Below are 72,089 nucleotides of genomic sequence, written 5' to 3'. Positions count from 1 at the left end.
TCAAAGTGCACTGTTGTTGCTGTACAAGAGATAGATAGCTATGGTTCTTTTCTACACCCTTCCTGCACATACCTACCTGCCTTTCACTATGTTTTTCCCCTGTGTGCACCCCATTTCATCACTTTCCTATCTCCCCATTTTTCTTTTCTTTAAAGATTTTTTTGCATAATACGGCATGTCGCTCAGAGTCGCTAAGCTCTGCTAAATGGAGCTATATTAATATATGTGTTTTAAATGATAATAAACACCTGTCCCCTAGTTCGAACCCAAGACCATCACACCTGCAGACCTCTGCATTAACATGTCACGCCACACAACTAAGTAAAACACATGGTTTAAGCAAAATATAGTAACTGCAAGTTACATGCCTTAAGTGAGTCTAAGCAGAGCTGCGCACCATGCTGCATCAAGCAAACTTGCTTAAAGAGTAATGGAAAACATGGGAGTGTAACTTTGAGTCTGGTGTAAGAGTACACCAGTAGAAAGCCAGACACAGAATATTGGATGTAAGTGAGGTCTCTAATAGCAGGTAAATGTGTACATTTACCAGCAACATTTAGAAATACACCTGCTAAAACATTAATGGCAACATACATGTTCAATAGGAACTCTGGTGGAGAAATACATCCATATAAAACCATTCACATAATGATGGATGTAAAAGAAGTATGTCACAGCCTGTATGTGTGCGCTTATATCTTGACAAATACACCTGCTATAACAGTGATTCAGTAGCTCAGTTTGTTAAATGCTGTACAAGCAGTAAGTTTTGCCACACGCAGACCTGGGTTCAAATCCAGTTGTGTGTAGTAATTACATTATTGTGAAGCCAGCAAGTAATGACTGAGTCATGGGCTCTTTATCCACACAATGCATTCCAAATTAAATGTCTGCTTTTCACTGATGGAAGTCACAGGCCTGCAGATAGGAACACACTTCACATATCCCTATAGCAACACTATAAGTGCATAAAGTGTCAGGTCATGCATTAATATGCATTCACAGAGGATATTAACTTAGGTAATGCAAATGAGCCCCACTAATATCAGAGTGCAACACACGATCCTTTCATAATCACATTACAGATTAGTACAGCTGCACAACTAACATACACATATGAAGCCCTTGCTAGTAACAAGGACTGCCAGCATACACATTCCAAATGAGTAGCAAACTGTAACACATGGCCTGACAGTTGCCAAAATGGTTGACGTAATATTATATTTACCCCCTATGTTGCTCAAGGACACAACAAACATGTTGCCTAGTACTCTGTTAGTGATACCATTGCCTAACATATTTACCTTAAACACATGCCTTAATTTGAGTGGAAGGGGTACCCTCACTCTGGCTCAGCCTCTACAATAAGGCTGACACAGCTCCCACAGGTTTTCTTACAGCTTGTTGTCCTCCAGAGTGTTCACACTCTCTGCCTATGCCTATTGCCTGAAGCAGCAGCTGCAGCCTGTAACACATACAGACCTTCCCTCTTTGATGATGTAGTCTCTTGATGCCAGTAATGTCCAGCACAACATATCAGAAAGAGTTTCTAATCTACATGAAGATTTTGTATCTTGTTCAGTGGTTGCATGTCACTGGCTGATGATACTGCAAATCGGCTGTGTATCCTGCAATTAGCATTTCAGAACCATATATTGGTTAAGAGGCAATCACCTGGTAATGAGAAGCATGTTAAAAAGGCAAACAGCTGGCTATGGAGAACCAGTCTGTATGAGACTTCCTTGACACAGTAAACACATTCCCAAAAAATGTATATGTCTGCACATATCAACAGAGGAGTATTGTACTCCATGAGGTATATAAAATTTTTGTTTACAACATGATGCATATGTGTGAATATACTTGGGGGGTGGGCATTACAGCATTAAGCCTTTCTTAGAATTGTGATAATGACATGTCATTGATTTCCAGATTTTTTACACCTACAGAGGATGTACAATACATCAAGGGTGGAATGTTTTTGTCAATGTGGCACACAGGTCTCATGGGACTGTCCCTTTATAGTGGTTGTAATAGCACACTGCTATTTATTTGGCACTGTTGTTTTGACATATTATCAGGGGATTTTCCCCCTAGGGAACACAATACAATGGACTCTAGTGTTGGGTGTATGATCATACAGCAGTATCTGTCATGGCACACATAGAAATAGCTGACTATCATTAGTATCTTAGTTGTATCCACATGCTTAGTATGTTAGCACACTGTGGAATATGACATGTATAATCAAGCAATGGATACTGCCGGCCATTATGTTCTTGTTGTATCTCTACATTGTGTACTTCCACATATGTGCTCCTGACATGTGTTCCCATTTTGTTGTATTTCAGGAAACATGTATCCCATTTGCTGTGCCCCTTTCATGGATGCAGAGAATGATATAATACTGGAAGGCCTCCGTCAACACCATGAACACCTACTGTCCAGGGGGAGGCAAAACAGGGAACAGTGGTCAGCATTGTGAGTTGACCTTGTCCATGATTTGAATGCCATAGGTCATCTGAGCAGGATATATGAGCAGGTTCGATACCATGCAACAGACATGATTAATGCTGCACACAGAAGAGCAGCAGATGTAGCCAGGGATTGTGGTATCACCAGTGCAGGCCCTACAGCAGAACAACCACACTCAGCCACTAAGGAATTCCTGGTGAAACTGGGAACACATGACAGCTGAAATGCATCTATCCCACTGTAGATCGTGGATGTGAGTGCCACAGTTTTCATGGCAGAGGAGCGTGCAGGTAAGCTTAGTTTGATCACCGTTGCAATACTGTAGCATTCATTGCATCAGAGTGTACATACTTTTACGTGGGTTTCAGGTCTTTGTTCTTTTAGGGGGGAGGGTTTAACTGCAGTTTGAATCTCATGCTCATATTTTGACTACCATAACAATTAACACAGTAGGTACTGTAAATGGAGATATATGGACGTATTACCCTGTTATACTGCAACATGCAGTGGTATTTACATTACCTCCCCCTCAACTTTTCACAGGTCTGTCAGGTATCAGACAAGGCAGTGGTCCTGCTCCTGGTAAGCACTACACTGTTTTGTTAGAGACGGAGATTTACAGCAACGTATTCCCTAAAGTATCATCCCAGGCCTGTTGCCTGGATTGGTGTACTGTCAGCATGATTGGAATTGCACAGATATTTTCTGACTGTACGCATGATAGAGTCATAAGTATGCCTTGTAGGTGTCACCACACTGATAGATGTGACAGTATTGTCAATACATTGCAGATTGCCATATGTGTCAACTGTGCAGAGTCTTCACAAATGTCAACAGTGTACCTCATTGTTGCTGAGAGCTTTCATTTACAAGTAATTACAGCTGTTTGTTCGGAAAGTAATGCCCTCATGTCCTCCTATATGAGGTTGGGTTTTATACAGGTCTATATTACTGACAACAATGTATAGAGCTTTACATATATTGCAACATCGTACTCCAGAGCATAATAGTGCAGGTATTAATGTACTGCTTTTCCCTTTCTTATCACAAGTGACCAGGGGGATTGGTCTGTGTCCCCTACACAACCTGATGTCAGTGTCTCTTCTGACTCTGATGATGATGGTGGCCAGATTAAGGCACAGGTAGGGGTTTCGGGGGGCTGAATCTGTCCCAGAGGTTGACATCCCTCTTCTGCCCTCATTGTCATCACACACAGTCAGTATACTTACACATACCCATTTTCTGGAGCCACAGACACTGGCCATAGCCAGACAGCTGGTGAGGTTCCACAGGTGGACTGACAAGGATTGATAGAGATGCTCGTAGGAGGCCTGCTGTCTTTCCACCACTTGTTGCAGGTGTCACATCACAGGTCACTCGGTGTATGTTTCAGGCCATTATGGAGGCACAGGTACATTCTGAAAGGAACTCCAGACATATGCTCAGGGTTATGGATGCAGCACAATCTGACATCAGTGACACCTTGGATTGGTTCACTGATGCAGTGGAAACAAGGTGGACTGAGACAGATCTCAAAATATTTTTCTTGGAAAGCACATTGTTTGTGCTGGAACATCTGGTTGGAGTTGAGTGTTGGACTCGTGGACGTTGGTCAACAACTCCATCTGCTGAGAGTCCTCCTGGCCATGCACAATCAGCACATCCAGCACGCCAGAGCGGAGTGTGCTGTCCACACCAAGATGTGGCAAGCTATGGGCTCATGGTGCTGGGGATTCCCGTGGAGGACATGGTCCCAGCAGACAGCAATCACCATCAGGTACTACCACTGCTTCTGACCTTGGGCATGGAGGTGCCAGTGCAACAACTGGCAGAGCCAGTTCCCATGTTCGGGAGTGGAGACAGTGAACTGTTAGCTCTCCCATGCATTATTCAAAGCAGTCCAACATACACACATGTAGGGCTAGCACTGAGCTTGACTGTGTTCACGCACACACTCATGCACCACTGTCAAATTCAGGTCACCTACAGACACACATGGCACATTTCAGTGGTTCATCTTGACAGCTTTCCTTCCTGACTCACATACATGCCTTAAACCTATTGGGTCAGCCTAGGCCTCCTGCACTCCCACACAACAACCTGTGCAAGTGATGATACCTGTGCCACATCCCTGTCATCCTCGTCATTGATGCAGGGAAATGAAGTTATGTGTCTGATGCACAGGGTGACTATATAAATGAATATGTACTTGTGTAATGCAGTGTTGCTTTGCCATGCCACTTGTACTGGTTACTGACAGATATCGTATGCTGACATTTATAATGAGTAAGCCACATAAGTTTGTGTACTTCATGTTGTATGATGTTGTAATAGCTGTATACTTACACAATGAAAGGTGTGTCATGGACCTGTTTATGTTTCAGTCACAGGAGCCTGTAGGGGACACCTATGGATACACAGCGGCAATAAACCCATAGACATCACAGCACAGGATGGAATGTCAGCACAGAAGAAATATGTCTTTAGCAAGGTACAGAACTATAGGTGCATGGCTCCATAGGTTCATATGTGTATAACAGGCTAACAAGGACAATGGCATCATTCAGCATACTCATGTATCCCTAATCTATGAAAAGGTCTAATACCCTTGATAAGTGTCACCAGGGTTTTGAGAGCGTACATATCTACAAGCTGTGGTGAGGGAGAATCTACAAATTTCCTGTGTCCATTACAGACATTAGTCCTACACCAGTTCTAATTGTCTTGTTCTGCATCCCATTGTGTAACTTGCACATGATGTGTGTTACAGCAGATGTGTGCTTCACATGCATAGGGGGCTTGTTACATATAGGTGTAGTGTCTTTGTTACATACCTGTCTCTCCAGCATGTACTATTTAAACCACAGTGACGGTGTAGGTGTGTAGAACAGGTAAGACATGTGTTAGTCCTGTCTTGGATAAACTGGGAGGTACACAGTGGGATCTGATCCCTCCCTGTATGGTAGCCATACACATCCCCTCCAAAGCATGTAGGACACAGACTACACATGTAGAGTGTTGACACGGACTGCATAGAACATGTTATCTACAATGTGTATTGGTTTACCATGGAACCTGTGTGGCTGCTACAGTTGTAAGATATGCCTGTGTAGTGACATAACAAAGGTGGTATTGCACTCAATGATAGGTGTGATGAGAGCCAAATACAGTATAACAATGACAGTCTGGGATTTACATGCCATACCTTTCTGTATAGGTTGTACAAAATTGAATGGATCCCCACATCTTACTGACCAGTCAAAGTGAAAGGCTACATTACTCTCTGTGTCCATAACTACGTGAGTAATGGCTCAACTGTGTGCAATGTACAGACAATACCATATTTTCCAGGAGTGGATGACTTCCCAAAGGATAGTATTGTGCAGTCATTGGTATTTACTATTTGTCAGTGGCTCTGACAACAACTGAATGTGTGTCTCAGGCCATCCTGGATAACTGTTGGTTCTGTGTGAGATTCAGTGACAGCTCCTAATATGCAATCACCTGCTAATGTAGTCAGTCAGAGGTCATTGACAGTGGCCGTGACTGCAGAGTAGGGAATGACTTGAAGGGGTACTCCATTAATGATGTCTTGGGAAAACCTCTGGTGACTGGCATCATTATAGCATAGGTCTCCCAATGCTACCTTCCCAGATTATGACTCTCAGACACTTGCCTATCCACCAACTGACATACCACTCTGTAAATAACCTGAATAGTTTTCAGCAAGGCCTGTTAGCCTAATATTGTCGAACATCTTGTCAGGCTATGGTAGGTGGAGTTAGTCATATTCCTCTCATCCATTGAATTGTTTAATACTCAGTGAGGTCCACTGGTTAGGGTAGGTAGGCATGTTCTGGCCTTGAACAAAACATAACTGTGTTTGGTCCAGTGTCAGTAGCTGTAAGACATTGTTATTGCTTGTATCCATGCTAACTCCTTTCATGACATTTCATATCACACGACTCAGAGATCTGAGGACACTGTTTGACACTGCATGCTAGTTGTCCTTTGTGCAACTAAGTATTGTTACTTCCATCATATTCCAAAAAGAGAGTCATCCAAGGTGTCTGTATAGCACAGACAAACATGTTGGGAAATGTAATATGTATACTCTGTGAAGGTAAGGTAGAGGTTTTACATAGGTATTCTGCAGTTGGACACTACCCCAGCAGTGTGTTCTGGAAGGACACAATTACCTTGAGAAGACTGTGGGAAGCAGGGGAGTCCACAGAATTGCTCATGCCTGGCAACTACTAATGCTGGTCTCACCAAAACCACTCTCACATAGGATACCATGCTCCAATACATTGCCTGTCATCACATGTAAAATGTTACTATAAAGCTCATGATGAGAAGCAGGACACATCCTGTTTGTTCATCCACATAGTTTTCCCACATCATGAAAGGCTCTGTAGGCTTCACATACTCTTCTCAAGGTAGATGCCTTGATTATCAACCTGGGCACTCAGTTGGCTTTTGCATGTATTATGCCTTCTGTTGTAGGGTTGGTGGTATGTCACTAGGGAACTGGCAAGATGGTGATTAGGAGCACTGCTGCAGTGTCACAATATAATGTGCAATGTCCAGTGACAGAGACGTCAAGGCTTGCTGAAACAAGCAGCACAGCAGCGGTGATCCATTGTAGGTAACAATTTCACAGCAAGTCATGCATCCTGCCCTTCAACAGATTAATGGTGGATATCTTTGTGACATGGCTGTGAGGCCTACTGCAGCAGACTGGCCACATTTGGCCAATGTGTGTCCACCTGCCACATGTCCTAGGCATGTCATACTGTACAGTTATGTACCCAAAACAAATTTCTGTTTTCTTACATGTCACACAATAACTGGTGTGCTGTCTGGTTGCTTGACAGGCATTGTACGCTTGCGAGGCCAATGTAATGTCAGCAAAGTTGAACAAGTCTTCTATGCATGCACTGGCATCCACATCTTCACTGCAAGGAGTGCCTACATTGTATGACAAGCTGTCAACCCCAAGGGGGTGGCAGCATGACCCTAAATTTGCAGGACCTGCTCCGATGACACACAAACACAATGTGTGAAAGATGTCACTGTATTTCAAACCTTCCTTCCACGGTATCCCCAACAGCAGTCATTACGTATGGCAATGAGCATTTTTTAAATAGAGCAACCCCTGCATGTATGGCAACTGCACAGCCCCAAAGTACTAAAATGCAATTACTACACAGACGGAGCCAGCAAACTATGGCAATTTAATATTTAATCAAGTAAAATCATGTAAGAACATGAAGTTCATGTTCTTACATGATTTTATTTGATTAAATATTAAATTGCCATAGTTTGCTGGCTCCATCTGTGTAGCAATGAGCATTTTGCCAACATGCACAGCTCACATCCTGCACCACCTACACCCACATTGCACACACCTGCATGTGTGCAGCACATTACCACATCCCAAAGAACAGGCACTTCAGAAAATCCTGCCTCTGGAGAGCACAGTATACATAATACTGCATGCACCACTATCTCACCAGTCAAACACCTGAGGCAAAACACAAATTCACACCTTTCATTCATAGGTGATTATATCATGAGACACATTGTCTTTGTCAACAGGCTACATATGGGAAAGATCATAGCTGTCTGTGGGTTGACACAATGCGCCATACCACACATTGCCGCAAATCAAGGAATATCAGTTAACACAATGTTGATATTATAGTTCCTACAGGTGTGTATGACTAGGGACATACATCACCAGACTGTATGCAGACACATGACTGAGCTTAGACAGTCTGTGTCTCTCGCGGGTGTGCACATAGCTTTCAGCTGCAGCTGACCCTCACCTAGGATGATGGCTCCATACACATGGAAACTGCTGGAAGTCAATAATTGCCTTAGCATGTGGTGTCATTGCAAGGGGACCTACTACATGTTTGCCTGGGATCCCTTGCTCAATGAGCATCAAAGGTTCACCAGTGATGGTCTTCATCTCTCATCCCCGAGATTTGGAGTACTGGCCTAGGCTGCTGACACCCCCACAATGCATCTTATATGCACTGTCTGGAGGAAAAACTATGCAATGAGAATACCATCTTTATACAACATCATGGTTATGCTGCTACATGCTGGGAATGACAACACTGAACCCCACGTTGTGGAAGGTGTCCCCAACTTGGAATATGCAGAGATGTGTGCGTGCAGTCAAGGACATCTGGTTCAAGACTGTGGACAGCACCACAGCCATACCAGATTACATGAACTTTCACATGTTCAGACCTCAAAATGACAATGTGCAAGGTAATGCAGATGGTGTATACATACTCATTAAGGATAGTTACACATCAGATTTTGTGAAACGCTTTGATTTCCTGGAGACACTGCAGGTATCATTCACTCTTGGAAGGACACATAATCAAGCAATTGTTGGCTACAGGAGCAGCTCCATGAATCCAGACACCTGTTGTGCTTATTTGGATGTACGTGTGTCTATCAAGATATATCATTACACCATGGTTTGGGGTGGCATTAAGTGACCACCAACTCTGTTGCTTAGTCATGCTGAAGCTCACTTGCCCAAAGGTTAGTTTACATCCTTAACTACAGTGCCTGGAGCAGTGCCGTGACATCCCCACAAGGGAGCCAACATATTGCATCATGTGTTTACCAATATGGGTGACCACTGCAGCCCCCCACTGTGAGGTCCTCCTTGGTGGGATCTAACCACAGATCAATCTCATTAAAACTACCAGAACTAACCCCCCCTGCAGACAATACAGGTATATATTTCAACAAAGCAGTTTATTACCGCATGTGGGATGGTTTACATAGCTTGACTGCACCTCCCCCTCAGATGGGACAGGCAAGTATGCCAAGCTCTACATTCATGCATTATGCAAGCAGCAGTACAACTGCATGGATTTGGCTGCACCTGACAGGAGGAACACGGGCTCCTCATGGCACAGCAAACCTTCCTGGTGAAAAACTGCCATTAGCAGGCTTTATAATAAGAGGTTGACATCACTGTGTAACAGTCGGGGTGAGGGTGCTCCCTTAAAATGGAGGTACAACCTCCTTAGCTACAACAAGCACATAGTGTTGTTGTGACATCATGTAGACACAGTAAGCAACAAAATTAGCCATCCACACAAAGCAGAACCACAACGCACAGTGTAGTTACATTTATAACCTCAGGGGATAGGCCCAGATTGTCAGTGAACTCGTACATAATGATAACACATATAATGAGTCTGTACTCATAGCTAACCTGTGGTCCCACATGTTCTGCATCAACTTCACTCCCCCTGTCCCCACTACATGTGCCACATGACATTCCTACAACCTGTCCCATTCCTTCCATATCTACAGAGCAGGTAGTAACTGGCCTATTTATGGGGGATACACAGCATCTATTGAACATGCTAACATCCCAGGCTGCATCCTACATGGTTTCTGACAAAGATTACTAACACCATTGGGAACACCTTGCAATCGTACTGAAACCACTGGCTGCTCCCCAGTTGACTGGACAATGGCAACTGTTATACTCTTGCACAGAGGTGGTGCATCCACTGACCACCAGAACTATAAACCTCTTTGCTTAAGTATCCATGTCTGTATGCCTGTAGGGCAAATCATCATGGAGCTGATCAGCACACATATATGAGATCTACACACAGCTGACTGTACACAGTTTGGATGTCTGACAGGGAGAACATGACTGTTTAATGTGGTGGACATGACTGAGGTAGTCACCAAGGACCTGGGTGAGGGGATATCAGGACATACAACCCCCTGAACTTAGCCAAGCCATCTGACTATACCCCCCACTCAGGCATCATTTACGAAAGTACCCACTTAGGCATCTACTGTAATATCATTGTATGGGGTCGCTAAGAGGCCCATTGATGGCACACCTGCTCAACATAGGGACATCTGCCTCTAATAGCTGATCTGTAAGCAGCAATGTTCAACAGGGCTCAGTCCTGGATCCTCTACTGCTTGGAATCCATTTAACCATGTTACAAGTGAATACCAAATGTCTGTGGCTAACTGTGAGCACTCATAGAGTCTGTGAGTTATGTCAATATCCTACAAGAGGGTATTGATGAACAAATGCCTGTTGACATATCAATGGCCATAAACTCCATGCAAATATATATGTAGTATCATTTCTATCACTAACACCTATGTACCTGGTAAGTAGCACATCAGTTGCAACATGTGATGTACATACTCAGGTGTGAAAGAACTGGGCATAGAGACCTGGCCACACAGGTTTCCACCTAATGTGCCTGAGATCACCATGTTTCCCCAGTGGTATGACAGGAATCATATATCATAACTAAAGGCACAGTCACCCGTAATTGGCATCCTGATAACCTCCATGTACTCTTTCCTCAGCATGACAATATCTGAGTGCTATGGGCATTTGGTAATATACCTTTCCAAGACCTCCTGGCAAGTGCACACAACAGTATGGTCCCACATGAGAGCACCCCAGCACTACCAGGTTATAACTCATACCATGCGTTTCGGCCCCAAAACTCGGACCGAAGCAGAAAAGGAGGGGGGGTATCTATATTCATCAAAGATACCTACACCTCCAGGTTAGTGGCACTGCACGAAGCATCGGAAACCATCCGTGTGCAACTAACAGCGGGCAAAACTGCCTTTCAGTTTGTAGCCTGCTACAAAACACCCTCCCTATTACAGGAACCCCACTTGGCATTCCTGAGAACACTGGAGAATATGAAGGTCTCTCCAAACACTATGTTATTGGGTGACTTCAACTACCCAAGCATTGACTGGGAAAACTACTCAAGCCCAAACACCCTCGCCCAACGGTTCCTTGAATTTATAAACTCTAACGCAATGGAACAACTGGTCACCACTCCCACAAGAGGGAACAACATATTGGACCTGGTCATCACCAACATGGGGACTCTATGCTCCACACCAGAGGTAAACCTCTCATTGGTAAGATCAGACCATAAACAAATTTCCCTGGACATCCATATCCCGTCCCCACCCCCAGCCAAGGAAATCACTGTAAAGAATTTCTCAAAAGCCAACTTTGCACTTCTCAAGACTGAGGTGGAATCTTTCCAAGCCTCTGGGCCAAAGGATAATACAGCCCAATCCACAGAATCCTTTACAAATGCATTCTATGAGCACCTGCAGGAATGCATGGATCGTGCTATCCCAAATAAAACCAAGACTCACTCCTCCAAAAACAGGAGACCGGTCTGGTGGATCCCGGCCATAAATAAGCTATACAACAGAAGGAGGAAGCTACTACATGACAGAGAAAAATCCCAAAAAGGGAAGGCATCTCTGATCAGTATTAGCAAGAAACTTCGATCCCTCATAAAATCATCAAAGGCCAGCTTCGAAAGAAAAATTGCCCTAGACACTAAAGATAATCACAAGGCCTTCTTTAGTTATGTCAGGAACATGGGCAGAAACTCCCAGATATGCTCTGAATTGTTGCATAATGGTACAAAATATACCGAACCTACAGACATAGCCAACATCCTGGCAAACAGATTCAGCGCAAACTTCTCCCCCCCTTCCCCCCTAAAGGAGCAAATGCCTATCCCAACTGAATGTAACCTCCCTGACATCATAGATGCACAGGTGAAAGCTGCCCTCTCCAAAGCAAAAAACACAGCATCTATGGGACCGGACGGTGTCCCAGGCTGTGTCTTACATGAGCTCCAAGAAGAACTGAACCCTCACATTAAGTCACTGTTCAAACTTAGCCTTACTACAGGATATGTACCCAAAGAATGGCGTACAGCTACAGTGTCTCACTCCACAAAGATGGTGCCACAACGGACCCCGGAAACTATCGCCCCATAAGCCTGACTAGTCTGGTCTGTAAAGCTATGGAGCGTATTATCACGGAACTCATAAACAAAGACATTGGGAGCCTCCAGACATTGGACCCTACCCAATTCGGCTTTGTTAAGGGCAGATCTTGCCTCTTAAACCTAGTTGATTTCTTCGAAACAGTTACCAAAGCCATAGATGAGGGCAAGGTAGTCTACACAGCCATTCCTGGACCTCGCAAAAGCCTTCGACACAATACCCCACTCGGGCATCATAAATAAGCTTACCAGCTTAAATATCAACCCCTATATCACAAGATGGGTTGCAAACTGGCTCAGAGATAGAACCCACATGGTCAGAATCATAGGTGCCATGTCCAAATCCAAACCAGTTACAAGTGGCATCCCACAGGGCTCAGTTCTGGGACCTCTCTTGTTCGGTATATACTTCTCTGAGGTTCAGGCTAACACAGGGGGATTATGGCTTATAAAGTTCGCAGATGACTGCAAACTGGGGGCCATAATCGAATCTCCAGCTGACACAAGCATCCTCCAAAAGGGTCTCACAGAGACGGATGCTTGGTGCCAGAGCCACGGCCTCAAGATAAATGCTAAAAAGTGCATAGTCATCCCCTTTGGGAAAAACAAGGTGCCCACAAATTACCACATAAGTGGTAATCCATTAAGTACGGAAGAAGTAATTAGAGATTTGGGGACCAACGTAGATAGTAATCTCTCCTTTGATAATCACGTTGCCAAAGTGGTTAGAAAGACCTTCTATATAGCCCACCTTATCACGAAAGGGTTCGCATCTAGATCAAGAGAGGTCATTGTGCCCCTTTACTCGTCACTCATCAGGCCCATAATTGAATACAATGCCCCTTTTGGGATGTACCTTACCCGACACCTGCAGCAACTGGAGAGACCCCAAAAGTACCTCACCAAGTGGATCATGGGCTACAAACAGATGTCCTATGCAGCTTGACTAAAGAAACTCCAGCTCTACTCAGTTGCTTACCACCTATTCAGAGGCAATCTATGCCTGATGTACAAAGCCATGTCAAACCCAGAATTAATGGACATGCTCCACCTCAAAAAATCCAAGTCCCTTAGAGCTACACGCTCCAGGGACCTAAACCTCAGCACAAAAATAAATAGGACATGCTGGAGGGACAGATTCATTTCCCAGAGGCTCCCCTCACTCTGGAATAGAATCCCAATTCATGTTAGACATAGCCTCTCGCTGACCCTCTTCAAGCGAAATCTGGACGCGTGGATGGGAAATCGCAAATTCACCCCTGGGATCTCTTCTGTGTCCCTGCTAGACACAGGCACAGTAAACTAATCTTAAAAGGGTACCTTCTGTGACCTACTTTACAGAGGCACAGTAGGCTAATCTAATAGGGAGGCGGAAGCCAAATACACTCTGGCTAGGCTTATAAATGCCCTAGGGCAGATAGCCTAGTATCTACCTATGAACCTATGAACATAAGGGAACTTAACGTTTTCTGTATCTGTTCAATGGGCATCATCTGTAATCAGTGTCATTGTAGCCTTTGGCATATAGTTGACTCAGAGGTGATCTCTGCCTTGCATATGGAGCAATGTGTGACCCTGCTTGATTATAAATGCTGCATATCTGTAGGTGGTATGGTACATGGATTAATTACTCTAAGGACATTAACCTAGTATGTGATGTTAGTAATACATGCTAGTGGAAGAGATATGTCTAGCAGACTTTAACACACCTTTGAAACAGAACCCCGCCTAACGGCAAACAGAGCACCTCAGTGCACACCATCACATGCCATCTGTATGATTGGCTGGGTGACCATCATTTCACCACAGGGATTCTGCCTGTGTCCTTCTTGGACTGAGGCAGTGTGTGCTGATCACGTAAATAAAGGTATAAAGTTGTCTAGGATTGTGAGGGCTGTATGGCCATTGTACTAGGGAAGTTCAAACATCCTATGGTTCTGTAAGCTGATGTAAAATGCACTAACAGCCACACACAAACTTGGCTACATTGAGGATAGTACCACTTCCTATTACTGCTAACAGGACACAGCATGGCACACACAAAGTGCAAGTTGGTTATATGTAGATTAGAACACTTACCTATCTAATGGTGCATACTACAGATCACAGTACATGATGCACCAACAGACCTCATGTCTGCCATTACTATCTCTTTAGAACATATTATGCTTGATGACATCAACAGGTCTAGTTGTGGTCAGGCATTTGGAGGCCCACATCATCTGCTACAAATAAAATGCTGCAAAACCTTACCTCTTTCTAAGTTACTGATGTGATCATATTTATGCCGTGCAGACATATGCACACCAAGTGGCCTGGAATGAGATTAGAACCCCTACCTATCTATTGTCACACACTATAGATCAGAGTACTTATCAGAGATGCCACAGATTAAGTCTGATATAATGGTAGCTGGTAGTCTTAAGGTAGATGGCATCATCAAGCCTTGTAGAAGACAGCAGTTTGGAAGCCAGCAGCAACTTACAGGGCCAAAAAGTGCATAACCATTGCAGTTTGATAGCCAATGAGGGATTCTCAGTTGCTTTACAGGGGGATACACAACCTCTCCCTATCTAGTCTTACACAGTATAGATCACAGTACTTATACATTCCATTGCTTAAGTCTGATCTTAAAATGGCAGCTGATAGTCTTCAGGTAGGTGACATCATCAGACCTTGTAAAAGAGTGCAGTTTGAAAGCCAGTAGCAACTTACAGAGTCAAAAATTAGTGCATGACCATTGCAGTTTGATAGCCAATGAGGGATTCTCAGTTCTTTTGCAAGGGGATACACAGACAAACACACACACACACACACACACACACACACACACTGGCCTGGATTGAGATTATGACCCTTACCTATCTAGTCTTACACACTATATATCACAGTACTTATCACAAGTGCCATGGCTGATGCCTGTTTTATATATGATTTCCAGAAAACTACTTGTGGATTACACAAACTTGACTTGTGTTGAACAGCATCTGTGGCCGCAGAATACCTCACTAAAAGAATCACAGGCCTAAAGCAGATGCCCTGTGCTGACCGCCTTAAAAAACCCCAGCTATACTCTGTCGCATATCGTCTACTCTAAGGCAATCTCTGCTTAACATACAAGGCCATGTCAAACCCAGAGCTGTTGGACATTCTACTCTTAAAGAAATCCCAATCCCTCAGAGCCATACGCTCCAGGGATCTAAACCTTGTCATCACAATAAACAAAACATATTGGAGGGATAGGTTCCTGACCCAGAGACTCCCCAGACTCTGGAATAGAATGCCCATACATGTCAAGCAGAGCACCTCTTTGGCCCTCTTCAAAAGGAACCTTGATGATTGGATGGGAGAAAGGAAATTCACCCCGGGGATCACGTCAGTTGCCCTGCTAGACAGGGGTCCAGGAAAGTAAATAGTGTGGGAAGAAATAGCCAGAGAATTGTTATGGCTAGGTTTCTATAGGCCCTAGGGCCAATAGCCTAGTACCAACCTGAACCTATGAAACTATGGCCTGCAAAGTGATATTACATTGTACTGTTATCTGAATCTATTATCCTAGCAGTCAGATAACTATTATTTATCATAGTTATGTATCTACAGTTACCAGTATGGCCATATGTGGCTGTTTGCACTTGGATGGGCACACCTGTGGACAGAAACAATGTGCCCTGTCCATGCGTGCATAGACAACATTATACATTACACTACCTGCTCACCTGTTGCTGTATGTGTGGTGACATCCAGCAGGCACGGGGGTCTGTAGGTAAGTGCATTATGTACTGTTGAGTCCTTACTTTGGATCCTGTGAGCAACATTATAGATTTGTGATAGTGCAGCTTTAATCACCATTATTAGGGTATGTAGGACAATATGGTCATTCACACACACATGTTTATATATAAAACAGGGATGTATATATAAATGCAGCTGTGTATGTATGATAAGTATATGTGTTATGTAGATATATGGGGAGAGACTGAGATGTATGTATATATATATATATATATATATATATATATATATATATATTTTTTTATAAATACATATAGATAGATATACTATCTATGTGAGAGACAGATAGTGACAGACATGTGTGTGTGTGTATATATATATATATATATATATATATATATATATATATATATATGTGTGTGTGTGTGTGTGTGTGTGTGTGTGTGTGTGTGTGTGTGTATATATGTATGTATGTATACACATATCTATACATATTTTGATCAAGGGGCAACAGAATTGCGCTCAGTTTAACTAAGTATATGAGTATGCCCAGAGTAATTGTCAGTACTTATAAAGTGGTGCAGATGGCACAGTGGTGCAGCAGTAGTGTTGTCTCCTCACAGCAAGAGGTTCTCCGGTTTGATTCTCGGCTGGGGTGCCTTCTGTGTGGAGTCTGTATGTCCTCCCTGTGTTCATGTGGGTTTCCTTCAGGTGCTCCGGTTTCCTCCGCTGTTACAAAAACATGTGTCTGGAGCATTTCTTCCCGGGCCTCTGATGAAAATTGGCTTTGTTCCAAGTTGGACTTTCCCTGAAAAAGGTATGATGCACAGGAGACATTCCAAGTGCAGTTAACTGTTGACAAAAATACCTTTTCAAATCATAGCTAGCTACAGACCCCCAGCCATGACTCAGGACACAAACTCCACCTATCTGGACTTGCTTGAATCCATCAAGATTCAGCCCTCTACCCTGATCATGGGTGACTTTAACTACCCAACCATAGAGTGGAAGACCTATTCTAGCCCAAACATGAATGCCCAGAGATTCCGCGACTTTGTCAATGCCAATGCATTGGATAAGCTGGTTGATACCCCTACAAGAGGTGAAAATATCCTGGACCTGGTCCTAACCAACATAAGTAGCCACTGTAGCACTCTTACAGTGTCATCCTCCTTGGAAAGATCCGACCATAAAGCAATCACTTTTGAAGTCACCATCTCCCCTGACCCCCCCCCCCCTCTTGTTAGGGTCAGATGAAAAAACTTTTCCACAGCTGACTACAATCTCCTCAGAGCAGGTATAAGCAGCTTCACAGCCACTGTCCCTTCAGTTGGAACTAGCAGTAATGTCCAAGCTTACACCAAAAAACTATATGAGCACCTACATAGCTGTATGAACTCAGCAATACCTGACAGGAAACAACTCATCTTCCTCAAGGAAGAGTAAACCTCTCTGGTGGACAGAAGCAATAAACAAACTATATAATAGAAGGAAACAATTGCTGTCCAGGGCCAAGAAGGAGCAGGTGCCAAGCTGGAAGCAATCTCTCCTTTGACTGAACAAGCAAATAAGGTTACTGTTGAAATCCTCTAAGGCTAACTTCGAGTGCAAATTGGCCACATCAACCAAGGCCAATCACAAGGCCTTCTTCACATATGTCCACAATCTCAAAGACAACACTCAAATCTGCTCTGAACTGGTGGTCAATAACACAACATACACAAATGCCATAGATATAGCCAACCTGCTGGCAGACAGGTTCAGTGAAAACTTCACCCACCTGTCCCACCATCAGTACACCAGGACATCCCCAGCACCTGACCCCCTCCCCTCATCACCAGGGAGCAGGTCCTTAATGCCCTCTCAAGAGCAAAAAATACAGTCTCCATAGGACCAGATAAAATCCCTGGCTGTATCCTACATGAACTCAGGCATGAGCACTCAGCTCCATTAGACATCCTATTCAACCAAAGCTTGAGCACCGGCTTCATCCTAGCTGAATGAAGGACAGCCACTGTCACCCCTCTACACAAAGGCGGAGCGTCCACTGATCCAGGCAGTTAAAGGCCCATCAGCCTAACTAGCCTGATCTGCAAGGCCATGGAATGCATTGTCATGGACCTTATAAACAAGGACATTGGCAACCTCCAAACGTTTTACCCCACACAGTTTGGTTTTGTCAAAGGGAGATCATGCCTGTTAAACTTGGCCAACTTCTTTGAAACAGTCACCAAAGCCATAGATGTGGGGAAGATGGTGCACACAACCTACCTTGACCTAGCCAAAGCCTTTGACACTATTCCCCACTCAGGCATAATAGATAAACTCTCCCAGCTAGGCATCAACCTTTATGTTACCAGATGGGTAGCTAACTGGCTCACTGATAGAACCCACTCAGTCAAAGTAGGGGAAGCCACCTCTAGTAATAGACCTGTAGTGATCGTGTAGTACCCCAAGGAGTGGTCTTGGGGCCTCTACTGTTTTGGATATACTTTTCTGAGGTGCAAGCCAAAATCAGTGGTCTGTGGCTGACCAGGTTTGCAGATGACTGCAAGCTGGGCATTGTCTTAAATTCCCCTAATGATGGGAACATCCTCCAAGAGGGCCTTACCCAAACTAATGACTTGTGCCAGAAGCATGGCCTCAAACTGAATGTCAAGAAATGCATCATTATGTCCTTTGGGGAAAACGTCATCCCCACTAATTATCACATTAATAATAATGTACTAAGCAGTCATGACAGACTTGGGCACCCAGGTTGATAGCAACCTGACTTTTGACCACCATGTTGCCTCCATTGTACGGAAGGCTTTCTATATGGCCCACCTCATAAATAAGGGTATTTCATCCAGGAACAAGGAGGTCATAACATCCCTGTACTCCTCCCTTATCAGATGCATTACCGAGTACAATGCCCCCTTCGACATTTACCTTGCCAAGCACATGCAGTAGTTGGAGAGACCACAGAGGTTCCTGACCAAGAAAATCCAGAGTCTCTAACACCTATCCTATACAGATAGGCTAAAAGCCCTGTCCCTCTACTCAGTCTCATACAGACTGCTCAGAGGTGACCTGTGTCTGGCATGCAAGGCCATTTCAGACCAAGCCTTGATGGAGTTGCTGCATATCCATAAGACAAACTCCACTCATGCAACCGACGCGCAAGGCCTTAACCTGGTCTGAGACATTAATTGAGCACTATTGCACCACTCTATTTTGGTCTGTGACATCAATAGAACTTGTTGGCAGGATAGATTTGTGTCCCAAAGACTCCCCCATCTGTGGAATAGACTCCTTCTCCATGTTAAGCAGAGTACCTCCCTAGCCCTCTTTAAGTGGAACCTGGACGACTGGATGGGAAACAGAAAATATACCCCTGGGATCCCATCTGTGTCCCTGCTGGACAGGGAAAACATGTGCTGACTTTGAGGGAACATGAGAGAATTTCTCAGCTAAGCTTATAAGAGCCTCAAGGCCTAGTATCTTCCTATGAACCTGTGAACAAAAACGTGTGTCTGGAGCATTTCTCCCCGGGCCTCCACTGAAAACTGGCTTTGTTCCAAGTTGGACTTTCCCAGTAAACAAATGTTAAATAAATAAATAAAAATAAAGTGACTCCAGCCCACATCTAACTGTACTCCAGTCTGGGATTTTGTGTGTTACAGACAATGACATCTGTTCCTGTTTCTGCAGAACTGTACTTCACTCAAAATGTCTATGGCATTCTCTAGCTGTCTGATGTAATTAATATGTGACAGAGGGTAATAATGTTACACCACACACAGACTGACATCTTTAAAAAAAACATAACAATGCCTCACATCCAAAAGATGTGGATACTTCCAGATTAGAACCATCAACACCATCACCCATACTAACTTCCCTAGTCCACTGAGCCACACAAGCTGCCAGGGAGGATTCATTCATGACACAATCAACATATGTATGTTGTTATTCCTGCATTAAGTGAGACATACAAATGTATGATCAATTTCTGTATTACTACCCTGAGATTGCCTGGCCTGCTGATATACCATTGATGAGTTACTGTTAAAGCAGTTATATGGAAACACTGGTGTTGGCGGTGGGGGAACAACACCACATGTTCTTCTGGGATACACAGAAAGCCAGCTATCATGTGACCCCACTGTTTAACATCTTCTTAGACTAATGTAGTGAATATTCCAACCATGAGGCCTAGTGAATATTAAGGAACACATACTAGTGGATATCTGTGTGGATGTCACTTCTGTCCAAATAGCCCCCTATATTTACTTGCATTAATGCAGCAACTCCATACATACAATACCATTTCATAGCAATCCTTACAAATACTGTGTAGGTTAGAGACTTACCTTGCGAATGCAGCAGTTGGCAGAACTGTATGTCAGGGCTGACTTTGTCTGATGCAAGCAGTACACAGCCAATACATGTATAGGTACAGGTTGTGTGGGTTGCCTGGCATCAATTTTAATGTATGTATGTGAGTAGGAGTAAAGTGCCAACCCCTAGGTCCCTAGGTTGTCAGTGAATGTGCTACACATTGTCGCTTAGCCAAAGCTTTGGCATACTGAGCATGCCTATGTCTGCCCACAGGGACATCAGTAGAGGATTCCTCCTCCAAGTCCTCCTGTGACTGTGGTGACATAGGCACTAGTGGGAGGCTTTGTATCCCTTCCCTTTGCTGATCCTGCTGCAGCTGTTTCCACAGGATCATATTGTGTAGCATAGCACATACTGTGAGCATATGTGCACATGTAGCTGTAGAGTATTGCAGGGCTCCACCAGATATATCTAGGCACTGAAACCATGATTTCAGAAGCCCAAACACACACTCTTCCTAGTTTGTGCATGTGCCACATTATGGCGTCCTTCAGTGGGTGTGTGTGCATTTCTGATGAGTGTCATCATTCACATTTCCAGGGCATAGACAGCATCCCCCAGTAAATGGCCATGTGGGATATCCCCCCTAGCAAACATCTGGTACAGCTGTGATGCATGTCAGATGTGGGAGTCATGATAACTGCCAGGGCTGTCAGCCCACACATTCAGGATAATCCCCTGGGCATTGCACATGACCTGGCAGTTGATGGAGTGGTACCCCTTGTGGTTGGTGTAGATTCTATCCTCCTCGCCCGGTGGTGCCTTGATGTGTATATGAGTGCAATCTATGGCACCCAGTACTTCAGGGAAGTGTGCTACATGGTAGAAGTGTTACATATTGCTGGCCCTCACATCAGTGGTGAGGGGAAAAGAAATGTGCTCACTGGCATGTGGTAGCCTGGCATCCAGGAACTGGTGTAGTACCTTGGATGCAGATACCTGTAAGACCCCCATCATGTCCCCAGTTGGTCTTTGGAAAGTACCTGTAGCTAGTATCCTAAGGGCTACACCTACCTTTGTTTCTACTGGGATGAGTTCGCCTCTGTTGGCTCTGGGTCTGAGTTGAGGGTGGCAGAGCTCAGTGAGTTCTTGTAGTATGTCCCTGTGTCCTGTAGCACTCTATAATCTCCAGTTCATGAAGCTTCTGGAAGGTTACCCTGAGCCTGAACACTCTTCTCCTTCTCTGTCTAGGCCTATTGTCAGCAGCACCAGCAGTGTTGACTTCAGCTTCTTGCACATACAGATGTAGCACACCTGCAGCAGCCCCTAGCATTATCTCAGTTAAAATTCCCAAGTCTGTACTCCAATGGTGCAGAGTAGTGGGTGGAAAATTAGAATCTAGGGTGTATGCATACTTCATACAGCTCTGCTGTAGGTGCAAAATGTGTGATTGGCTAACTATGATGAATTCCACCTGCCTACAATATAATTAACATTATTTAATGGCCCTATTTCATTGTGCAATGCACACAGCCCCACGGCACACAGCATAGCTTAAGCAAGTCAAAACTTCTAATTGAATATATCTGGCTTTTACACACTCAGCAAGGTGGCGTGCCATGCAAACATACACACTGAAGCTTAAAAGAGCTTAGAAGTCAGTGGACACACACCCCTGATGTCAGCTACATCCTATATAAACATCAACATGGGTCTAAGAGCCTACATAAAGGGATATGTGGACATGATTACTCCTTTCTGCTATTCAGTAATTCTACCTCAATTGCACACATATCCGTGCTCACAGCCTGGAAACTACATGCTTCATAGCCCTATCACTTTAGCAACAGCAGCAATGCACCATTGTAGTAACCCCATGCAAGGTCCTGTAAAACATTTCTGTCACATCATATTAAATTCTTTTCCAATTTTTTTTATTTTTCTATAAAGCATGTTTGCGCACTGAGGTGCACAGGGCAAACATGCCAAGATTATTAAAGAAAAACATTTTATTTAACTTATGTCATTTACTCTTTCTGACATACAGGGTAATACTTTTGCTCATATATGTAAGTAGTATTACATTTTCAGGAGATTTATGCCCATATATCTATAGTTTTATACCCCTTTTGTCTGTCTATACTTCTGTACAAAGAATCTTTCTGTGTACACTACAGATACTGACATTGTGTCTGAACAGATGCCTTTCTGCTTGTTGGATTGCTCTCTCTGCCTGATTTGCATGAGATTCACCTGCTTATAAGGTAATTTGCATGCCATGGAAGTTTCCATGTTTGCACATATGTGAGCACCACTCAGCAGCATTTATTGAATCTCAAAATGTTTGCATCCATGTAAGCATGGCAGCATGATGCCTACGCAGAAAAGAAAGTGTAAGCTTTATTAAATCCCCCCACAATCTTGTCCATAGTCTCAGCATCAGTCTTTTTCTGTCCTTTATATTTCTCCCACACAGTACCATACTCATGCTAATACGATTGAAATTTTCATATTTAAAGTATTTTCAAAGGCTTAGGTTCATAGATTAGTACCAAACTAACTGCCTCAAACGTCCTCTTACATATGTATAAATATTATCCTTCCCTGTGTTAAATCTTCTATAGTTCATGGTTTCTTTGTATGATTTTATATCTTGCAGTATCTTTATTCATCCTTACATTGCAATTAAAGCCCCTGCAACTACTATAATCATATTCAACATAATGCAATTTTCATCTCTTCATATAACTTCACTGTTTCCCCTACAATGTGGTGTATGCACATTCTGTTATAACTGCCATGTGCTTTGTCTTAACTCTCACATTAAACATTGGTATTCTACCTGTTATCACAATGGTCACATACACCACTTTTAAATGTTTGTTTTTTAATAAGTATAGCAATAATGGGTCAAATACTTATCCTAAAGCTTCAGATAATCTCTTTGTTCCTTAAATTATGTGAATGCTGTCTCTTATTGCTGTCTAGAAACTTAGTATCCTAACAGCATATTATATCTTCATTTATCCTTTATCTTTTCTCCTCACTCAGCCACATCTAATATTAACTGTTTACATTTACTACTACAGTGTTTAAATTCACTGTTTTCCTTATTTTTAATATTTATCTACAAAACTGATCAACTTTCTTTTTCTCTGACATTCCATGTTACCTATAAACATGTTTCCTTCTTTTTCAGATCCTGTTTTTAATCCTCCATGTTGTCTTCCTAAAGATTCTAATCCTCTAGCTATTTTCCTGTCCTTATTCCAGTTTTATTTTCCTCATTTAATCCCACATCACACACATTTATTTCATTATTTTTCACCCATCCCTCTTCCACTTTCCTTATTCCTGTATGTACTTCTAAGATCATGTTTTTCTTTTTCTATATTTTCTCTAACAATGTCACATTCACTCTTTACTTCCGGGTGTTCAAAATATTCACTAACATTTTCATTCCTATTTACAGTCTCGTTTGTATCATCCTGTAGTAGTGTCTTCCCAACACTTTCTATGCCTTAGTCTGCAATTTTCACAAAATATTTTATTGCCCACACTGTGAACATCTCCTTTTATTATATTAGTGTGTTAAATGAGTAGTAATCCCTTAATAAAACATGAGTTGGGTTGATCCCAATGCTTCATACTTCCCTTTTTCCATTCATTCTAATTTCAAATATTGACCTTTATTATTTTTTCAAGCAGCAAAATCTACACTATCCATACCCCACTCCATACTTTGTATTTATCCAGCATTTGCTTAATGTTATATATATTTTTTGACATTGCTTTGATAAAAAATGTTGTCATCTAACGTTCTGTCACTTCACTAGCTGTAAGTGAATAAGTATTTTCAAGTAGTTTATATAAACCCATCCATTCCATAGACAGTAGAAAGATTTTATTACATTCATAAATGTTTCACACATGGAAAACGTCTCATTAGCTCAGTAAAAAAAGTTTCAGATCATAAATTAATTAATGATCTGTCATCTTTGGCTTTAAAACCTAATGACAGAACAATTTTGTACAATGTTCCATACCTGTTAATGACACTGCTGTTCTTTATTTCTTTCTTTCAGTTCTTACCAGTGGATGTCTTCTCCATGCCACTTCTAACACAGTTACTTCTTTACCAGCAACTCTCACATCCACTCCCCTCATAGCTGATCCATATTTTCTTTTTGCATTGTCCCTTAATGTCTCCAAAATGTCTGCAGAACAGCAACTGCACTGTTCATAAACATTTGCATTCTGCTTGATTTTACCATTGCAGTTTCTTTCCTTGGAACTATAGATAGAGTTCTCTACTCCCCCCCCCCCATGCACACTGGACACATCTCACCCGCTCTTCTAGCATGTGAATAGCCAGCACTGCATGAGAATCCTGTACAATAATGAAACACTCCGGAGTTATAGCAGCTTTAACATTAAGTCATTGTTACCCAACAAATCTAACTGCTTACTCTGTGAATATCTTTCACCTGTGTCTCCCCATGACAATGCCACATCATTATTTGGCTCATTTTTTTCTCAAGCAGTCTCATGAAATTGTGGTTATCCAAAACACCTTATGCAATTTCTGAAATCTGGCTACACTGGTTATCATCATAACACTGGAACTGCAACTGTTCACTATACCCATTTTGCTACTCTGCCAGGTTTGCTCCCCTGTCAATACCTGCAGCATCCTTTGTTGCCTTGTACTTCCCCAAAAGAGGAGGAACATTTCTCCAGTATCTTGACCACATTTTCTGCAGTCAGTATGAATGCTACCTCAGGGTTTATCTGAAAATAGACTACAAGGTTAGTGGGATTAACCCGGTTAAGAAACAAACAGACATAAATTAATACATTTAATTTTATGAAATTCTCAGGAGTTTTCCTACATAATAAACAAATACACTGAAATTTGTACACTTATTAGAAGTTCACCTTTTTAATAAATAAATAAATACTTTTAATGTTGTGAACGTATTAGAAGTTCATTTTTTTAATACATAGGTAGATACATTTAATGTGCACTTAGGTGTTCACATTTTTAATACATAAATAATTGAATAATTTTAATTTTAATTTGCACTTATTAACAGTTTACATTTTTAATAAATAAATAAATGCATTTAATGTTCTGCACTTATTAGGAGTTCTCATTTTAATAAACAAACAAACAAATAAATAAATACATTTAATGTTGTGTACTTAATAGGAGTACATGTTTTTAATAAATAAATAATTAAATGCATTTAATGTTGTGCACTTATTGGGAGACCATGTTTCTAATAAATAAATACTTTTAATGTTGTGCACTTATTAGGAGTTCACCTTTTTCAAAATATTTTCCAGATCTTTTTGATCCATTCCCAACCACTCATTATGGTAGCTGTGTTCTTCATTCTGTATCTCCAACTGAATATTTTATTTACGGACTTTTGTGGTCAAGTTTGCATTTGCATTCTCTAATTAGTCTATTATCTCAGAGTTTTCCTCATTTTCATTGTAGGAAACAGAAAAAGAAAGAGGCTGTGGTTTAATTTTATTACTAGCGCTGTCCACTCATTTCCCATCTGTGAATACCTACATGGTTCCATAAGAGAATGTGTTCAAACTGATTATCTATGTATTTGTTTATGATTTCTGTGATTGATGGTGTATATGGTCACAATCTTAAGATAAGTTTTCAAGAGGGCAATAACAATTGCAACTAATAATACTGCAAGCTAAAGCACAATTACATGCAACAGAACAGAAAGAAACAGAAAACAAATTTATGTTCATAATTTTCCAAGGTGCATCTACAGCTTTCTACTGAATTATTTCCAATTCTTGGACTGTTCTTAAATAATTTATCTCAGGCAGCAATCTGCAATTCTTGCTATATTAAAATTTATTTTAGATAATTGCAGCCCCCACTTCTGTCTTAAAAATAGGTCAGGATGTTGCCAATCTATATTAGCAGTAAGTATGTATCTGGTCCCATAGGACAGCAGTAAGATTGTCAGTAAAACTGAGGAATGGAAAATGGTAATTTGTTTACTCCTGTCCTCTCCCATGCCTGTTGTTGTTGATTCAGTAAATTAAAATACAACGGCCAACAATCACACTCTTTGTGTTTTTCATAAGACAAAACTTTTTAATAAAACAGAACTCATTACCTCATTTGTAATAGTTATATTTATATAGTTTAAATAAAATATATTAAGATTATTCATGGCTAACTAATCAAAATTATTACTATTGTTAAAGCAGTCTAATTTGTTCTCAATTACAGAAATTCATTGTGTTATATTATAAATAAATTCAAACCTGAATATGTTTATCTGTCTATGTGCAAATGCCTTGCCTGGTAGAAAGTCCAGAGTTTGTTTTCTTTGCCCATTGGATCTTTAGAAGTAAAAACTGGTCTTTGGAATTTATTGCTGCTCACCCTGCTAACACATAACTGCACACTGAGGTACAACACTAACCACATCATCAAATTTGCTGATGATAAAACAGAGGTGGGCTTCATCAGCAACGATGATGAGGCAGCGTACAGGACTGAGGTAGAACAACTGATTACTTGGTGTGACAGTAACAGATTATCACTAAATGTGAACAAAACAAAGGAAATAATTGTGGACTACAGGAAAAACTGCAAGGAACATTCTCCTCTAACCATCAATGGAGAAACGGTAGAGAGAGTGAGTAGCATGAAGTTTCTGGGAGTGCATATTGATGAGGACTGTCCTGGTCTACCAATGCAAATGCCATTGTCAGGAAGTCACATCAGATGCTACACTTTTTGAGAAGGTTGAGGAGAGCAAACATACCATCAACAGTTCTAACAACCTGGTGTGAATGACCTGAGACATACCTCCCTGGACTACAGGAAAAGAGACATAGAGGAGCTCTTTGAGCATGTAGCCCAGGCCGGTATGACCCTGACCTTGAGTAGCATCTTACCCTCACCAAGAATGATGCCACAATATGAACACAATATGATCAATTTCAACAATTGGCTTAAGTATTGGTGTCATTCAAAGGGGATCCAATGCCTGTCAGCCTGGGATGACATGCTCGACAAGCCACGATGCTTCGCTAGGGAGGGCTTGCACCTGTCACCCCTGGGCTTTCGGATATTGGCAAAGGCTCTTGCAACCCCCATAGTGCTTTTTTAGGCAAGGCTCAAAAGACAAACCCACCTCCATAGGTATCACAAGGGATAAGATACTAAGAGTAATGCTACTCAACGCCAGAAGTCTAAACCTCAAGATGCACGCACTCGAAACTCTCCTTAGCATGGAGAACATCGATATCTGTGCAGTAACAGAAACCTGGTTCAAGGCTCCTGAGAGCACCCCAGCACTACCAGGTTGTATCTCATACCATGCTTTTCAGCCCCAAAACTTGGACCGAACCACAAAAGGAGGGGGAGTATCAATATTTGTCAAAGATACCCACACCTCCAGGTTGGTGGCACAGCACGAAGCATCAGAGACTATCCATGTGCAACTAACAGTGGGTAAAACTGCCTTCCAGTTTATAGCCTGCTACAGACCACCCTCCCAAACCCAGGAACCCCACTCGGCCTTCCTGAGAACACTGGAAAATATGAAGGTCTCTCCAAACACCATTATATTGGGCGACTTCAACTACCCAAACATAGACTGGGAGCATTACTCTAGCTCCAACACCCTAGCCCAAAGGTTCCTAAAATTTATAAACTCAAATGCTATGGAACAACTTTTTACCACTCCTACAAGAGGGGAAAACATACTGGACCTGATCATCACCAACATGGGGACGCTATGCTCCAGACCAGAAGTGTATCCCTCATTGGTAAGATCAGACCATAAACTAATCTCACTGGATATTCACATCCCGACTCCACCCCCTGCCCTGAAAACCACAGTGAAAAACTTCTCTAATGCAAATTTCACACTCCTCAAAACCGAGGTGGAATCCTTCAAAGCCCCCGGGCCTGTGGAAAATATGGCCCAGACCGCAAAATCCTTTATAAATGCATTCTATGAACACCTTCAGGAATGCATGGATCATGCAAACCCAAATAAAACCAAGACCCAGTCCTCCAAAGGCAGACGTCCTGTCTGGTGGACCCGAGCCATAAACAAACTATACAACAGAAGGAGGAAGCTACTACATGATAGAGCTAAATCCCAAAAAGGGAAGGCTTCTCTGATCAGTATTAGCAAAAAACTACGGGCACTCATAAAATCGTCTAAGGCCAGCTTCGAGAGAAAAATTGCACAGGACACTAAGGATAATCACAAGGCTTTCTTTAGTTATGTTAGGAACCTGGGTGGGAATTCCCAGATATGCTCAGAATTAGTCCAAAATGACAAAAAATACACCGAACCCACAGACATTGCCAACATCCTAGCTGACAGGTTCAGCGCAAACTTCTCTCCCCCCTCCCCACCAAAAGGGCAAATATCTATCCCAGCAGAGTGCTGCCCCCCTGACATCTCAGATGCTCAGGTAAGAGCTGCCCTCTCCAAAGCAAAAAACACAGCATCAATGGGACCAGACGGTGTCCCGGCTGCCCTACATGAACTCCAAGAAGAGCTAAACCCAAACATAAAACTACTGTTCAATCTCAGCCTTACTACAGGATATGTACTCAAAGAATGGCATACAGCAACAGTGGTCCCTCTCCACAAAGGTGGTGCCTCAACGGATTTATCGCCCCATAAGCCTGACTAGGTTGGTCTGCAAAGCTATGGAAAGGATCATCATGGACCTCATAAATAAAGATATTGGGGACCTACAGACACTGGATCCTACCCAGTTTGGCTTTGTTAAGGGCAGATCCTGCCTCTTAAACCTGGTTGATTTCTTTGAAACAGTCACTAAGGCCATTGACGAGGGGAAGGTGGTCCACACAGCCTACTTGGACCTCGCAAAAGCCTTCGATACAATACCCCACTCGGGCATTATAGATAAGCTCACCAGCTTAAATATAAACCCCTATGTCACTAGATGGGTTGCAAACTGGCTCAAGGACAGAACCCACATGGTTAGAATTGCTGGAGCCATGTCAGACTCCAAACCAGTTACAAGTGGCATCCCACAAGGCTCAGTCCTGGGACCTCTCTTGTTCGGTATATATTTCTCAGAGGTACAGGCCAACACGGAAGGACTGTGGCTGACCAAGTTTGCAGATGACTGCAAACTGGGTGCCATAATCGACACTCCAGCTGACACAAGCATCCTCCAAAAGGGCCTCATAGAAACTGACAACTGGTGCCAGAGCCATGGCCTCAAGCTAAACACCAAAAAGTGTATAGTCATCCCCTTTGGCAAAAACAAAGTGCCCACAAATTACCACATAGGTGGTAATCCATTAAGTACAGAAGAAGTAATTAGGGACCTGGGGACCCAAGTTGATAGCAAGCTCTCATTTGACAACCACGTGGCCAAAGTGGTTAGAAAAGCATTTTATATAGCCCACGTAATCATGAAGGGATTCACATCTAGATCAGGGGAGGTCATCATGCCTCTTTACTCATCCCTCATCAGGCCCATAATTGAGTACAATGCCCCTTTTGGGATGTACCTTACCAGACACCTGCAGCAACTGGAAAGACCCCAAAAGTACCTCACCAAGAGGATCAAAGGGCTCAAACAGATGCCATATGCTGCCCGGTTAAAGAAACTCCAGCTCTACTCAGTGGCATACCGCCTGCTCAGAGGTGATCTGTGCCTGACGTATAAAGCCATGTCCAACCCGGAATTAATGGACATGCTGCACCTCAGAAAATCCAAATCCCATCGAGCTACGCGCTCCAGAGACTTGAACCTCAGCACTGAAATAAATAGGACATGCTGGAAGGACAGATTCTTAACCCAGAGGCTCCCTTCACTCTGGAATAAAATCCCAGTCCAGGTTAGGCAGAGTCCCTCATTGACTCTCTTCAAGAGGAATCTTGATGAGTGGATGGGAGATCATAGGTTTACCCCGGGTATCACTTCTGTGTCACTGTTAGACAGAGGCACAGTATACTAACCTCGAAAATGGGCATAGCAAAATTATTTTAAAATGGGTGGCGAAAGCCAAACACTCTCTGGCTAGGCTTATAAATGCCCTAGGGCAGATAGCCTAGTATGAACTTATGAACCTTCTGTAGGGGTACAATAGAAAGCATCCTGACAAACAAACTTACAGTGTGGTACAAAAGCTGCTTTATCTCTGAGCACAAGGCAATGCAGAGAGTGTTGAAGGCAACTGAGAGGATCATCAAGACCACCCTACCAGCCATCCATGACCTGCACATCTCCAGATGTCTAGGCAGGGCCAAAGGAATAATTAAGGACTGCTCCCACCATACTCACAGATTGTTTGTGTACCTATCATCTGGCAAGCACTTCCACAGCATAAGATGCAGAACTATAAGACTCAGAAACAGCTTTTTTCCACAGGCCATTAGACTGATGAACTCCAGCAACAGTCACGTTCTACACCAACCATCTGGGCCATCAGTTCAATGTGGAAGACCACCTCAAATTGTGCAATAACTTGACTGCCTGCCTGTATCCAGTATCAATCCAATACTCAGTAAGTCAAGCCAAATCACTGATTATCAGGGGTAGTAGTAAGGTCAGAGGAATATCTCATTATAGTGCAATATCTAATGTTAGTCTGTGACTCAGTCACAGTGCAACACTCATGAATGTCTCATTCTGGGCAATACTTACCCCAGGATTCAGCAAGCTCTGCATGGTGTGCAGGAATAGTGCAAGAGTTGCTGCACACAATATGTCTGACGAGTGATCCAGGAATGAGCTCCCGGGATGGGCACGCGTGCTCCTACACTATTTCTGCATGGATAGCATTGCTTTATGCTAATTACCCCATTTGCAGGTGAAAAACATACAAACGAGGTGAATTAGTGATCCAGGAAGCAGGCAGGCATCTGTGCAGGAATAGTGTAACCTGCAGAAATGTATTCTACTACTAACCGAATACATTGCTGCAAATTGCAAAACAGAGGCATGACAGTTCCAAAGAAAGCATGTATGCAATGTAGTAGGCATGCCAATGGCTAAATATATGGCCATTGGCATGATAAATAGTTGTAAAATTATAAAAAATAACTTTTATTTTTTTTGGCCAATTTTGGCTGTTTAAGTGTAGGGCAGCGGTGCACAAACGGGATCGGCCCAAAAATATGAAAAAAAAGTTGGAAATAAGCTTTTAAACCCAAATCAGCTATCTGCCATGATAGTCGATGGCATGCATAAGACAACAATACCATGGAGTAGTGGTTGCTAAGGGGGAAGGCTGTGTGTCAGTGCGGTAACTATGAATTAGCTTTTTGTTTTATGCAAATAAGGGGGTTGATACAGAATCACAGATTTCCTCTCAGTGTTAGCTTGCACCCAACCGTGTACATGCAGCAATACAACAGTGCAAGCCTAAGAGCTAAATGACTTCATAAGGGGGTGTGTCATGCTTGCTGTAAGCTGAGTGGAGCTTTGTGGACCGTGTTTTCTCTTAGCTAAGCAAAGCTAAAGAAGGGGGTATGTCTAAGGCTGTATCGTCTTACACCATGAAATGTAGAGCGTGTTTGTGTCCAGGCAGGGCCATTTCTGCTTAAAAGAGCTTACATTAGCTAAACAGGTGTACGCGGCGTGCAGCGGGCCTAAAAAAAATACAGAGGAAATAGCCGAACTGAGTACATTTGAGCACTGGGTATGCGCGGTGCACCTCAAGGCTTAAATAAGGAGGAACTGGGAAGGGAAAACAGCAATCAAGGAGAATTAGCATAGCTGACAAGTGAAATGTATCAGAATCAGCCAATTACACAGGGAACAGCCTAGCACACCACTATAAACCATGCAAACACTTTCCAGTCTGTTTTTCCCCACAAACTCTACACCACCAGTGTACACAGACGAGGAAAGTTTACCTGACAAAACTAACAAAATGTTTGGGGCTGCTGTTGCTGTCATACATCAATATGTGGAAGAGACTGATGGTGGTGAGGATGTGAATGCTGATGACCAACCCACAGTGAGGAAAAGGAGAGGAGTGTACAGACCCAGGGTAACCTACCAGGGGCTACATGAGCTGGAGATAGTGGAGCACTATAGGGTGGACAGGGACATTCTACAGCAAATTGTTGAGCTGTGCCGGCCACGCCTCACACACAGAACCAACAGTGGATACCAAGATATGTGTAGCCTTAAGAATACTAGCCACAGGTACCTTCCAAAGGCCAACTGGGGATATCATGGGGATCTCACAGGCATCAGCATCCAGGGTACTCCACCAGTTCCTGGATGCCATGTCAGCACATGTTGGTGAGCACATATATTTCTTCAACACCCATGAGGCATTGACCAGAAATATGCGTCTCTTCCACCAAATAGCAGAATACCCTGAGGTAGTGGGTGCCATAGACTGCATGCACATACACATCAAAGCACCACCCGGTGAGCAGGGGAAGGTCTACAAAAACCGCAAGGGCTTCCCCTTCATCAACTGCCAGGTCATGTGTGATGCCCAGGGCATTATCATGAATGTGTGTGCTGGCAGCCCTGGAGGCTATCACGACTCCCACATCTGGCATACGACACAGCTGTACCAGTCATTTGCCAGTGGGGACATCCCATATGACCACCTAGTGGGGGATGCTGGTTATGCACTGGAGCCGTGGCTGATGACACCCCTCAGAAATACACACACACCCGAACAAGAACTCCATAATGAGGCACATGCACAAACCAGAATCATAATAGAGTGTGTGATTGGGATGCTCAAGTCATGGTTCCACTGCCTGGGCATATACAATGGAGCCTTGCAGTACTCTCCAGCTGCATGTACACAGATATTCATAGTATGTGCCATGCTACACAATATGATCCTGCAGAAACAGCTGCAGCAGAAACAGCGCAGGGCAAGGCCACACAGCCCCCCACCATTGCCAAGGCCAGTACAGGCACAGAGAGACTCAGAGGAGGAACTACCTGAGCCTGCCCCTGTAGGCAGAAGGAGGCATGCCCAGTATGCCCAGGTCTTGGCGAAGAGACAACGCATAGCACATACACTGACACGGTAGGTACCCAGGGAATGACACCTTTCTCTGACTCGCACATACAATAAAAGGTATGCCAAACATGACACTACCTGTGCTTTACCATGTATAGGGAGTGTACTATGTGCATAGTCAGTCCTCCAGCACCATCCTCAATACTGGCACAGCCACAAAGTAAGTCACTCTCCCTATCAATTTCTGAATGGAGTAGTATGTTCTGATACTTGTATCTATGGTATGGATGTGAGCATGCAAGGGAATCGGGTGGATGAATGTGATGGCAGTAGATAGTGTACACCTATATGGGTAGCATGAAATCCATAACAAATACGGCTGTCAACATACTAGGCAGTACTAGACAGGTGACAAATCCCACTGCAGTACATGTGGTGGCTCAAATGTGTGTCTATAGGGCACACACATGTTTGTCAGTGTGGCTCACATACCCACCACCAGCCTCAGCCAGCACGATAGGTGTAGATGACTATAAAGAAAGGCTGGCCTAAGGCCTCCAATTGATGGCAATGGTTAACAGCACCCCTCCAGACCTACACAGACAGACTACAACAGGTCTGGAAGTTGTATGTCAGTTCTGAAGGGTAAGAAGTCTGAAACTGAAATGTAGGTCAATAAAACCCAAGATCTGTACACTACTGATATGCCTCCAGTCTGCATGATAGGTCAGAACACAAAATAAAATGGAAGCCAACAGAGTCCTGAAATACCAGTACAGTCATAGCAAATGTATAAAGTTGGCAGGTGTGCCCCCCCCCCCCAATCCCATGTACAAATGCAGTAACATGTAAGTGTGAGGTGTAATAAAAGTGGAGCACAGATTACCCGAGCTGGCACAATCTACAGGATAGATTGTTGCATGTGTACAATGTGCAGGGGTGCATGTATTAGGTTGTCTTATGGTCAATATTGTGTGGAAGTGGTCAGCATGTAGGCATGGAGGGCTGTGTCTCGGTGGCCTGTGGGCAGTACTGTAGATGACAGGGCCATGTTCTGAGAACTGCAGTGCCAACCACAATGCCTCTCAGCAATACCCATGTCAGCAGTTGTCCATACTCACTGTCCAGATATCAATATCTGTCACTATCTGAAAGATGGACATACTATAAATGTGGGCCCATACATGCACACAGTTCTCAGGTGGAAGTACCCTAGACAGAGTGCATAAAATGTTACTGTCAAATGCACACACCTTTGGAATTGTACAGACAGGTTAGCAGCACATTAGTTGTCTGTGTAGTATGGAATACTGATGTAGTCTGGCCAATCACTGGCAGATCACAAAAGGCACAGTTATGAAATAATGAGAGACTGCCTATGTCCCTGCACAAGGCAGCATAAGGGAAATGTCCCAGGTAGATCTGTGAGTCAGCTGCAAGTAGCTTCCACACCACACATGCACTCAGCTCACCTCACCATCAGCCACAGGTTTATCACAGGTCATATCCTTGCTGTTGGGAATGAGTACAGTATGATGCCACTTCTGTATGGGAATACTCATAGAATGCAGCATGCTGAAGATCTGTCCTATGCAGGTGTGTCCTTAGCTGTAAGCAGCACCCTGCATGTGTCCTGACCAATGGATCAGTATGTACAGGAACTATTGACATTAACACCTTGCACACCTACCCTGTCACCCCAGGGGAATCCACTGGCTCACAGCCTGGGAATGTAGGAGTGACAGAATTCTGCTATAGATGGCCTGCATCACTACCAAATGGCCTACAGTCTTCTGTCAAAGGCCCGTGCCTCACCTGTATTGCCAATGTATGGTATCTCATGGGGTCCCAAATAACAAACTAACACAGTCAACAGAACACAAATGCAAGGCCATATTGACAAATCCCAGTAGCATGCCTCCATGTCCTACTGCATGAACTGGGGGCCAGTCCATAAAAAATGCTGGGATGAAGGGCCAACTATAGGGATACATCCCAGATATTGCTCACATAATGTTAGGACGAGGATAGAATAACAGATTGGGGGGAGATGGATGGACATCATGGAGTGTGTGAAGTCTGAAATGATGTGATGTGTTCACATACGACCCCTGCCTGCAAATCCAGTAATGGGTGGCTACAAACCTGCTCGTAAACCACAATGTGAAGGGGAAATGTCCAGATATATGAGCCCTGCCTCTGGGCAACCCGGGTGAATCTGTATAGCTGAGAGGTATGGCCACAGCAGGATATGGCCATTCTGTTAAGTAGATATATGTGCAACAAGGGGATCCTCAGCCACAATACTCCAAAGGTGCTGGACCATTTACACAGATCCATCAGCAAGTGTCTGTAGCCATCCCACCAGAATGGCAGGAGTATGCAAGAATGTGTAGGCTGTGGACCACAATACTGGAATCAGCTTCATTCATCATGTATTTCCCAGTACATAACTGTGAGCAAATAATTTATATCTGTCAGTAGTCGATGACATGATACATCACAGTGTAAAACAGTGCATATGTCTGAATATCTCTGCTAACACCAACCATGTAACACAAGCAGCACAGACAGCAGTAGTTACAGTATCCCCCTATCTATAGCCCATTGTGACTCCATTTTGTCAACCTATCTACAGAAATCATGCAGAAAAAGGTTGCTATCTGTAGGTTGAGAACACCAAATCCTGTACTGGAGTAAAACTCTACCTGGAATGGATTCACACACTCAATACAGAAGGCCATGCTGGGCATGCTCCTGCACTTAGAGAAATGAAGACCATGTCTGACAACACAGTGGACTATACATATCTGTCATATGCAGATGTCTGTGCACACACACCACATTACACACCATTCATGCTTTGCACACACACTGGATAGGAATACTCACACATATCCAATGCCAACACACTATAATATGTTAAACATACACACACGGAGATGTGGGGAAGAGAGAGACAGACAGTGACAGATAAAATTCCATTATAAAGTCTGTCCCACCCGCTAAACATCCTGTTGGCTGATATCACATGATGTGCTGATGTCAGTCACTGTAGACATTCCTTTTGGTAGCTCTCAGCCCTATAGTGTCTGTGGCACTTGTGATAACTGCGTAACACAATTGTAAAAACCAGTATTCATGTAGCATTTGTATACTCAATCATGTCACATGTAAAGTTGTGTGTGACTGAGTGCGTGTGTGTGTTTCCAGAGGAATGATTTATGGTCCATTCACACACACTGCACTTCCCATTGCCCATGGTAACACCCCTGCTGATGTCATTCACCTTGAAATAACCCTTTGGCCAAGTCTCAGTCCTATAAGCTTCATGGTGCTTTATATAACTGTGTAATACCATAGTGTAACAAACTAGTTAGGTAGGAGTTCTAAACCTGGTCCTGGCAACTGTGAAAATGTGTGTGTGTGTGAGTGAGTGTCTGAGCCTTTGCTTGACACCTGCTTTAGTGGTCATTCACACTTACTGCACTTCCCTCACTCCTCCTTTACCACTACAGCTGAAGTTACTCACCTTCAAAGATACCTTTGGACAGCTCTTCAACATATAACTGCCGTGACGCATACAATAACTGCGTAATACCATAGTGTAGCAAGCTAGTTAGGTAGGAGTGTAATCCTGGTCCTGGCAACTGTGAGAATGTGTTTGTGTGTGAGAGTGTCTGAGTTTTTGTTGACACCTGCTTTTGTGGTCATTCACACCTACTGCACTTCCCTCACTCCTCCTTTACCACTACAGCTGGTGTCCCTCACCTTCAAAGATACCTTTGGACAGCTCTCCAACATATAACTGCCATGACACATGTGATAACTGCATAATACCATAGTGTAGCAATCTAGTTAGGTAGGAGTGTAATCCTGGTCCTGGCAACTGTGAGAATGTGTGTGTGTGAGAGTGTCTGAGTTTTTGTTGACACCTGCTTTTGTGGTCATTCACACTTACTGCACTTCCCTCACTCCTCCTTTACCACTACAGCTGGTGTGACTCACCTTCAAAAATACCTTTGGACAGCTCTCCAATATATAACTGCCGTGGTGGATGCGATAACTGCGCAATATCATAGTGTAGCAAGCTAGTTAGGTAGGAGTTCTAATCCTGGTCCTGGCAACTGTGAGAATGTGTGTGTTTGCATGTGAGAGTGTCTGAGTCTTTGTTGACACCTGCTTTTGTGGTCATTCACACTTACTGCACTTCCCTCACTCCTTCTTTACCACTATAACTGATGTCACTCACCTTCAAAGATACCTTCGGACAGCTCTCCAATATATAATTGCCGTGGCACATGCGATAACTGCGTAATATCATAGTGTAGCAAGCTAATTAGGTAGGAGTTCTAATCCTTGTCCTGGCAACTGTGAGAATTTGTCTGTGAGAGTGTCTGAGTCTTTGTCGACACACGCTTTTGTGGCCATTCACACTTACTGCACTTCCCTCACTCCTCTTTTACCACTATAGCTGGTGTCCCTCACCTTCAAAGATACCTTTGGATAGCTCTTCAACATATAACTGCTGTGGCGCATGCGATAACTGTGTAACACTATAGTACAAATACATAGCTAGGTAGGGGTTTGAAACTCAGTATTGGTGTGTGTGTGCGTGTGTCTGTGTGTCTGTGTGTGTCTGTGTGTGTGTGTGTGTGTGTGTGTGTGTGTGTGTGTGTGTGTGTGTGTGTGTGTGTGTGTGTGTGTGTGTGTGTGTATAAATAACAGGATCCATTGCAGTGTGGGTTTTGCTATATTTTCATATTGAGGACTCATATGTCTCTATGTCACATTACAAAGCCAACAGTTGTCAAATACTTTACAGGTTGTTGTAGACAATACACAGCCAGACATTTATGTATAGGCAACCATTATAATACACAGAGACCTCTCTCTACCCAGAGATCATACACAAACATGCTTGTCTCTTTCTGTCTTACATTCTGTCCTTCCCTCTGTCTCTCTCTCCCCCTCTCCAGTAGATGTGGAAAAATGCATCTGCTTTGCATAGGCATCAGCTTGACTTTGATAGGTGATGCTCATGATATACTGATGGCCTGTGCACAAATTGGAGTCCTCCACTTGCTAATTGAATGTGGAACACCTGTGATATCATTCCTATAGCCAATTGCATGGAAACACACTCCTATAAGTAAGTAGTGCAAGCGGGTGTTGGTCCTTGTCCCTCATTGTGAGCAGGACGTCATGTGGGTTGTGTGACAAACAGCATCACAGAGGATAGTAGAAATGCCTCTTACAACAAACACTGTGGAGAGAGACCAAAAAGTTGGAGGGGGATGTTTCAGACATGGGGACATAATGTAAGTATTGGTGTTCCACATTTTAAGTACTGTTGGTTTAACAGGGTTTGTGTGGATATAGCTGTTCTGCATGATTTAAAGTCTGGCATGACAATGTTATGTGATTGAGAAAACCCTCACTTGTAGGGCTATCTGCAGACTAGCCAGAGTTTGGAGCCTGAGATTTGGTGTGTTACACACACATTTTCTGTCTTCATAAATGTAGTGGCATAGTCTGATGATTGTACTAGGGGAAATGGTAACATCCATGTGTGTTACTGACTTCATATCCCTCAGAAGAGATATGTCACAACAAACCCTGTTACACCAGCAATGTTCAGTTAATAGCTGCAGTATGTCAATATTGGCTGTGTGTTTGTGCTTCTGTCCCCCAAGCCTGTCACCCTTTGTTCATATCTCCAGACAACAGGAGATTTTAATAATAAGTTGGAGAATGTGGAAGCAAAATGGATAGTGAGGATGCAGGCAGATAAATTGCCAGGTTTAAACTTATCTGTACCTTTAAAACCTGCTTTGAAAAAACAAAGTATACAACAGTAATTGGTATCTATCTTAACTGGTTAATTTATAGACGGCTCTTTATATATCTGTAGACCTGTAATGCTTTTTTGTGGATCTGATGAAGCACTATGTGTGAAAGTGCGTATCCTTTGGAATAAAGTTTTTATCTGTTTTCATTCATTGGTCGTGGTGGAAGCTTTGTTAGTTTATGTCTCTTTTCATGTAGTCCAGGGAGGTATGTCTCAGGTCATTCACACCAACATGCACAGTGACAGAGTCATATTTGTACTTGTTATGGATTGACCTGACTGCGTGCATTATGTGGCAGATCCTGGCACCTGACAGGTAGCTGACAGTAACTTTTTCCTTGTTTAGCCTTGTGAGTGGAACATCAGTGTGCCTGACTATAGAGTCACTTATGACTAGAGTGTTGGGTACGTTGTTATGACTTATGGGCTGTGGTTGAGTGGCACACTGAGTTTGTGGGCTATGTATCATTTGGGTTGTGTTGGGGGGTGGAGGTTGCTTGCGTTTCTGCTTTGGAGGTCCCTGTTGCTTGAGTAGATTTTCATTGAGAGCCTCCGTGAATGTAGGTGTGTGTTTTGTGTTTCTATGTGTGTGTTTTGTTGGTGTAGGTTTTGAGGGACTATGTGATGAGTGTGGTGTGGTGCAAGTCCTTTTGACTGTCTAGTCCAGTCTTGGGTGAAGAGAGCTTTGCTTCCAGTTTGGCTATATAAGTGCATCTCTCACAGGTTGTAGTGCTGGGTGGTTGGAGGAGAGGGTTGTCTGTGTACATGAGGCAATTGCTGCATTACCCCAAGATGCCCAGATTCATCAGGTAGACAGGAGAAAACACTGGGAGCTGACCCTTAGACATGCCTGGATAGGTGCTTATTTATTAAGTACTAAAAACTGTTTTCCTCCAGACAAGTGAGGAAAGTTGAGTGCTGTAGTAATTTGTGAAAGAATAGTATTATTCTGTTTCATTCACTGTCTTTTCAAATGACTGCTAGCATGATTACTAGCTTGAATAAAAAAGCTGCAAATGTGATATGACATATAAAGGGTTAATGTACAATAGTGTAAAATGCTGAGAAATTAGAAAAACAGTAAGTGTGCTGGCAAGCATATATAGCTTAGTTAGATTTTGGCATCCATGTAAAAAAATATGTTACTGAGAAACAAAGTTTGTAAAATAACTACATAGATGGCAGCTGCAAGAATATCCATGAAGTAAAGCTGAAACATCAGCAAAGTAAAGGAATGTAACATCAAGTTTCAGATAGTGCTGGAACACTATGTTTCAGATAATGCAAGACTGAGTTTCCATGGATCATCAAACTACAAAACTACATAGAACCAAGGACAAGGAAACAAAGGAAAACTGTTATACAAAGAAAGAACTGTATTACATCAGACTTTGAAAAAAATACCAGACCTTCTGGTATAAATGTAACTATGCATAAACAGACTTTAGAAATTTGCTATAGAGAGGTGACAGCATATGTGCTGCGTGTTTGTAGAACCAAAAATCAAATGTAACAGAAAAGTCATACTAACTATAGCAGTTTACTGAAGCAGTTTGCCTCTGTGTATTTATTGTACTTAGTACAATCCAGTATTTAAAAGTAGCTGTTCATACTAAGAGTTAATATACTGTGGTGTGTATGCATGTAAATGCAACTAACAGCAAGATAAACAGACAGACGTGCATAGAATTCACAGAATTCTTCAATGGCGAGCCACAGTTGATGGACCGCATGATTTCTCCTTGTGACAACTACAGCTACTTTTTCATTTTATTCAGTTAGTACGTCCAGTTGCAAAGCAAATGTTTGCCTCCTTCTTCTGCACAGTAACCAGTAGCAGAACACTGCATCTCTGCAAGTTTCACAGGTCCTGTACATTTGCACAGCTGAATCTGCCAGCTGTGTTGACCAACTTTTGGGAGAATCAACAAGGGACTTCCACACTTTCTCGACGGAAGATTTGGCCACCTTTCACACAGAAACTTGTAATTCTTTTCTTTGTTTCTCATTCTACAGCATGGATGTCATAAACAACAGAACTGTAAAGTGTACCACTACCTTTCAGGTACACAGTAGTAATAGTCCAGCACATGTATTGTCAGGATTTAAAGATTGGTATAAACACAACTGTAGCACATGCAGTACTTTATTAGTTAATGTTAATGTCAATGCTTTATGTAAATGCATTATGTTTGACTGGTATCTTAAACAGCAACATAATTTTGTATGACAGTAAATGTTTATGTGCTGTCACCACATGTAAAATGTTAATTTCAGAGTTACAATATCTGTCAAGTCAGTTATTTACAAGATCTTCTGTACAGCTTGCTACACAAACGTGGCATAAAACCACTGCACATTACAAAACAGATAAGAACAGAGACAAAGTTCATGGTGAACTGACAAAAAGATTTAATAAACGTCTAAGACACAGTCAGAGTGAGTTCAAAAAGTTCAGACAACATATGCAAACACTTTTTCAAAAGTGCATAAGAGCTTTAAAGTCAGCAGAACAGAATACTATATAATCTGGTTAGTAAACAGTTAAAGAAACAGCAGTTAACTGTGCTAATAAGAAATAATTTACGATGTACTATTCTACCTTTAGAAAATGGTTAAGCATACACAGCATAAACTTTCATTCAGTTAAAGCAAGGCACTTAAATGGTAATTTTAAAACCATTTCAAATAACAAAACAGTTCTAGGGCATAGAAATCAAATGAGAGTAGTTAAACGCAGAAAAGACATGATGTCACAAGACTGACATGCATGTATTTTTTTTTATCTAAAGTGCAGCAAAAAGCAGGCCACAGCAAATGTAAATCATGTAAATATATCTGTTTTAAGCATGTGTTAGTTAAGTCAATATCTCTTTTGTTTCTTACAATATTTTGTAATTGTATAATAGCATAAAAAAATAGCATAGACTCCAGCAAAAACAGTCTTCAAAAGCATTATTATGCATACTGGGATGACATGATAGACAAGCCTCGCTGTGTACCACACCCGTTATCACTCCCTCCTTGGTCAGATCCGACCACAAACTGATAACCCTGGACATCCTCACCCCTCCACCTCCCCCAGTCAAAGAAACCATAGTCAAAAACCTTTCCAAAGCAAACATCAAACTACTTGCATCTGAAGTGGAAAGCTTCACTATTCCCTTGCAGAAGGATAATGATATCCAGGATGCAGAATCCTACATCAAGGCACTCTATATGCATCTTCAGGATTGTATGGACCATGCTATCCCAAATAAAACCAAGACTCCTTCCTCAAGCAAGAAGAAACCAGTGTGGTGGACCCCCGCCATAAGCATACTTTACAATAAAAGGAGGAGACTTATACAAAAAAATGCCAAATCTCAAGTGGAAAAATCATCCCTGATCAGCATTAGTAAGAAATTGAGGGCCCTCATCAAGTCAACTAAAGCTAATTTTGAAAAGAAAGTTGCCAAGGATGCCAAGGATAACCATAAAGCCTTCTATGGCTACATCAAAAACCTAAATGTCAATGCTCAGGTCTGTTCTGAGCTAGTACAAAATGGAACAAAATACACTGACCCTTCTGACATTGCCAACATCTTGGCTGACAGGTTCAGTGCAAATTTCTCCCCCCTCTCACCACACAGAGGGCCTATTACCATTCCAGGGGATTGTGTAAGTCCAATTATTACTGATACGTTGGTTAACAAGGCTCTATCTAAAGCTAAAAACACTGCCTTCATGGGATCAGATGGTGTCCCAGGCTGTGTCATACGCGAGCTCCAAAAGGAATTAACCCCGCATCTTAATACCCTGTTCAGTCTCTGCCTCTCCACAGGATATGTGTCCATAGAATGGCGCACGGCAATGGTGGTCCCGCTACACAAGGGTGGGACCACAACTGACCCTGGGAACTACCGACCAATAAGCCTGACCAGTCTGATCTGTAAGGCTATGGAGCGAATCATTATGGAACTCATAAATGGAGAGATTGGGACCTCCAGTCGCTGGACCCCACACAGTTCAGCTTCGTCAAGGGCAGATCATGCCTCCTGAACCTGGTGGATTTCTTTGAGACAGTTACTCAGGCTATAGATAAGGGAAAGAAGGTACACACAGCTTACCTTGACCTTGCTAAAGCATTTGACACCATTCCCCATTCAGGTATTATTGATAAGCTCACTAGCCTGGGCATAAACCCTTATGTCATAAGATGGATCGCAAACTGGCTCTCAGACAGATCCCATAAAGTAAGAGTAGTGGGATCTATGTCCGAATCTAGACCAGTAACGAGTGGTGTGCCTCAGGGCTCTGTCCTGGGGCCCCTCCTCTTTGGCATATACTTCTCAGAAATACAGGTAAGCATGGAAGGGCTGTGGCTGACTAAGTTTGTGGACGACTGCAAACTGGGTGCTATAATAGAGTCTCCGGCTGACATGGAGATCCTCCAGAAGGGCCTAAATGAGACTGATGCATGGTGTCAAAGCCATGGTCTCAAGCTAAATGCAACAAAATGCATAGTAATCCCCTTTGGAAAAAAACAGAGTACCCGCAAACTACAACATAGGAGGTAATCCCCTGAAATCTGAAGAAGAAATAAGGGATCTAGGGACCCAAGTAGATAGTCAGCTTTCCTTTGATAACCATGTTGCCAAAGTGGTTAGAAAATCCTTCTATGTGACCCATCTGATCACAAAAGGGTTTGCATCAAGATCTAAGGATGTAATGGTGCCCCTCTACTCTTCCCTCATCAGACCCATTATTGAGTACAATGCACCAGTTGGAATGTACCTGGCTAGACATCTTCAGCAGCTGGAGAGACCACAGAGGTACCTAACCAAGAGGATTACTGGCCTCAAACAGCTGCCCTATGCAGCACGATTGAAAAAGCTAAGTCTGTTCTCTGTTGCATACCGCTTTCTCAGAGGCGATCTCTGTCTAACGTACAGAGCCATGTCCAACCCAGAATTGTTGAACATGCTCCATCTTAGCAAAACCAAATCTACTCGAGCTACATGCTCTAGGGATATAAACCTCAACACAACAATGAATAGAACATGCTGGAGGGATAGATTCCCTTCACAGAGACTTCCCTTACTATGGAACAGGGTCCCAATCTACATAAGACAGAGCCCCTCACTATCACTCTTCAAGAGGAACCTTGATGAGTGGATGGGTAACAGAAATTTCACACAGGGGATCACACCAACAGCACTACTAGATAGAGGCCAAGGGTACTAGCTGCTAGTACAAGGGTCTAGGGAACTACTAAAGGGGTGGTGAATACCGCACAACGTGGCTGGGCTAATATATGCCTTCGGGCAGATAGCCCAGTACCAACCTATGAACCTATACTTAGGCAAATTATGAATGTTTATATCAAGTTGCAACAATATTTTAACAAATGACTGAAGGTACGAGTAAGTGCAAAAGGAGTTAAGCGTCTCAAATGTGCAGAAAGAGAAAAAAGTAATGTAAGCTCAAATCTTTCCAGGCTGGAATGGGTAGTTACAAAAAATGTTGCATAAGATAAAATGTTACTGGTACTGACGTTTATAAGGTCAAGGAAACAAGACTGGTTGTCAGGCCAAATGGCTTACATTTTTCTAAAATATTATTGTTAAATATTCACATTCACATACAGCATTAAATAAAAGCCTACAAAAATCCTGTTTGGTAATTGTAATAAAACATCACAATTTTTGCAAGTAAATACTACACCGAGTACAGTCAGTACATGGTATGGTATGCAGTTAGATTATGCAGGTCCCTTTACAAAAAGGGGCGGTACAAATAACTACTAACAGTAAACGTCTTTTCAAAAAAACAATTTCTATTACAACTTTGACAGTATAGGCAACAGCAAAATAAATAAGTAAATGTGTAAGAGCAAAGTGTCACAGTCTACATAACAGCCAAAGGGCAAGCATACATTCAGTTCTCGCAGCATAAAGCAAATAAACAATACTGCAATAAAATTATGTATACAACAGGGGTAAGGGCATGCTTTCAGTTTTACATTAACTGTGTAAACAGTACTGCAAAAGAGACTTAAAGGTGCAAAGTGGTAACACCAAAAATACATTTTAATTTCTCAAGTAATGTAATTAGCAGGCTTCAGTTTAATGCTAGGTTTACAAAATAGACTGAGTGTACATTACAGCCATGTATATACAAATGCAAAAACAATCTGTACAAGCAAGTGGATTCTGTACAGTATATAGTAAATGGTTTAAATAGAGTAACAAGTTGTGTTTTTTTTTCAAGACTGCAATGCCTTTGCAGTAAAATTCTCAAACATTGTCAATAAATTACTCATAAAACATCATTGTATAGAGTCATATTCAGATTCATCCATTTCTAATAGTAATGGTTGTCATCACTGTGTTGACAATATAAAACTGTGTTAACTTGCTGTATCAAAAGAAAACTAAAGGTTTTGTTTCACAAGTTAATAGCAATATAATTAATGTAAACAGTTTTAGATTTAAAATAAAACAGAGGGAATGTATACAGTGATAGATATGCCTAAATATGTATAAATGCATATGCACATCTATTTGCTAGTTAGATGCATATACACATCTGTTGCTATAATATATGTAGAAATAATATGTTATGTTCAGTGTCTGGAACATGCTTCAAGGACTATAGATAAAAATGCAGCTGCGAGACAAAGCAGCATTCAACACAGACATCTGCATTTCATTTGCATCATTCTGAACATCAAAACAGAGGGAATTACAATATTTCACGAATGCTACAGAAAATAGAACACAAGACAATTTTAGTTGTAAAAAGCATACAGCATGTACGTTTAAAAAAATAACATTTAACACAAATATAACAGCATGGTTAGCTAAACAAGGTCAGGCATACATAAAAGTAGAGAAACAATCAAAGACTGACAAACATTTCAATAAACAGCTCTATTTCTATTAAATGCTGTACATTACCCCCTGAAAATGTAACAGTTCTGACAAGGGAAGACATCATGCAAAAATGTCACAGTGTGTAGACAATAACACAAAAATAAGAATAAACTCAACAGAGGAAAAAAAAGGGTATGATTTCTACCAATACTCTGTTTATTTGTATAAAAACACAGTAATACAAGAAAAAAGAGCCATGGGTTAAAATACTTACCATTCTGTGTAATAAACCAGTACTTCATGCAGATCAAGTAGTAAAAGTACCATCCACTTGTACCATGATAGGACAACAATACCAAAAGACAGTATTGCACTTCAATATTACATTTCCAAGTTTTAAAGATATCAAATGCAGATTTAAAAGACCTTGGTATAAAAACTAGTAAAACAAGATATCTCACAGATTTTACATTTACAAGCACAAGGAAATCTTACTATTTAGTAAGTCATCACAAGTATCTTTGATAGACAGATTACAATTTAGTATAAATGGACAACATTGCCTTCAAATTTCAAAATGTTTGTTAAAGTGGCACCAGTTTGTATGTGTGGTTTCAAATAACCCAGTGTTAATAGGAAAAGACAAAAACAGAAGCTGACACTGCTTATAATTGTTGGGACATATTCAGAGGATGGCCATCATCTGGGACCAAATTGCTAAATTGGTTAATACATCCTGTGTTAATAGTTTTAAAAGTCATAATAATAATAATAATAATAATAATAATAATAACAGCTTACAATTGTTTTATATGGTGCAGGTTACAAAGAGTTGCAATAACTCAACAAGTTATGATTGTAAATATAAGCAAAGTGGTAAATGCTGTAAATAGCAATGCTAATGAAACAAATGCAGTTTTTTCTTTTACTGAAGTTTAGTCCGTTCCTCAAAAATACAATAAGGGGGAGATGAAAGAATAGTATTACTCTGTTTTATTCACTGTCTTTTCAAACTACTGCTAGCATGATTATTAGCTTGAATAAAAAGCTGCAAATATGATATGACATATAAAGGGTTAATGTACAATAGTGTAAAATGCTGAGAAATTAGAAAAACAGTAAGTGTGCTGGTAAGCATATATAGCTTAGTTAGATTTTGGCATCCATGTAAAAAAATATGTTACTGAGAAACAAAGTTTGTAAAATAACTAAGTAGATGGCAGCTGGAAGGACATCCATGAAGTAAAGCTGAAACATCAGCAAAGTAAAGAAATGTAACATCAAGTTTCAGATAGTGCTGGAACACTATGTTTCAGATAATACAAGACTGAGTTTCTATGGATCATCAAACTACAAAGAACCAAGGACAAGGAAACAAAGGAAAGCTGTTATACAAAGAAAGAACTGTATTACATCATAGGTTCATAGGTTCATAGGTTCATACTAGGCTATCTGCCCGAGGGCATTTACAAGCCTAGCCCATCGTTTTGTGGCTTAGGCCACCCCTTTAGTATGGGGAACTATACCCATTATTTTTCTGTGCCTCTGTCGAGCAGTGACACTGAGGTAATCCCTGGGGTATATCTGCGATCTCCCATCCATTGGTCAAGATTTCTCTTGAACAAGGCCAGCGAGGTGCTCTGCCTCACATGTACCGGGATTTTGTTCCACAGCATAGGAGTCTTTGGGTGATGAATCTATCCCTCCAGCACGTCCTATTAATAGCCGTGTCAAGGTTTAAGTCTCCTTGTGGCTCTGATGGATCTAGATTTTTGAGGTGAAGCATATTCATCAAATCTGGGTTTGACATGGCCTTGTATGTTAGGCAAAGGTCACCTCTGAGCAAGCGGTAGCGACTGAATAGAGCTGGAGTTCTTTCAGTCGGGCAGCATAGGACAGATTTTTGAGACCCTTTATCCTTTTGGTGAGGAACTTTGTGGCCTCTCCAGCTGCTGCAAGTGTCTGGTCAGATACATTCCGAATGGGGCATTGTACTCAATCATTGGTCTGATGAGTGATGAGTAAAGGAGACTATGACCTCCCTTGATCTAGATGAGAATCCCTTCATGATAAGGTGGGCAATGTAGAAGGTCTTCCTAACTACTTTAGCTACATGGGTGTCGAATGACAGACTACTATCAACCTGGGTCCCCAGGTCCCTGATAACTTCTTCTGTGCTCAGTGGATTGCCACCTATTTGGTAGCTAGGGTAACCTTGTTTGAAGGGTATGACTATGCATTTTTGGCATTTAACTTTAGGCCGTGGCTCTGGCACCAGTTATCCGTTCTGTGAGACCCTTCTGAAGGATATCTGTGTCAGATGTGTTTTCTACTATGGCCCAGTTTGCAGTCATCTGCAAACTTTGTCAGCCATAACCCTCCTGTGTTTGCTTGTACTGGAAAAGTAGATGCCAAACAAGAGTGGGCCCAGGACTGAGCCCTGTGGGACACCACTTGTGACAGGCTTTGAGTCTGACATGGCGCCAGCAGCTCTGACCCTGTGGGTTCTGTCACTCAGCCAGTTTGCAACCCATCTTGTGATGTATGGGTTGACATTTAAGCTGATGAGTTTTTCAATGATACCGAATGGGGTATTGTATCGAAGGCCTTAGCCAGATCGAGGTAGGCTGTATGGACTGCCTTTCCTCATCAATGGCTTTGGTGACTGTTTGAAAAAGTCAACCAAGTTTAAAAGGCATGATCTGCCTTTGACAAAGCCAAACTGGGTTGGATCCAAAGTCTGCAAATTCCTATGTCTTTATTTATGAGGTCCATTATGATCCTCTCCATGGCTTTGCAGATAAGGCTTGTCAAGCTAATGGGCGGTAATTTCCAGGGTCGGTGGAGGCACCGCCTTTGTGAAGTGGTACCACAGTTGCAGTGCGCCACCCCTGGGTACGTATCCAGAGGTAAGACTTTGATTAAACAGCTGTCCTAGCTGTGGGTTTAATTCCTCATTGAGTTCATGGAGCACACAGCCGGGGACACCATCAGGTCCCATGGATGCTGTGTTTTTGCTTTGGAGAGAGCAGTTCTCACTTGGGCGCTGGAGATGTTTGGGGGCTGCAATCGTTTGGTATAGATATCTCTCCTTTTGGGGAGGGGAGAAGTTTGCACTGAACCTGTCAGCCAGTATGTTGGCAATGTCTGTAGGATCAGTAATCTTCACATCATTTTGAACTAGCTCTGAGCATATCTGGGAGTTTCCTCCCAGGTTTCTAACATAGCTAAAGAAGGCCTTATGATTGTCTTTTGAGTCTTTAGCTATTTTTCTCGAAATTTGCTTTGGATGATTTTATGAGAGCTCTTAGTTTTTACTTATAGTGATCAAGGGTGTCTTACCTTTTAAGGATTTTGCTCTATCTTGTAGTAGCTTCCTCCTTTTGTTGTAGAGTTTGTTTATGGCTGGGGTCCACCAGACTGGATGCTTGCCTTTGGTACAAAGAGTCTTTGTTTTGCTTGGGATTGCCTTATCCATGCAGTCCTGCAGGTGCTGGTAGAAGGCATTTGTAAGTGATTCAGCGGCTTGAGTACTGTTTGGGCCTTAAAGGAGACCACACTAGTCTTTAGAAGTGTGAAGTCGGCTTTTGAGAAGTTCTTTACTGTGGTATTTTTATTTCAGGTGGGGTGGGATGAGGACCTCCAGGTGGTCTGATCTCACCAGTGAGGGGTACACCTCCGTGTTGAACATTGTGCTCCCATGTTCGTGATGATGAGATCAAGTATGTTATCTCCTCTTGTGGGGATGGTGACTAGTTGTTCCATGGCATTTGAGTTTATGAATTCCAGGAACTTTTGGGCTAGGGTGTTTGGGCTTGAGTAGTGTTCCCAGTCTATATTAGGGTAATTGAAGTCACCTAGTATGATGGTGTTTGGTGATACATTTATCCTCTACTGTTTCCAGGAAGGCCATGTGAGGTTCCTGAGTTTGTGAGGGTGGCCTGTAACATGCTACAATTTGCAGAGCAGTCTTGCCTATGGTTAATTGCACCTGGATGGTCTCCGATGCATCGCGTTGCCACCAGTCTTGAGGTGTGGGTGTCCTTGATGAATATGGATACCCTCCTTTCTTGGTATTGTCCAGATTTTGGGGCGGGCATGATATGAGGTAAAACCTGATAGCGCGGGTGCTCTCAGGAGCCTTGAACCAGGTTTCTGTCACAGCACAGACATCGATGTTCTCCATACTGAGAAGGGCCTGTGCATTTTGAGATTTAGACTTCTGGCATTGAGCAGCATTACCCTTAGTTTTTTCCTTTTTGTGTTCTAGGGTGGTAAGTTTAGAATTTGAGCCTTGCCTAAAAAGGCACTATGGGGTGGCAAGAGCCTTTGCCAATATCCGAATCCCAGGGTGACAGGTGCAAGCCCAGCGTGGCTTGTCCAGCATGTCATCCCAGGCAGACAGACACTGGATCCCCTTTGAATGCCACCAGTGTTTAAGCCAATTGTTAAAGCTGATCATCTTATCTCTGTATTGTGGCATCATTCTTGGTGAAGGTAGGATACTGCTCAAGGTCAGGGTCATACCTGTCTGGGCTACATAATCAGAGAGCTCCTCAATGTCTCTTTTCATGTAGTCTCAGGTCGTTTACACGAGCGTGGAGAATGACTGAATCATATTTGTACCTGCTGTTGAGAGACCTGGGTGCTTGCGTTATGTGGCGGATTCTGACAGGCAGCTTACTGTGACCTTCTCCTTACTCAGTCTGGTGAGGACGTCAGTGTGTCTGACTATGGAGTCACCAATGACTAGTGTGTCTGGCATTGTGTTTGGCCTTAAGGGCTGTGACTGTTTGACACTCTGACTGTGAGGTCTATGTGTTGCAGGTGTTGTGTTCTGAGGTGGTGGTTGTTTGGGTGTCTGCTTTGGTGGCCTCTGCTGTTTTGGTAGATTTTGATCAGAGCCTCGAGTATGTCTTTGTGTGTTTATGTGTATGATTTGAGGTTGTAATGGTAATATGTGAGACTGGGTCTATAGTGTGTGTGGTAACCTTCTCCTCCTGACTGGTCTTGCCAGTCCTATGTTGAGAGAGCTCAGCCTCCAGTTTGGCCGTAGTTGCATCTCATGTATTTGTGTTTTGTGGGAGGAGGAGAGGGTTGTCTGTGTACATGAGGCAATTGTAACATTGCCTCAATATTCAGGTTCACCAGCTGAGCAGGAGAGGACACTAGCAACTGATCCCTCGACATGCTAGAAGGAATAGACAAAAAACTTTAAAAAGATTCGGGGACGTGGGTGACCGAGAAATGGGGGTTGCCTTTTGGGGTACTATCTATGACAAGAATCAAGGTAATAAGTACTGTAGGAGCAAGTGCTACGTTTAACAGATAGAGAATAGTCTACTTGGAGTCAAGTAGAGATGATCTTTTAATTATAGGACACGCTGATTACATCAGTAGTATCGTTCGAGGAAGGTAGTTTTAAGGGAAAATTTGAAGAGTGGCCTTTAGGTAGCCAGAATAGTTTAAATCTGCTTACACGGTGCTGCCCTAGTGTGCAACAGTGGCATAAAGCGTGCTTTATAGCAGGGGGCTGGAAAAGACAGGAAATGACCCAAATTGGCCAACAAACCACCAGTCACTGCCCTAAACCACTCCTCCGAGGACAAATGAAGGAGTTATGGAAATGACCCTAGTGGCCAATAAAACTACAGTTTCAAGTCAGTAACCACCTCTCCAGGGAAGCTGCTCAATGTTAGTCACTCCCACTGATAAACACAGAGACCCTCCTTCAGCCCAAGCAAAAATGGCCTCACAGAAACTTTCAAACAGTTCAGGAACAGCAAGCCTGTAACTGAACTTTTTTAACTCTCAGAAAAAGTGGGAAAAAAGCAAGATTTTTTTTGTTTTTGTTTTTTACAGAGATAGCAGAGGTTCACAAGTAATATCAAGTTACAACAGTGCAGTAAATGACCCCACACAAGAGTGCTAGGTCAAGGACAGAAAATATGCAAGTTTTAAGAAAAAAACGATTTAAAATTAAGTGCAAACAGGAAATTCAGCAAACAGCTTTTGGTTGTGCTCTAAATACAGCTACTAATACAGAAATCAAGTTTAACAAGCCAGAAAATGCTCAAGCTAGGCAGCTATGCAGAAAAACTTAGCAAATAAACAGAGAAAAAATACTTAATATCTCAAAAGTGGCTCCCTTCTTCTCTCAGCGTTTTTTCCTCTTGGAGGGTGCTTCACCAACAGCCAACAAGCCAGACTTTGAAAAAAATACCAGACCTTCTGGTATAAATGTAACTATGCATAAACAGACTTTGGGAATTTGCTATAGAGAACTGACAGCATATGTGTTGCGTGTTTGTAGAACCAAAAGTCAAATGTAACAGAAAAGTAGTACTAGCTAAAGCAGTTTACTGAAGCAGTTTGCCTCCGTGTATTTATTGTACTTAGTACAATCCAGTATTTAAAAGTAGCTGTTCATACTAAGAGTTAATATACTGTGGTGTGTATGCATGTAAATGCAACTAACAGCAATCTAAATGACGGGTCATAGAATTCACAGAATTCTTCAATTTGTAGTTTACTTAGTGCTTACAATGAGTTCTGAACAAGGGCTGAGCTCAAAGAAACAGATTTGAGTGCTGAAACTAGAAAACTGGCTAGTTCTAATAAACAAAATTAAGCTAGAAGGCTTCCCTCCAGCATAGAAAGGCTTGGGGGCTCAGAAGCTTACAAACAAGTCCTGGATAAAGCAAATCTGTATCTGGACTAGATGAAGACAGGAAACAAGCTTAGAAATTTTTTTTGTTTGTTTTGTAAAGTGGAAAGTGAAAAGGAGGAGCAGAAACTTTAGCCTTCTCAAATGTTCTCTCTGGATTAGGTAGAATGAGGTAATGACACTAGACTGGAAGGAGTGTCCCAGATTAAATTTACAGTAGGGGTGGGCAACTGCAAAGCCACCAAGTATAAAAACAGGATACCAACAGGGAGGGAGGATGGGAAACAACAAACAAACACAATCAGATGCTTAACAATTGTAGAAAATTTCTAGTTAATACCGCACACACAGTGAAACTAGATAGAAATGTATATGCAGACAATAAAAGTGCTATACATAACTCATAAAAATAAGCAAGAAAACAGGATACTTAATGTTATATATCACAGATCAGTTTCCTTCCTCCGAGTAGCTCAGTGTGAAATGTATAGGCATTGTGACTGTTTGTGGGGATGGGGTGGATAAAAAGGGGATGTCAACCGATGGCACAGCTTCAGCCCCTGACAAACCTGCCTGTGCCTCACCATACCTATCATCATTATCAGAGTCTATATGGACACTAACATTAGTTTGACTGCAGGAGGGACCCTGACCCACCTCACCACCTGTGAAGGGAAAACAAAAAATGTAATTTAAGACCTGTACGCCATTGTGTACCTCTACACACACACACACACACACACACACACACACACACACACACACACACACACACACGCACACGCGCGCGCGCGCACACACACACACACACACACACAGACTTACAGGTGAGGTGGCACAAAGACATTACACAGACCTCTCACTACCCAGCAGTCAACATGCATGACATATGGCACTCAACAACATGCAGTGCAGCTATACTCAATCCTTGTACCAACATTATACAGCTCTGTGATGCATGAGTTGTGTTAGTATTGATGCCCTTTCCCCTGGATCACACTGCACCCATGTACACAGTATTGCTGTGCACCTATTCAGCACCCTGGCATGTACTGTGCACCATAACTCACGACTGTACACACCATTGCTAAATGTGTATATGTGTGGCAGTTATGTTTGCTCTGTTGCTCACAGCTGCTATGTGTTTATCTGACACATACCTGGTATGATATGAGGACAGATGTAAATAGCAAATGCCTGACCTTTGATTTGTAGATCACATCATCAGCAGTGCCTGTATGAGCAATAAAATCCAGTTACACTCACAACCTTCAAAGCTTACTGTGGCTATGAGGCATGTAGACACCCTTATTGACATGCCAGTCTCTTCCCTGATATGCCATGGGGCCACAATACTGTATATGTTAACATTACACACACCTGATAAGTGACATATGACCTGTGCAATCAAATGCAGTATTAAACAAATGCATTAGTTGTGCAGATGCTGATTGAGATTCATACATATGGGTTGCATAAGTGTGCACACCCTTAACACAATGGTTTGTTGCAGCACCTGTTAGGTGGACTACAGCAGTTACTGTTCCTGGAAGGGGTATACTAGCATGACCCATCTTCACTTGCCATTATTTGGTCACTCCACCCAACAAATGTCCCCCAACTCTGCCAGATTGCAAGGTCAGCTCATGTGCACAGCCCTTGGATGTCACACAGTACCTTCACTATTGTTGTGGAGTCAGGGTTATGTCTGGCACAATACATGACCTTGACTGTGTTCAGATGCAGCCATTCTTGAAAAGCTTTGGATGTATGCTTCAGTTCACTGTTGTGTTTCAGGATGACATCCCTCCCCATCCTCAGCTTTATTGCAGATACTTAACAACTATGGGCCACACATGAGTGTCATTTTGTAGTGTTCCAAATTCATAACACCATGTCTACCAGCCTAGTTCCTGCTAATGAACAGAAAACCTAAAGGTGTACACTGGCACCAGCAAGGTACAGATGGGGATGGTGGACCTGAGGTGGAGTGAGGTGTTGCTTGTGCACCATATGTATCTTTATTAATAATGTCTGTAGGTTTCAGCCTTGGCCGCACTACACCATTACACATTGCAACACATGCCTTTGGGAGAGTTGATGTTATGCATAAGCTACCTGTAGAGAGCCCTGGATGATGTGTCCTGTGGAACAACTCTTCCATCTGATAACCCTAACCCATAGTCCACACTTATGCAGAATCCAGGTGATTGTCGACACAGGTACTGCACAGGCAGTATTTGCTTGACATTCCTGAAAGTCCTTCAGTGTTGCTGCATGTTTATGGGCAGCCTCTTTGACCAGTTTTCAACATGTGTTGTCATCTGTCTTGGATTGGCATCTGTTTATTTTCTACATTAATGTTTTCCCATACTTCATAGTCACATACATGATTGTCTGCACTGTTTGCCATGGTATATGCAATGGTGAGGTAAGGCTACATCTCCCACTCCTAAGTGCTACCTTCAGATATGGGATTCTTCCCATGGTTTGTAAGATGTGTGCAAGCCACGGCTGCCTCTGTTGCAGATGAGTGGGCAAATGTCATGGACATACTTCTTGGACAGTGGACCATTACTTGGTGTGACATTGAGGCCCTGTACATGATGGAAGGCATGTACTGAAGAAGAGTGAATGCTGTCAGTACCTCAAAAGCAGCTTCCATCATATGTTATTTGGAATGTGTACACACATATGCTTCCAGTGTTTAAGGTATGTATTCTCCATATTTGTTGGCCTAACATAGGATTCCATATTACACATTCATTGCTCATGTTAGGATCACATTACAGGTTGTAAAATGTGTGGAATGTGGTACTGTGATATGCCATTGTGTAGATCTGTAACAGTTGTCATTGTAATAGTGGTGTATACACTGTTGTAGCAACTGTATAAGGGCAATGTTTCAGACATGTCCCTACTGTATGCCATTTGTCCTACCATTATGTACATCTCTGTCCACACATCTTGCACTGACAGGTTGTTAGGTATACTGCAGGACTCTTACATACCCTTCAGATATGCCACCATGGTCACCAATGTGATGCAGTGTAGTTAACAGCAACAATAAGTGAACATGTACAGCATGCATTATGAGTAGGTGTGTTAAATGTGTGCATGGCAAATACCATGGCCATAACATGACCGGTGTATTGGCAAACCTGAACAAAACAACTCTATACTCACCAGCTACAGGCTGCTGCTCCAGTTGTATACCAGAGGGACCTACATAGTTGTGTGACAAATGTAATGTCAGTAGCCACACCTGTGGCATTGGTACAGGATGGGAGCAGCATTTCAGTACATTAACAGTACAAACCCACAATACTAGAGATTATGCAAATCTGTTCATTACTACACTGCAGCAACAGACTATGTTATCTGACATATGCATGAAGATACTTTACAGATAAAAATGAATAAGCAACAGTGGTCTACTAATGTGCCCTGGGGTCTTACCTGCATGTGCCTCATCCATTGTGTGGATAGCACCCACCTCCACAATGCTATCATCAGGTTCCTGGCTTGGCTGGTGGGCGGGTGCCCCAAGGCTGGCGAGGAGCTCCTCAGCATGTGTGAGTGGGGGGTGGATGGCATGACCCCCACCTGTGGCTAGCTGGTCCCTCCTAACTGCAGCAGCCTGCTGACATGTCTGGCGAATGAGATCAGTGCAACAATGTCGCATCTGCTCATAACTGTGGTTATGCAGGCCAGTATCGTTTACCCTGTGGAAGAGCTCATCCCACAGTGCGGTCCTCTCCTGCAGATCATGGGCCATGCATCCAAAGAGGGTTCAGTGATTTTGGACAAGGTAGTTTATTATAATATCATTCTCCTGGGGAGTGTACACAGGAAGGCACTCACAGGACATGGTACCTGGAAGACATAAACAGGAAAAAAGGTCAGAGGACCTCATACTGCAAGGATATAATACTTGTTAATTGACATCTCTTTCTCCCCCCACCATATCTGCAACAATAATCTGAACACACAAATCAATGGGTATGTTTACACCAAACCTACGGTTGGGACATATATCCTATTGTTCAACAAATATTGAAATGTGTTTCTATTCATGTTCCATGTTGGAACACTATAATTGGTGGCCTATTGCTATCAATGTAACCTGCATGCTGTTGTAATGGCCACTGTGGTTCCATATCTGCATGTGTTCTGTTTGCTTTGCAACTGTTCCAAATCTGGTGTATTGGGTTAATGGGGATATCTATGCATGCTGTTATAGCTAATCCTGGATTGTGTTGACTATTACTAACCCACATATGTTGTAAAACGGCAACACCATAGCACGTTTGGGAAGGCCGGTCCCAGCAGACCCATCTCTCCCACCTCATCTTGCCATGGCACCTCAGGGGATGAGGCTCGTGCCACCCCTGGAAGCAGGCACAGACAGGATCCTGTCACCCAAATCCAAGTCCTGGGATTATTGCATAGCAAGCTCCGAATGGAGTTTCAAGATCTGCTATGCCAGCTTGAGGACCACATGCCACAATTAGTGAGTCAGCCTGCCACCCCTGCTCAGCCCCCAGCACAGCCACCTTTGGGGCCGTGAAGGTGCAGTGGTGACTGCCCAATGGTGGGGACCTCAATCCCACTGTTTCCATTTGGGCGCTCATGGGCATCCAATTTCCAAACACCCCTCCCCATCCATGGTGTTTACCCCCCACATGTGTCATATACCACCCCTGTATACTGTCTTGTCTGTCTTAAAACTCAACCTACCCCCCCCAAATATACCTACTATCCTTCCCCAACAACCCACTCTCACCTTAAAAAAAGAAAATGGCAATCTGTTCCCAAAAAGAAATCTGGTGTAAATGGCTTCACAACACATTATTGTTGTCCTCACCCCTCCCTCAGGGGTTTGAGTGAAAAAATATATCTCCAAATTCAGTATATATGCACAGCTGTTGCTCTAGAAGAAATGGACAGCTATGGACCTTCCCTACACCTGTCCTGCACATCCCTAGCTACTTTCGCTATTGTCTTTCCCTCTTTTTGCCCCCTTTTTCACCACTCTCCTATCATCCCATTTTCCAATTAGCGCGGGTATATATGGAGCGCATTCAGACATCAGATCCACACTCTGAACCTCTCACTGCAAAACATCTGATCAATAGCACTGTAAATGTGGGTGAAGGGGCCCAAAGAAGAGATCTCTTGTAACTACTGCCATTATCCCTTCCTCCACAGCTGAACTGTTTTGCCTTGCAGCAAAGTAGGGCATCACATGTGGACAAAGCCTAACATTGGGGGGGGGGGGAATATATAGGGACAGATCGTTGGTATGCCTATTACAAACATATGAAGTTTGTGCATGATACATTTCACATTACCATGACTGTTCTGAAGGTGGTGGGGTCTGAAACTCATGTGTCTGTCATGACTTCATTAGGTCCACCTTCAGCTATTTGCCAGACTAATATAGATGTTTGGAGGAACATAAACACTATGATGGCTTAAATCTTGACATTCTGTGCAGATCTGCACAGTTGACAGGTATGGCCCACTGCCCACAGGGCCAGATGCTATGTTCATAGCAGTTGTTCAGCAGGACATCATTACAGCAAATCTTGATGGCACATATACATCTTTCAAAATCCTCTATCCCATTATTACAGACCAACTACTACATTCAGTTACATGCTGACATGTTTCACATGGTTTACCTTTGAATGACTGAATTGCATTTATGCAAATGGTCGTTTTCGTGAACCGTAATGCCAAAATATGGACAACATCAAAGGCTCAAATGTCGAAAATGGTTTGCTGGAAAGCCATTTCTGACAGTTGATCCATGTGTTTGAATGGGGAAAAAAGCATTTGCTTATTTGCCATTCAAAGACATGGTGAATCGGCATTGTGGTTCTTTGCACTTCGCACATATAGCTTTCAACAAAATGAAGGTAAACCATTTCACATACCTGTTTTATTAGTATGCTCTTTTCTGTGCTCCACTTGATGTCTTCCTTGTTTGTTTGTTTTTTTAGTATTATTTTTGTTTTTCCTTAGTTTTTTTTGTCCCCCCCCCCGCAGGATAGCTTTTGTAGGTGACGCTCCTCATGATCAGGTGATGGCCTCTGCACCAATTGGTGTTCCCCATTTGCTAACTGCATGTAGACAGCTGTGTAGTTCTTCCATTAGCCAATGTCAAAGCAACCCACTACTATAAATGACTACATCATGTGGGCATTGTCCCTTTACCTTTCCTGTATGGAAGACATCCTTCCTGTGTGTGGGCAGCAGTGTCACAGACAGCAGGTAGCAAAACCTCTTACAACAGGACTTGTGGACACAGGCCAACTACATGTTTGTATAAGGTTCCAGACCTAGGGACAGTGTGTGAATATTGCTGTTATATGCATTGAATACTGCTGGTTTTACAGGATTTGTGTGTACATGCTAGTTATACATGCAATACAGTCTGTCTGCATAGCTCTCAACTGTGGGCCTATCCACATGATGGCCAGAGGATTGGCTGTTATGTTTTGTCTGTTCCCCACACAGGTTTGGCCCTGACATATCAGTGGCATTCTCTCCGTTGATTGCTGTCAATACATGGCAGCATCCATTTGTGTTTCTGACTTCATATTCCTGAGTAAGGGTATGTTGCAAACAATCCTGTAACACCAGCAACTTTCACAGTGTATAATAGCAATATTTCAAATATGGCCCTGCGTTTCAGCCTCTGTCCTCCAGCTATATACCAGGCTTTATTTAGATGTCATACAGCAAGAAGCTGATAGGTAGTGGTGTATTTAGTGTGGATATTCCTGCTATCATTCCAGTGATATTGTGGACTCCCACACAAATTGTGGGGTATGAGCCATATATCTGAGGCCTACAGCTGGACAAAACATGTATTACCGTGTGCAGTCTGGAGGTCAGTGTATGAAGAACACTGCTAAATGCCCTTGTGAGACATTTTATGGGGAAGGAGTATGAAATGTTTTTAACCTAGGCTGTTACAACATGTGAGGGATATCAGTAATAAGAAACATTGAGGTATATGGCTGTACATAATCTTACGTTTCACCATGGGAACAGTGGTGGGCTACAGCTTACTGTCTTACACACACACAGTTCTGTTTGTCAGTGTGATAGTGACATTTTAAGTTAATCATTGTTATGTAACAGATACATTTACATTGTGACAATTGATACTTTTCTCCCTAGGGGTTTGAGTACAGAGTGTAATCGGAGGCTGTTCAACTACATCTGTAATTAAGTGTTGATTGATTGTTATCTTCAAGGCAAGTGCGTTTTTTACTGTTGTACTACTTGAAGGCTTTAGCCTAGACAGCAAAGTATGTTATGTTTTGCAGATTACTGTATCAAATATTTTCTTTGAGAGTTGCATTAATCACATATTATGTATTTCAAACACCCAAATGCTATAAGAAATGGCATAAACAACCAACATAGTATGCAAATAAACATTTCTATATATACAAATATGTGTGTGGTGTCATGTCCTCTACATTGTGTGTGGGTATAAGTTTCATGCAATAATTTGCATTTGTAGGTAAGACTCTCCAGACACTGGTCATTTGTAAAGGTGGCAACTATAGGAATAATGGCTGTTTGATATGTTGTGCACCCATATATATATATATATATATATATATATATATATATATATATATATATATATATATATATACTCTCTTTCTATATATCTATAAGTCTTTATATATTTATATATGTATGTGTATGTATATGTGTATATATATATATATATATATATATATATATATATATATATATATATATACATAAATATATATATATATATATATATATATACATAAATATATATATATATATATATATATATATATATATATATATATATATATAATATATATATATATATATATATATGGATCTACTTGATATGGTCGACGAGTTCATATGGTCAGAACCCATTTGATCAACGGCTCATTTGGCCAACAGCCAGTATTCAAGGCACTTAGAGATTTGGCCCCCCTCCCCAAAGTTGTGTGACCCTGGAGTTGATATATATAGTTGTGGGGATGGGGGGCACAGCACCCCACAATGGGGGGTGTGGGAGGCGAAGCCCCCCACCCATATTCGTCTAAAATGTTTTTTTTTTGTTGTATTTTCATGTTTTAAACTACTATTAAATGAATATTAGTGGGGGGCTTCACCCCCACACCCCACATTGTGGGGGGCTGTACCCCCCACACCCCCCTAACTATATATATCAACTCCAGGGTTGCATAACTTTGGGGAGGGGGGCAAATCCCTTTTAAGTGCCTTGAATACTGGTTGTCGACCAAATAAGTTTCGACCATATGAACTGTCGATCATATCAAGTAGACCCATATATATATATATATATATATATATATATATATATATATATATATATATATATATATATATATATATATATATATATATATATATGTGTGTGTGTGTGTGTGTGTGTATGTATCATTAGAATGTTTCTTGCTTCCACATTTTACATTCCCTATGGTAGACTGTCCTGCATAATATGTCAGAGAAATAATCCCTACATCTTTCAGCTGAGATGGCTTACCGGTAACTTATTGTAGCTATGTTGTGCAGGGTCCCGGGTTCAAGATTTGCAAATGCTGGTTATTTTGTTGCAAGGCAGAATAGTTCAGCTGTGAAGGAAGGGATGAAGTCAATAATTACAAGCAATCTCTATTTTAGGCCCCTTCACCCCCATTTACAGTTCCTTTGTTCAGATGTTTTGCAGTGAGAGGTTCAGAGTATAAATCCAATGCCCAAATGCACTCTATATATATATATATATATATATATATATATATATATATATATATATATATATATATATAGACATGTATGTACACACGCATATATATATATATATATATATATATATATATATATATATATATATATATATATATATATATATATGCATACCTATTACCCACAGAGCATAATCATAAAGTTTCCCTAATAATCAAACACATTCAAAAACTGAGAAAACTAATAATGTCATGCATATCAAAACTAGCCCTAAGTGGAGACATCCACCCCAACCCTGGCCCTACCATCTCCAACCCCAATACTCATAATCAGACTAGAAACCACAACTTCTCCCATATCACAGACAATAGAAAGCCAAGTGACTTCCTTCTACTAAGCCTAAATATTAGAAGTATATCCAAGAAAGTCCATGAACTCCATGCCACCATAGACTTGTACTCCCCAGATATAGTCATCCTGACTGAAACCTGGCTAAAACCTCACATTACCAGTGAGAAAATACTCCCTACCGGTTATGGCATACTAAGAGTAGACCGACTAAACAAGAAAGGAGGCGGTGTAGCTGCAATATTTAAACAGCATCTAAACATCCAGATCTTAAAATCATCAGCTCCACAAATAGGCAATGAAGAAATAATATATACCAACCTCAAAATAAACCAAAACAAAACCATCAACATAATTGGATGCCACTTCCCACCTGGCCAGAACATCCCTCCACTAGAAAACCTCCTCAGCTGTTCTACCCACCATCTCCCCCAAGAAACTATAATTTTAGGTGATTTCAATATTGACTGGCAATCCTGTTTTGACAACCATCCAACCCATCATGTAAACCTTCATGGCTTCACCCAACTAGTCCAGTCACCAGCCAGGATAAATAAAAACTCCAGCAAGCACACTACCCTGGATTGGATACTAGTCAGTAAGAGCCCCCAGTCATATATAACAGGCTGCTTATCAGATAGCCTCAGTGATCACTCCCCAACATTCCTACTCAAAAAATACCTATACCAAGCTAAACCTGTCATCTACCATCAAATACGTAAAAAACTAAACTTTAACCCACTCACATTCATCTCATCCCTCAAAGAATGTAACCGGCATCCTCTAAAGTACCTCAGTCTTGATGATGCAGTTGAATTTTTTAATACTACCTTCCTGAACATCCTTAATTACCATGCCCCCATACGACTTTCCAGAACCAAAGCACAACCCTCCCCATGGCTACAGAAAACCACTAAGTCAGAAATGAAAAACAGGGATAAAGCCTGGGAGCACTGGCGCAAATCCAAAACCCCCTCAACTAGACAGAAATTCCTAAAACTACGCAATAGAGTCAAAAAGCTAATAAAACAGGACAAATTCCAGTACTATCAGTCTGCCCTAGACTCCTCCCAGCACAGCCCAAAACAATTCTGGTCCTCATTAAACTCTATCCTCCACCCAGGTAAAGTCAGTACCCTCCTCCTAACATCCCTCACTCCTCCAAAAATATTGCTACCTCATTCAACACACACTTCACACAAACCATACTATCACTAGCTAAAAACAACCCCCCTCCCCTCCAACCCACACCTTCAACTAGTAATCTCCCCACTGTCTTCTCTTTTTCTCCTGTACCTACATCCAACATAAAAAAAACTCTTAACTAAACTTAAGCCCACCAAATTAGCAGCAGACAACCTCCCAAGTGAATACCTACAAATCGCAGCTGATGCTCTGGCCTGCCCAGTATCCATCTTGATTAACCGATCTGTGTCAGAAAGTTATGTTCCCACACTGTGGAAAGTATCACATATAATTTCCCTCCATGAAGGTGGCCCCTCCACAGAACTAACCAATTACCGCCCCATAGCTATTCTCTCTCCACTCTCCAAAATACTAGAGAGATGCATACACTCTGGTCTCAGACTACCTCCTTACTAACAACCTCCTTTCCAATACTCAGCATGGTTTCCAACCAAACCATAGCACCACCACTGCCTTACTCTCCTTTACTAACACTATCCTTCAGCATACAAACAATGGCTATCTCTCCTCTGCTACTTTCCTAGACCTATCTAAAGCATTTGACATGGTCCCACACAAGCAACTCATCTCTGTCCTCAGTAACCTATCCTTCTCTCAATCAGTCACCAACTGGTTTCAGAGTTACCTCTCTGACCGCCAACAATCTGTTGTATGGCAGAATGACATATCTCCCCAACTACCTGTCTCCATAGGGGTTCCCTAAGGATCCATCCTTGGACCCCTACTCTTCTCTGTTTTCACTAATAATCTAGCCTCTGCCACCAAACATGGCACACTCATAGGTTCATAGGTTCATAGGTTCATACTAGGCTATCTGCCCGAGGGCATTTACAAGCCTAGCCCATCGTTTTGTGGCTTACGCCACCCCTTTAGTATGGGGAACTATACCCATTATTTTGCTGTGCCTCTGTCGAGCAGTGACGCTGAGGTAATCCATGGGGTATATCTGCGATCTCCCATCCATTGGTCAAGATTTCTCTTGAACAAGGCCAGCGAGGTGCTCTGCCTCACATATACCGGGATTTTGTTCCACAGCATAGGTATCTTTGGGTGATGAATCTATCCCTCCAGCACGTCCTATTAATAGCCGTGTCGATGTTTAAGTCTCCCGCCCTTGTGGCTCTGATGGATCTAGATTTTTTGAGGTGAAGCATATTCATCAAATCTGGGTTTGACATGGCCTTGTATGTTAGGCAAAGGTCACCTCTGAGCAAGCGGTAAGTGACTGAATAGAGCTGGAGTTCTTTCAGTCGGGCAGCATAGGACAGATTTTTGAGACCCTTTATCCTTTTGGTGAGGAACTTTTGTGGCCTCTCCAGCTGCTGCAAGTGTTGGGTCAGATACATTCCGAATGGGGCATTGTACTCAATCATTGGTCTGATGAGTGATGAGTAAAGGGAGACTATGACCTCCCTTGATCTAGATGAGAATCCCTTCATGATGAGGTGGGCAATGTAGAAGGTCTTCCTAACTACTTTAGCTATATGGGTGTCGAATGACAGACTACTATCAACCTGGGTCCCCAGGTCCCTGATAACTTCTTCTGTGCTCAGTGGATTGCCACCTATTTGGTAGCTAGGGGTAACCTTGTTTTTCCCGAAGGGTATGACTATGCATTTTTTGGCATTTAACTTTAGGCCGTGGCTCTGGCACCAGTTATCCATTTCCGTGAGACCCTTCTGAAGGATATCTGTGTCAGATGTGTTTTCTACTATGGCGCCCAGTTTGCAGTCATCTGCAAACTTTGTCAGCCATAACCCTCCTGTGTTTGCTTGTACTTCGGAAAAGTAGATGCCAAACAAGAGTGGGCCCAGGACTGAGCCCTGTGGGACACCACTTGTGACAGGCTTTGAGTCTGACATGGCGCCAGCAACTCTGACCCTGTGGGTTCTGTCACTCAGCCAGTTTGCAACCCATCTTGTGATGTATGGGTTAACATTTAAGCTGATGAGTTTTTCGATGATTCCCGAGTGGGGTATTGTATCGAAGGCCTTCGCCAGATCGAGGTAGGCTGTATGGACTGCCTTTCCCTCATCAATGGCTTTGGTGACTGTTTCGAAAAAGTCAACCAAGTTTAAAAGGCATGATCTGCCTTTGACAAAGCCAAACTGGGTTGGATCCAACATCTGCAAATTCCCTATGTCTTTATTTATGAGGTCCATTATGATCCTCTCCATGGCTTTGCAGATAAGGCTTGTCAAGCTAATGGGCCGGTAATTTCCAGGGTCGGTGGAGGCACCGCCTTTGTGAAGTGGGACCACAGTTGCAGTGCGCCACTCCTGGAGTGCGTATCCAGAGGTAAGACTTTGATTAAACAGCTGTCCTAGCTGTGGGTTTAATTCCTCATTGAGTTCGTGGAGCACACAGCCGGGGACACCATCAGGTCCCATGGATGCTGTGTTTTTGCTTTGGAGAGAGCAGTTCTCACTTGGGCGTTGGAGATGTTTGGGGGCTGCAATCGTTTGGTATAGATATCTCCTTTGGGTGGGAGGGGAGAAGTTTGCACTGAACCTGTCAGCCAGTATGTTGGCAATGTCTGTAGGATCAGTAATCTTCACATCATTTTGAACTAGTTCTGAGCATATCTGGGAGTTTCCTCCCAGGTTTCTAACATAGCTAAAGAAGGCCTTATGATTGTCTTTTGAGTCTTTAGCTATTTTCTCTCGAAATTTGCTTTGGATGATTTTATGAGAGCTCTTAGTTTTTACTTATAGTGATCAAGGGTGTCTTACCTTTTAAGGATTTTGCTCTATCTTGTAGTAGCTTCCTCCTTTTGTTGTAGAGTTTGTTTATGGCTGGGGTCCACCATACTGGACGCTTGCCTTTGGTACAAAGAGTCTTTGTTTTGCTTGGGATTGCCTTATCCATGCAGTCCTGCAGGTGCTGGTAGAAGGCATTTGTAAGTGATTCAGCGGCTTGAGTACTGTTTTCCGCTCGGGGCCTTAAAGGAGACCACACTAGTCTTTAGAAGTGTGAAGTCGGCTTTGAGAAGTTCTTTACTGTGGTCTTTTTATTTCAGGTGGGGTGGGATGAGGACCTCCAGCGAGATTAGTTTGTGATCTGATCTCACCAGTGAGGGGTATACTTCTGGTGATGAACATTGTGCTCCCATGTTCGTGATGATGAGATCAAGTATGTTATCTCCTCTTGTGGGGATGGTGACTAGTTGTTCCATGGCATTTGAGTTTATGAATTCCAGGAACTTTTGGGCTAGGGTGTTTGGGCTTGAGTAGTGTTCCCAGTCTATATTAGGGTAATTGAAGTCACCTAGTATGATGGTGTTTGGTGATACATTTATCCCCTCTAGTGTTTTCAGGAAGGCCATGTGAGGTTCCTGAGTTTGTGAGGGTGGCCTGTAACATGCTACAATTTGCAGAGCAGTTGACTCAACCATCATCTGCTCAGCCCAGTCCCTACCCAAACTACAAAAAGTCACACAGGAAGCCTTTTCCTCTGTTGAAACTTGGTTATCCGATGCCCAATTAATATTCAACCCAAACAAAACTAAACTACTCATTTTCCAACCCACCAAACATACTCAGAACAACTCTCACTTTTATATCACAGCAAAAAACAACACCACTATATACCCAACTGAACACACCAAATTGCTAGGAGTGGAAATAGACAATAAACTAAAATTTTACATTCACATATCCATGACCATAAAAAAAGCCCACAAAATACTAGGAGCATTATACAGAAATAAGCAACTTCTCACCAAAGCAACAAAGATTTCAATAGCAAATCCCCACCTTATCTCCACCCTACTTTATGCCTCTCCAATATATACCAACCTAAGGCAATGGGATCTAAACAAGCTAGAGACCTGCTGCAACAAAATTGCCAAATTTGCCACAGGGGCATCCTACCATAGTCACCACTGTCTCTCACTTGCTGAACTGGGCTGGCTTGAACTCCCTCACCTCCTTCAATGGTATCAACTCTCACTCGCCCACAAACTAGTAAACCATCCACTAAATATCCCATCCCTCCAGAATCTACTCCAACCCTATCGCACCACCAGACCACTAAGATCCAGCAACAAAAATCACTTGCAGATCACTAAAGCCAATAACTCTGCTGGTGAAGCACTATTCTCTTGTGCCATAGCCAAATTATGGTACTCCCTCCCACCCACAATTACCTCCGTACCATCATGCACCCACTTCAAAACTTTACTAAAAGCACACCTAAAAACATGCTGGCTATGCCCTTGCAACTCCCACTCTAATATCACCCACCCCACCCAACCACTACCTTTCTTTCCACCCCACTAACTACCTTGATTATAGCAAGCTCAGATGCTCATAAGCCTAGTACTTATTATACAGCAGGAACTTCTTATTGTAACACTTGTTAATGACTGTTATGTACTTCGCAGATAAAGATTGTAGTTGTCTACTGATGTACTATGTTCTTCATCTGTAAATATGTTTTGTAATTAATTGCTATGTTAATCAAATTGTTAATCGCTATGTAATCCATTGTAACTGTCTGTTTATTTTAACTGTGGAGCTTTTCTCCCCTGGCCTCCGCTGAAGATGGACCTACGTCCAGTCGGATACCCCCAGTCAACAAATGTAAATAAATAAATAAATAAAAATAAATTTTTATATACACACACATATATATATATATATATATATATATATATATATATATATATATATATATATTTCCCTTCTGTTGAATGACTGTGCTGCATGATATGTATGAGAGACCATCACACATATGTACAGCTTGGATATCTTAGTCGTAACTTGCTGTGGCTATGATGTACAGAGTCCTGGGTTCGACACTTGCAAGGGCTGATTATTTTGTTGCTGGGCAGAACAAGGGCTGTTGGATACAGAGTGATTAAGGCATTTTTAAGTAGTTGAAGTGGGTTTGTGTGGCAGTAAGCAATGCTTACTTCCGGTTAAATACGTTTTCAGACAGTTAGCCAGAAAGTGCTTAATCTGTGTAAGAATTGCTTAGCACCACCCAAACAGGCTTAATCCCACTTACTACTGCTTAAAAGAGCTTACTCCTGCTTACCCCCACGCTAATTTCTTTAAAAGAAAAGAAAAAAGGGGCGATAGGAAAGTGGTGAAAAGGGGGGCACAAAGAGGGAAAGACAATAGGGAAAGAAGCTAGAGATGTGCAGGACGGGTGTAGGGAAGGTCCATAGCTGTCCATTTCTTCTACAGCAACACCTGTGCATATACACTGAATTTGAAGGTATATTTGGACACTCAAACACCTGAGAGAGTGGTGAGGACAACAATAATGTGTTGTGAAGCCAATTAGACCAGATTACATGTGTCCAATGGACACGTGTTCGAAATGGACAGCTATGTATGGGGCGAAATTTTTTTTCGGAGCAGATTGCCCTTTTTTTTTTTTTTTTTTTAAGGTAAGGGTGGTATGTTGGAGAAGGATAGTAGGTATATTTGGGGAGGTAGGTTGAGTCGGAAAACAGACAAGATAGATAAGACAGCATACAGGGGTGGTATATGACACATGTGGGGGGTAAACACCTTGGATGGGGAGGGGTGTTTGGATATCGGAAGCCCATGAGCCCCCAAATGGAAACAGTGGGACTGAGGTCCCCACCCATGGGCAGTCACCACTGCACCTTCACTGCCCCAAAGGTGGCTGTGCTGGGGGATCAGCAGGAGGGGCAGGTTGACCCTTTAATTGCACCACACGGCCCTTAAGCTGGCGTAGCAGATCTCCCAATTCCCTGTGGAGCTCCCTATGCACCAGACCACGGACCTGATTTTGGGTGACTGGATCCTGTCCGTGCCTGCTCCCGGGGGGTGATGAACTCCATCCCCTGAGGCAGTTCCACCTGAAGGTGGTGCAGGACCATCAAACGAGGAGGTCCCAGGGTGGGTCCCAGACGTGCTGGGGCCCGGTGCCATGGCCAGGTGAGGTGGGAGAGGTGGGTCCTCTGGGACCGGCCTTCCCAAACATGCTATGGTGTTGCAGTTTTAGAACATATGTGGGTTAGTAATAGTCAACACAATCCAGGATTAGTTATAGCAGCATGCATAGATATTCCCATTAACCCAAAGCACCAAATTTGGAACAGTTGCATAGCAAAAAGAACACATGCATGTATGGAACCACAATGGCCATTACAACAGCATGCAGGTTAAATTGATAGCAACAGGCCACTAATGATAGTATTTCACCATGGAATATTAATAGAAACACATTTCAAGATTTATTGAACATTAGGACATATGTTCCAACAGTAGGTTTGGTCTAAACATACCCATTGATTTGTGTGTTTAGATTATTGTTGCAGATATGGCGGGGGGGATGTCAATTAGAAACGTATATATCCATGCAGCACTCACAACTTTAATGATCATTGCTCTAATCATTACTGTACAAGTATTATTACAATACCCTATGGCCTTGGTTTGGGCAGTGGTATGTTTGTATACAGTGTATACTTCAACTGTCTTATAGCTAACTTCTACGTCTCTTACCTGGTAGACCTGTGGAGGGAATGTTCATTAACACTACCTGACTATTTCTACACATATTCCCAGATTCCTAGTTGTAATTATGCACATACCTCTCAATCTCTTAATGCACAACATCTGGACAAAGGATGACAACATGGGGGTACAAATAGGGACATATTTTGAATATTGCTGTTATAAACTTTTAGACAGTTCTAGAGTAACAGGATTTGCTTTAATGTACATTTTTTGAAGGGTTTGAATTCTGACACTCAAATGTATGTCATTATTTGGTGGCTACAATCCTGAGATCATACCACTGATGTTCCAGGAAAAATGGGAACAGGACGAAAATCTATACAGTTGAGAGGTATGATTATGCATACAGCTTGCTACCACTCCCAGGATTGGAACCATGGCTGTGTGTGCTAAACATACAACAATTTCTGTTTCATCACAGTGGGGCATTTAGACCTCACTGTCTGTTCCTTCAGTGTTTTCTTTGTAAGTCTGTCTTGGTTGTACAATCTCCCCTTGTAATTACAACAGTCTTCTACAGACATTCCTAGATATATGTTTATGTAGCACAGTGTGAGAAAAGTGATTGACACAACAGTACTATTCTGATATCAGATGTTGGTGAATGCTTCATATCAGGCCATACAATACCAGACTACACATTACAGTCCAAGATTTAAAACTTTATTGCCAGGCAGTTACAGTTTTCTTATCTGTAAGACCTGTGGGAGGAATGTTTATTAACACTACCTGACTGTTTCTACACATATTCCCTGATTACTAGTTAATATTATACACATACCTCTCAGTCTCTTAATGAACACACTCTAGACAAAGCTTGACAACATGGGGGTACAAATAGGGACATTTTTGATTATTGCTCTTATAAACTTGGAAAGGTGATAGAGTAGCAGGTTTTGTTTTAACATAACATTTTCTGCAGGATTTGAGGTCTGACAATCAAATTTATGTCATTATTTAGTGACTACAATTCTGGGATCATACCAGTGATTTGCCAAGGAGACAGTGGATTAGGCCAAATTATGAGCAATTATCTGAACATTCTGCAAAACTCTGTACAGTTGAGAGGTATAGTTATGCATACAGCTTACTACTACCACTCGCAGGATTCGAACCATGGCTATCTGTGCAAAAATACAAAAATTTCTCAGTTTTAGCAGAGTGATCTATTTAGACAGTGCTGTTTGTTCTTTCAGTGTTTTATGTCTTAAAGGGACAATCCCAGAGTTTAAAATTCGGGTCCAACTTACAGCACAGCAAAGTAACACCCACTCTACCTCGTCACTCAGGTTCCCACCCACAGTCTCAGTTTTCTAGGAAACATCCTTTATAGCTTCAGTTTCAAACCTGTTTTGGCTCCTAATGTCAACGGTGCTTTTGCTTTTTGTGTTCCTAGCTTTCTATTGGACTTTCGGCTTTGTTGCGTCTATCTTCATAGCTGCATATTTCTTCCACATACATATTCAGCTGGTCAGTCTGTACTCTTTCTCAAACTTCTTATGTTGAGTAACTGGCTCATTTTTTTTTAATAATAATAATTTTTTTATTTATGTGCCAATGTGTTTAAGTGTATACTTGAGCACTGAGCAGCCAGTTTCACTGAATGGACCCGTTCTAAAGTTTGCGTTATGTTTATTGTTTTTGTGAATGCAGTGTTTCTTGGCCGTACTTCTTAATTGTGCAAACTTTCTTTGAATGTCCGTGATTTTTGGCCATTTTTTTTTTCATTACATTTAGCTTTTCTAGCACATTAAGTATATATTTTTAACAGACATTTTTGTTTCTGACCGTATCTTTTAGAGACTTCATGCTTATGCAAAACCTATAAGCAATTGCTAAACAGGAGGAACCCTGCAGGACACCTGCCCTCTGAAACATGCCATCCAGGTAGATTGTTATACTTGCAAAGTAGCCGCATTGACATATCAGCAATACCTAGGACAGATGTTTCCTTCCTAAATGCTTTTTAACTGGTCTCGCTGCTAAAAGTTCGCTTTTTAAAATGATTGTTCATTGTTGATCGTTTCTATGGTAACAGGGAATGAACGATCGGGAAGAATATAAGATGATATGTTGGAGTGAGAAAGATATTAAATAAGGAACGGGTGTTGTGAGAAAGATATTAAATAAGGAACGGGGTTTGTGAAACGAAGGGGCCCGATTCCAAAACCCTTACTCTTGTTGTATTTGACTTACTCCAGCATAAGCCTGCTTTGTAGACAGGCCTTACACTGGAATATGTCACTTACAGTGAGAGCAAGTGATATGGAATCAGAGCAGACTCTGCTATGGTTTGCTTTTGGAACCTGGCCTTAGACTTGCAGAGTAGTTTGACAGGAGATTGGTAGAAGGAGTTACTGAAGTTAATAAAAGTTTGGCTAGTTTAGAAGTAATTTAAGAAGGTTGTTAAAATGCGTTTATGTATTTGTGTACTTATATATTCAAGTAGCGTTAAGGTGTATGTTTAGGGCAGCATTTAAAGTAAAAAACAA

This window comes from Protopterus annectens, chromosome 1.part0, assembly GCF_019279795.1.
Source record: "Protopterus annectens isolate FY-2018-M chromosome 1.part0, PAN1.0, whole genome shotgun sequence".
Taxonomy (NCBI): Eukaryota; Metazoa; Chordata; order Ceratodontiformes; family Protopteridae; genus Protopterus; species Protopterus annectens.
Note: the sequence above shows the minus strand (reverse complement) of the source record.